This window comes from Schistocerca nitens, chromosome 2 (genome assembly GCF_023898315.1).
Source record: "Schistocerca nitens isolate TAMUIC-IGC-003100 chromosome 2, iqSchNite1.1, whole genome shotgun sequence".
Classification (NCBI taxonomy): domain Eukaryota; kingdom Metazoa; phylum Arthropoda; class Insecta; order Orthoptera; family Acrididae; genus Schistocerca; species Schistocerca nitens.
The window spans coordinates 964,704,228-964,776,316 of record NC_064615.1 but is presented as its reverse complement, the minus strand read 5'-3'; the positions used below and the strand labels follow the sequence as shown (position 1 = coordinate 964,776,316).

Here is a 72,089-nt window from a genome sequence, read left to right as displayed (position 1 = left end):
TTGAGCAAGCAGTAAAGGAAACAAAAGAAAAATTCGGAGTAGGTATTAAAATTCATGGAGAAGAAGTAAAAACTTTGAGGTTCGCCGATGACATTGTAATTCTGTCAGAGACAGCAAAGGACTTGGAAGAGCAGTTGAACGGAATGGACAGTGTCTTGAAAGGAGGATATAAGATGAACATCAACAAAAGCAAAACGAGGATAATGGAATGTAGTCGAATTAAGTCGGGTGATGCTGAGGGAATTAGAGTAGGAAATGAGACACTTAAAGTAGTAAATCAGTTTTGCTACTTGGAGAGCAAAATAACTGATGATGGTCGAAGTAGAGAGGATATAAAATGTAGACTGGCAATAGCAAGGAAAGCGTTTCTGAAGAAGAGAAATTAGTTAACATCGAGCATAGATTTAAGTGTCAGGAGTCGTTTCTGAAAGTATTTGTATGGACTGTAGCCATGTATGGAAGTGAAAGGTGGGCGATAAATATTTTAGACAAAAAGAGAATAGCAGCTTTCGAAATGTGGTGCTGCAGAAGAATGCTGAAGATTAGATGGGTAGTTCACGTAACGAATGAGGAGGTATTGAATAGAATTGGAGAGAAGAGAAATTTGTGGCACAACTTGACTAGAAGAAGGGATCGGTTGGTAGGGCATACTCTGAGGCATCAAGGGATCACCAATTTAGTATTGGAGGGCGGCGTAGAGGGTAAAAATCGTAGAGGGAGACCAAGAGATGAATACACTAAACAGATTCAGAAGGATGTGGGTTGCAGTAGGTAATGGGAGATGAAGAAGCTTGCATAGGATACACAGGATAGAGTAGCATGGAGAGCTGCATCAAACTAGTCTCTGGACTGAAGACAACAACAACAAGTCAGTTAGCTGAACGATTTTAATGGGCTGTTTTAGATAGCACATAAAGTTACAATACTTCAGCATTTGTACTTCTTATCTCACCCAAACCGCAATGCAGTGTTGCCAACGATGTGTAAATGATACAAAAGAAAGCATTGAGTGCAAACCGCCTATTACGTACTAATGTGCACCTTCAAAACAGCTTCCTCCTTTTTAAATACTTCGTTGCAATGTATTGTACTGACAAAGACGCAACCATCAAAGTCTGCTTTCTACTTTACTTTGAACTAACCCCGCCGTACATACAGGCTCAACTGCATTGTGTTATATTGTTGTTGTCAACTAGCAATGTATCTTGATATTCAAGCGGTATAACATTCCATAGGCTAATCAAAACTAGGATATATTTACTTTATCGTAACTGACGAACCCGAAGTGTACTGCACAGCGCGACGCGACAGCACGTGCAAAGTGGCCGCCGCACGCGTGGTGGATGACTTGCAGACTCGCCCGTCACTTCAGGGTCACTGCCCAATCTAACCGTCTGCGGCGGCGCTGCTACAGGCCGTCGGATGGAGGCACTGCAAAGGCGCTGGTCCTTACGGCACTTCGTACTAGATTGAAGCGTCAAGGAAACTGGTATTGGCATGGGTATTCAAATATACACAACTGGCCATTAAAATTGCTACACCACAAAGATGACGTGCTACAGACGCGAAATTTAACCGACAGGAAGAAGATGCTGTGATATGCAAATGATTAGCTTTTCAGAGCATTCACACAAGGATGGTGCCGGTGGCGACACCTACAACGTGCTGACATGAGGAAAGTTTCCAACCGATTTCTCATACGCAAACAGCAGTTGACCGGCGTTGCCTGGTGAAACGTTGTTGTGATGCCTCGTGTAAGTCGCATTGTAGCCCATCGCGAAAGCGGTTTATCATATCGCGACATTGCTGCTCGCGTTGGTCGAGATCCAATGACTGTTAGCAGAATATGGAATCGGTGGGTTCACGAGGGTAATACGGAACGCCGTGCTGGATCCCAACGGCCTCGTATCACTAGCAGTCGAGATGAGAGGCATCTTATCCGCATGGCTGTAGCGGATCGTGCAGCCACGTCTCGATCCCTGAGTCAACAGATGGGGACGTTTACAAGACAACAACCAGCTGCACGAACAGTTCGACGACGTTTGCAGCAGCATGGACTATCAGCTCGGAGACCGTGGCTGCGGTTACCCTTCACGCTGCATCACAGACAGGAGCGCCTGCGATGGTGTACTCAACGACGAACCTGGGTGCACGAATGGCAAAACGTCATTTTTTCGGATGAATCCAGGTTCTGTTAACAGCATCATGATGGTCGCATCCGTGTTTGGCGAAATCGCGGTGAACGCACATTGGAAGCGTGTATTCGTCATCACCATACTGGCGTATCAGCCGGCGTGATGGTATGGGGTGCCATTGGTTACACGTCTCGGTCACCTCTTGTTCGCATTGACGGCACTTTGAACAGCGGACTTTACATTTCAGATGTGTTACGTCCAGTGGCTCTACCCTTCAATCGATACCTGCGAAATCCTACATTTCAGCAGGATAATGCACGACCGCATGTTGCAGGTCTTCCTGTATGGGCCTTTCTGGATACAGAAAATGTTCGACTGCTGCCCTGGCCAGCACATTCTCCAGATCTCTCACCAACTGAAAACGTCTGGTGAATGGTGGCCGAGCAACTGGGTCGTCACAATACGCCAGTCACTACTCTTGATGAACTGTGGTATCGTGTTGAAGCTGCATGGGCAGCTGTACCTGTACACGCCATCCAACCTCTGTTTGACTCAGTGCCCAGGCGCATCAAGGCCGTTAGTATAGCCAGAGGTGGTTGTTCTGGGTACTGATTTCTCAGGATCTATGCACCCAAATTGCGTGAAAATGTAATTACATGTCAGTCCTAGTATAATATATTTGTCCAATGAATACCCGTCTATCATCTGCATTTCTTCTTGATGTAGCAATTTTAATGGCCAGCAGTGAAGAAATATGCAAAGCAGGCAGAATACGGCGCTGCGGTCGTTAACGTCTATATAAGATAAGTGTCTGGCGCAGTTGTTAGATCTCTTACTGCTGCTACAATGGTAGGTCATCAAGATTTAAGTGAGTTTGAAGGTGGTGTTATAGACAGCGCACGGTTGTTGTGACACAGCATCTCCGAGGTAGCAATGAAGTGGCTATTTTCACGAGTGTACCGTGAATATCAGGAATCCGGTAAAACATCAAATATCAGACATCGCTGCGACCGTAAAAAGATAGTGCAAGAACGGGACCAACGACGACTGAAGAGAATCGTTCAAAACGACAGAAACGCAATCCTTACGCAAATTGCTGCAGATTTTAATGCTGAGCCATAAACAAGTACTAGCGTGCGAACCATTCAACGAAACATCATCGATGTGGGCTTTCGGAGCCGAAAGCCCACTCATGTACCCTTGATGACTGCACGACAAAAAACCTTTACGCCTCATCAGAGCCCGTCAGCACCGACATTGGACTGTTGATGATGGAAACACGTTGCATGGTCGGACGAGTCTCTTTTAAAATTATATCGAGCGGATGGATGTGTACGGGTATGGAGAGAACCTCATGGACTCTGCATGGCAGCAGGGGACTGTTCAATCTGGAGGAGGCTCTGATGGTGTGGGGCGTGTGCAGTTGGCGTGATATGGGATCCCTATCAGCAAGTGCTGTTCAGAAGAGATCTCCGCCCCCTCATACTCTTACGGATTTATGGACAGCTCTGCAGGATTCATGGTGTCAATTCCCTCTAGCACTAATTCAGACATTGGTCGAGTCAGTGCCACGTCGTTTTGCGGCACTTCTGCGTGCTCGTGGGGGCCCTACACGATGTTACGCAGGTGTACCAATTTCTTTGGCTCTTCGGTGTCAGAGTCGTATCTAGACATATCCCTAGACCATTACAGAGCTTCCACCAACCTGAACATGGTTGTAAACAACACTTGACAGGGCACGGTCGATTTCCCTCCCCATCCATCCCTAATCCAATGGAACCGGTGACCTTGCTGTTTGGCCTCCTCCCCCGAAACAGCCAACCAACCAACACATTCGGATTTAGCACGCAAATAAACAAAAGTTCTGAGGGCAACCTGATCGTGGCACAACCCTCTTGGACCCTACCTTCGTTTCATACACTACGTGATTGGTAGTAGATTTCTTTCCCTGTCGGAATAATAGTTTATCTAAGGTAGGCCATCTTCAAACATGTTACTGAGGATAGATACATTTCACACAGTCGTTGGAAAGTTATTACATCACGTCTTCGTGATCAAAGATCTAAAAGCGCATACCACACTCCAAGCTTTCGTCGTCTGCACCTAACTACCCGTATATAGTAGGGGGAACATGGACGCTAAAACGTTGTGATATCAAATGATGTTGGCGTTTTCACGAGCAAAAGTTAAGAGCAGTTCTAAAGATCAAGTGAGAGGACCGTCCTACCAACAACCAAGTCTTAGGAAGACCACATGTCAGCAGCTGAGAAGCCACCAACGTCCGACATCAGGACTACCGGTAGATGTCCACGATATGAGTGGTGCGACGTTTCCCCGCGATGTTGTTTACAACGAACTGCACTCTGGTTCGAGACGTCATGCAGCTCCAATTACGTTTGTCAGACATCAAAGTTAGCGCCTCGTGAAGAAGATGCAAATCAATGCACCATCCTGAGACGAAACTGTACACGGTTGTTAACCCTTTGACTTCCATCGGGACGTATGTGTCCCACGACAAGTTATCAGAGAACCAACTGGAATTTTCTGCATGTTGTTACTATGTACCAATAGCTGAGTGGTCAGCGCGACGGAATGTCGTACCTAACGGCCCGGGTTCAATTCCCGGCTGGGTCGGAGATTTCTCCGCTCAGGGAATGGGTGTTGTGTTGTCCTTACCATCATCATTTCGTCCCCATCGACACGCAAGTCGCCGAAGTGGCGTCAACTCAAAAGACTTGCACCAGGCGAACGGTCTACCCGACGGGAGGCCCTAGTCACACGGCATTTCCACTATGTACCAATGTCCCACAGGTGAACAGACTCCTGCTAATGGTTAGCACTTCCAGCTTGTGCTGTCCTCAAGTTTCATTGTTAACCCTCGTCTCCACATATTCTCATCGAATTAGTTTGCACCTCTAGACAGGCAACCCAGTTACCAGATTCGCAAAGCGGGCTGCCTTCATGGCTTCTCGGACACATCGTGTCAACGATTTGCACCTATTAATTGGCGTTTGCCACATCACAAACAATGCCCATATTGAACAACTGTAATGTGAGTTACTAACTTGGAGAGATGCTTGGTCCACTGGTGTGTGTCTCTTTTCAGTATGTCTTGTAGTTTTTGTGCAGTCGTCTCCTGAAACCTTGGAGGTGCTCATGAAGAAACCAGTATGTCGTAACCACACACCGCCACCCAGTCCCAGCGGAAAAAGGAAACGGCGGGAAATATTATTTTCGTTTTGTTAGTTCTGTCTGAGACATTAATGGAGTTGGAATAAAACTGGTAGTCGAAGGGTTAATGCTGGCGGCAAACTGTCTACATCTGTAGTGCATTTGAAGAGCAACGCCGCAGACGGCGTACACGGAAGCCTCGCAAAACTCAACCACATCGACCCTTATCATCGAGTTCGCTGCATATCAACAGAAACTTTCACGTAAGAATCGGTCAGTGCATTCACTTAAGATATACACGCAGTGTGAACTGAGTATAACATCATGTAATGGAAAACGCGTATACCAAGAAAGTTGTTCGTAATTTTAACACCCAGGTACTTAGTTGAATTGACAGCCTTGAGAATTGTACTATTTATCGAGTAATCGAATTCCAACGGATTTCTTTTGGAACTCATGTGGATCACCGCACACTTTTCGTTATTTAGCGTCAACTGCCACCTGCCACACCATACAGCAGTCTTTTCTAAATCGCTTTGCAACTGATACTGGTCTTCGGATGACCTTACTAGACGGTAAATTACAGCATCATCTTCGAACAACCTAAGGGAACTGCTCAGATTGTCAGCCAGGCCACGACTACACTGTGCAACACAGTTAAAGCATCACTTTTATGAAGCCCCGTCATTTTTTCCCATTGCGTCGCAGAAGTTCTAAACTTGACTACAACTTTTGCCTACAACTTTTCACTGTAATGGTGCAAAACCGTTGTGCCCTGAGAAATCACCCTTGGTGAATCTTCAACCAGCAAGATGACGACACATGCGAAAGAAAGGTCAGAGCTCAGAAGTTCATCTGAACTGTAAGGTGGGTTAATGATGTCACATTGACTCCAAATTGCATCACTATTTTGCATAACACCAGCGTGGACGTGTCCCCCCATCCCACACTTACCAACATAATATTTCTGACAGGGCAGTACTCAAAATCGACACGAACGCGTCTCAGAAAGTGGCGTAGGGGGCGTCAATGAAACCGCCCATTCCCTTGGGGCGTTCACTTACGCACACTCCACGGCCGACAGTTTGCTGTTCATTGAGCGACAGAACGACGTTCTTGAGAACCTTAGATACAGCTGACAAGTCTTGGACGGTTAAACCCTTTTCTAAGGACGTAGTGAGGCTCCTACAGCATTGAACGTGATCTGACTGGAGCATGGCGCGACCGCAATTTTTGTTCTGGTATACAGGATGGAACCACTACCGACCTTTGAACGCGACGCGACGAAGTAGAGGATTTTTATGCTTTTTCAGCACTTCTGTTTCGCGCTCTCCTGTGGCAAGGTCACGGGGGAGAGGGACTTTGAAAAGCACGCAGAGGAAAAGTCCCTCTGAGGAACAGGGGGGGCCGGCCGAAGAGGCCGTGCGGTTAAAGGCGCTGCAGTCTGGAACCGCGAGACCGCTACGGTAGCAGGTTCGAATCCTGCCTCGGGCATGGATGTTTGTGATGTCCTTAGGTTAGTTAGGTTTAACTAGTTCTAAGTTCTAGGGGACTAATGACCTCAGCAGTTGAGTCCCATAGTGCTCAGAGCCATTTGAACCATTTGAACAGGGGGGATGAAATTGTATAAACATCCTTTGCTGTTTCGGATCACATCCAAATTTCATAAAATGGTTTTGAGCGTTCCCTATGGATTCCACCCTGTATATCGCCGGCCGTTGTGGCCGAGCAGCTTCTAGGCGCTTCAGTCTGGAACCGCGCTGCTGCTACGGTCGCAGGCTCGAATCCTGCCTACGGCATGGATGTGTGTGATGTCCTTAGGTTGGTTAGGTTTAAGTTGTTCTAAGTTTTGGGGGACTGATGACCTCAGAAGTTAAGTCCCATAGTGCTCAGAGTCATTTGAACCACCCTGTATATCAGAATAAAAATTGCACTCGCGCTCCACTCTAAAGGGATCACACCACGTTGAATGGTGTCGCTGCCCCACGATGTCCTTAGAGGGGGCCAAATTGTCCACGGGGTGTCAGCAGTGCCTAAGATTGTCAAGGGGAGTTCTTTTGCACGTTGCAATGGAAAATGTTATTTTCGACTGCCAAGTAAGTGTAAATAAACACTCCTAGGGAATGGGTGGTTTCATTAATGTTACATACGCCACCTCCTGATGCCTTTCCGTATCGATTCTGCGCAGCGGTGTATCTCAAATGTTTTCTTCGGCCACCTATAAGAAAGACGCATGATTTCTGCGCTGAGTGCCTGAGCTCTGACCTCCATCGCAGTGGCGTCAAGGAAAGGAGTGAGATGTTGGTAAGAGGGGAGGCGTGTGACAACCTTCCCATCGTGCGAAACGCGCACTGTGTCGTTGGGCAGAACTGTGGTGAAATTTGGTGCCTCTTGACATTGTTAACCCACTTTACGCCTCATTCGAACTTCTGAGCTCTGGCCTTTTTCTCACGTATGTCGACATCAAGTAGTTGCCTATTTTGTGCTAAACAAATGGATTTCTCCATGAAATTTCGGCCATGCAACCATACAAATAAAACTTCCTCCACAAGACTATTCATTACGCAGCGAAAAGTTGAAAATGGATTTGTCTTGTATAATTATTTCTTTAGTTACCTGTTTACTGTAGTATTCCTTACTTTGACTTCAATTTAAACATCACACCGATTTAAGTAACCGTTAACAAATGTGGGCGCAACTGACAATATTCCAATTTCTTAATAGATTAACAATGTGTTCCACACTGGGCCTCGAACGCGGACTGGTGCTCTTGGTGGACAATGCTGTCATCAAGCGTGCTCCACCGCCAGACACGAATTTGCGTCTCTACCTGTGCGTCACTCCTCCTTTAGAAATTTCACTTGCATGCCTGCCTCAAGAAGCAATCCTGGCGGGGAGAATACGACGGAAAACGGGCTAGCCACTGCGTAAGGATCGTTTACATAATGAGCTTTGAGTGTCCAGTGGAGTACTGAATCATCCAAACAGCTTAGAATAAAGTACTCGGCCAATAATCGAATCTACGTCTCGTCTTCGCTGTGAAGACCTTCCCAACTGAGTTATCAAGGTCGTCAAGTTGCAAGTCTTTAATGTTTGAAAGTTTTTATTGAACGTATACTCAGATGCAGAGTGCATGTCCCCTTCTAGAAATATGGCCGCCTTCGGTCATCGTTCCTTTCTGAAAGACCACATAGATAATATTGTGGGGAAGGCGAGCCAAAGATTGCGTTTCATTGGCAGGACACTTAGAAGATGCAACAAGTCCACTAAAGAGACAGCTTACACTACACTCGTTCTTCCTCTGTTAGAATATTGCTGCGCGGTGTGGGATCCTTACCAGGTAGGATTGGCGGAGGACATCGAAAGGGCGCAAAAAAGGGCAGCTCGTTTTGTACTATCACCTAATAGGGGAGAGAGTGTGGCAGATATGATACGCGAGTTGGGATGGAAGTCATTAAAGCAAAGACGTTTTTCGTCGCGGCGAGATCTATTTACGAAATTTCAGTCACCAACTTTCTCTTCCGAAAGCGAAAATATTTTGTTGAGCCCAACCTACGTAGGTAGGAATGATCATCAAAATAAAATAAGGGAAATCAGAGCTCGAACAGAAAGGTTTAGGTGTTCATTTTTCCCGCGCGCTGTTCGGGAGTGGAATGGTGGAGAGATAGTATGATTGTAGTTCGATGAACCCTCTGCCAAACACTTAAATGTGAATTGCAGAGTAGTCATGTAGATGTAGATGTAGCTATCGCGAGCTCCAATATTAGGCACGTAATGGAACCCTTTAGGGAAATAGTGTTCATGGCCGGAGGGAAATTCAATGTGCGTTTGGTGTGTCTGCCTGGAACCTCATACGAGATGTGAAAGAGGCCCTGCCCGAGGCTGTCGAGCACCGTAGAAGACGTCTGGAAGTTGTGACTCCTGTCAGTACCAAGAACGTTTGTCGTCTTGTTCTGAGGCCACCCCAAGTTCGTACGGGCGATTGGCGGAAGTAGTGAAGACTGCTGTGCAAGCAGAGCTCACAACTTTCAGCATTGTTCCCAGAGTTGATGGGAGATTTGGAGCCGAGTGGAGAGTGTCAAGCAAAGGCTCTGTCAATTCTGTGACGGTCACGGTTGCAGACTGCTAGACGTACGTTATAGGATGGAGAATCTTAGCATTCCCCTTGATATGTCAGAGGTGCTCTACACAAAGCAAGGAGTTACTCAGGTAGCAGGGTACTTAAAGAGTGGATTTTTTTATCGGATGTTGTTACTAGCCACTCGAGTCTGCCGTGCCGTTTTAGAATCATTCAAAGAAAGCGCGGAAATATCCATAGTATGCCGTCTTAGTTGGAGGAAACTATAACCCACCGAGTATAGTTATGGGTTGGGTCGGGTTGTTTGGGGAAGGAGACCAGACAGCGAGGTCATCGGTCCCATCGGATTAGGGAAGGATGGGGAAGGAAGTCGGCCGTGCCCTTTGAGAGGAATCATCCTGGCATTTGTCTGGAGCGATTTAGGGAAATCACGGAAAACCTAAATCAGGATAGCCGGACGCGAGATTCAACCGTCGTCCTCCCGAATGCGAGTCCAGTGTCTAACCACAACGCCACCTCGCTCGGTAGTATAGTTATGAACTCACTGCAGATGATACGCACAGACAGTCTTGTGATGTAGGTTCGAATACGTCTTTGTAAACCTGTCTTGAATAGCTAGTTGGGCAGCCCCACGCAATGGAAATATGTTAGGCCTTGAAACTACGCCGGCCGGAGTGGCCGTGCGGTTCTAGGCGCTGGAGTCTGAAGCCGAGCGACCCCTACGGTCGCAGGTTCGAATCCTACCTCGGGCATGGATGTGTGTGATGTTCTTAGGTTAGTTAGGTTTAATTTGTTCTAAGTTCTAGGCGACTGATGACCTCAGAAGTTAAGTCGCATAGTGCTCAGAGCCATTTGAACCAACCTTGTAGCTACAAACAGGCCTCACTTTATCCACATAGAAAGGGATTAGTGATGATGAAGTCATTATGGCGACAATGGTTAAGGTCCATCAAGAAGACTAGGAAAGTATTTGTTGCTAGAAAGAGCAGATAAGCAGTTGTTAGCACCCCATTTAGAAAATGCATGGGCATAAGTTCCGTTATGACGGACGAAGAGGGATTATGGGCAAAGTTTAAACCGATTGTGCTCTGTAGAAGTACGTGCTGAGTAAGTGGATTAAGTATGGAAGAAATTCAACATCGTTTAATAACAAAATTCGGAGAACGCTGAGGAATCAGTCTGTTGCACTCTCAGTTCAAAACAGAGCGCGCAAATGACAACAAGCAAAAGTTGACAGAAATTCGAGCGTCACTAAAAAGATCGATGCGGTAAGCATATTACAATTTCCACCGTCATACCTTAGAAAAAAGTCTTTTTCAGAATTCTGATCCTACTAAAATCGCTAAGCGGGTCGAGGGCTTCTATACTGTCACTCATTGAACAGTCTATTCTGGCACTAGAAGAGAGCAAATTACGGACTTAAGAAATCATACACGCAGGAGGATTGTAGTTACTCACTATCGTTTGACTGTCGTACAGATTCCCGTATGGAGGACGTGGTAATAGGCATCCTTGGCGTAAAGCAGCAACTGAAAGAGTTGAAATCAATTAAGGCGCCAGGTCCGGATGGAATCCCAACGAGTACGGTACTGGCCACTTACACAGCTTCATTTATGGCGAATTTCTCCCCCGCGCAAAGTCCCAAGCGACTAGAAAAAAGCGCAGACAATGCCTAGATATAAAAAGACTAAAATAACGATCCGCAAAATTGCAGATCAAAATTCTTAATATCGGTTTGCTGCAAAACTCCTCAACTAGATAATAAAGTGCCTTGAGACGGAAAAGCACGGATTTAGAAAGCATCGCGTGCGAAACTAAGACTTCTGTTTTCTCACACGATAACCAACGAACCATGAATGAAGAGCAATGGACGGATTCCGCATTTCTAGATGTCCGGAAAGAGTTTGGCACTGGGCCCCATAGCAAACCAATAAAGGAGGTCTTAGCATACGGGTTAACTTCCCAGATACGTGAGAGGCTCGAAGACTGCTTATGTAATATAATCCAGTACATTGTCATCGCCGGCGAGTGTTCACCGGAGACAAGGGTATCGTAAGGAGTGCACCACGGAAGTGTGACAGGACCACTCTTATTCTGTCTATACAGAAATGATTTGACGGATATCGTGACCAGGAATCTGCAGCTCTTTGTTGATGACGTTTTGCTGTACAGGAAAATGTCGTCACTGAGTTACTGCAGGAGGATACAAGATGACTTAGACAACATTTCTAACTGATGTAATGAATAGCAGCTTGCTCTAAACATAGAAGAATATAAGTTGATGGAGATGAGTGGGAAAATCAGTGTCCGAATACAGCATTGGTTGTATGCTGCTTGCCAGTCACGCCGATGTCCAGGCGTAAAGCTGCCTATAAGAACTGTAGCACGGAAGGCGAATGATCGACTTCGGTTTCTTGGAATAATTTTAGGAAAGTGTAGCTCATATATAAATGAGACCGCGTACAGAACATTACTGCGAACAGTTCTCTAGTACTGCTAGAGTATTTGGGATCTCCCCAGTTCGGATTAAAGGAAGACATCGAAGCAGTTCACAGGCTTGCAGCCTGATTTTGTTACTAGAAGGTTTGATCAAGACGAGAGTATTACGAAGATGCTTCCTGAACCCAAATGGGAATCCTTGCAGGTAAGGCGACGGTCTTTTCGCGAAACGTTATTGAGAAAATTTAGAGAACCGGCATTTGAGGATGACTGCAGAACGATTCTACTGCCGCCAACGTACATTTTCCGAAGGTAAGAGGTATCAGCACTCGATGGAGGCATATAGACACTCGCTTTGCGCTCGCTCTATTATTTTCAAATGTAACAGGAAAGGAAATGGCTTGTAGTGATATAGGTACTCTCCACCATGGTGGCTGGCTGGCGGAGTATTCATGTAGATGCAGATCTACATGTACGGCATTCCACAATTTGGCTCACACCGTATTCTTCCCATCAGAGTGATTTTGAGAGTTGTTAATTTGTTTGTAATTATTATTTTTTTACACTTTTTCGCACGGATTTTGCTCCAGTGTAAGATATCTCTGATTTGAATTTCACAGCCTTGTGTCTGGGCTCATCGAAGCAGTTCCGTTTTCTTGTCTCATGCTTGCGCCGTGTGATTTTACGTCTTGCTTTGTCTTTTTTTCTTTAATGTAATGCAAAGAAGAAACCAAAAATCCTCATTTAAAACTAAATTGCATTAAAGGTGTGGTAGGAGTCACGTACTGTATAACAGATAGTTGGTGCTGCAGTAATTCGTTCTGGTACATGTTCGTCACAGGTTGTGAAACATATTTTAGACAATATCATGGATATGTCGAAGACAATGTATTTTCTATAGAGAAAAACAGGTTTATGTCAAATATCTTTTTTAAAAGTGGTTCTACAGTATCAACATTAGTTTATCAGATGTCTGAGATGGAATGATGCACCCAATTTCTTATTTCTTTATTTTTAGGGTGTGGTTAAAATATTTGACAACGATTTCTGAATTAATTTCAAACTTTTCATCCTAATTTTTTGGTGTTAACATATATCTAATTACAATATTAAATACCTTCTTTAACCTTAGTTTAACTGATACAGTATCTTAAGACCTTATTTCAAGTCTGTATATGGAGGTCATGCATGTGTAAGTGTGTGTGGTTATTGCAGATTTTGCACGAGGAAGTTAAACGTGAAAGGCAGCACGAGAGTAACACGTGACTAGACAACCAGAAATGAAAATATTTCGTAAAAAGCATCTGAAAATGAGAATGAATTCTCGAAACGCGTCATACCTGTCGAAATATAGCTGAGCCATTTTAAAAATTGCTGTTTTGAAGAGCGCGCCGCAGCTCTTAGTGTGAAGCAGTCGCCCTCCGTTTCTGGAGATGGCGCCGCTGTGGCAATCGCAGCTTTTGTGTCTCCCTCTGGTGGGAAAGGGGAAAGGTTGCCTGTTCACGTGCATTTAAGGGGCGATATGAGCTCGCCAGTCAGTCAGTCTGGGTCAGTCTCTCGCCCCCAGCTTCCTAGTCTGTCTCTCGTCCGGATTTGTTAGGCAGTTCAAATGGTTCAAATGGCCCTGAGCACTATGGGACTCAACTGCTGTGGTCATAAGTCCCCTAGAACTTAGAACTACTGAAACCTAACTAACCTAAGGACAGCACACAACACCCAGCCATCACGAGGCAGAGAAAATCCCTGACCCCGCCGGGAATCGAACCCGGGAACCCGGGCGTGGGAATGTTAGGCAGTTAGTGTCTGTCTGTCGTTCGGAGTGCTAGTATGTCTGTCGTTCGGATAAACCTTTAAAGCCGGCAAAATGAGAGTCTTTCCACTCCGCCAGTAAGAGAGCCGGCCGAAGTGGCCGTGCGGTTACAGGCGCTGCAGTCTGGAACCGCAAGACCGCTACGGTCGCAGGTTCGAATCCTGTCTCGGGCATGGATGTTTGTGATGTCCTTAGGTTAGTTAGGTTTAACTAGTTCTAAGTTCTAGGGGACTAATAACCTCAGCAGTTGAGTCCCATGGTGCTCAGAGCCATTTGAACCAGTAAGAGAACTCAGCGAGTGGTCGCCCGGTCGGGGCTTAGTTCCTGCATCCGAGTCTGCGCGTTAGGCCGCCAGTCTGCTCGAGTTTGCTTAGGCAATGGTCATGGGCGGTTGGATCGATCGGTTGGTCGGTCGCGCATTGAGACACAAGATGACTTGTCCGTCTTGAGCGTCGTCGCATGTGAGGTCGCCACGTGAGTCCAGTGGGCCGCGGCCTGTAGCGAGGGGTAGTGACTTCGCGGTCGACACGAGAGCAACAGGAGTCAACCCACGACATCAGTCTGGCCGGTGCGAGCTGCGACGCCATGAGACGGGAGATCGGCGGCCTTTTGGTGAGGTCACCAGCCGTTTTTCTTTGGGGTCGTCCCACCATTCTTCTCCGTTTGCCCACCTGCGGGAAGGTGGTTGTTTATAAATTGGGTGGTCCGTTTTTCCCTTGTGGAGTAGGGGCGGGTTAGAGCAACCTGCGGTTCGGGTTGTTCGGTAATCTCCCTATCAATCTACCGTACGTTAGTAGCTGCCTCTGTCATGTTTGTCGGATTTGGTGTGTTAACGAATTTATTGCTTGGAGTGTAACGGCCTAATACCTGAAATATGTTTTGATCTTTGGAAACTTTGATATTATTGCCTATGATCTTGAGAGGTCGTATCTGTGTACTGTAGAGCATCTTAACTATTGTTTGGCCAACCTTGTAGAATTTTATATAATATTACATTTCATGGGCTTTTATTTAAATGATCATTTTAGTACATAAAGTTGCCACCCTTTCACCGTAAGACTTTTCTTAGAAGTTAAAAGCAAGTTGCACCTTCGGTGGCAAGGTTAATATTTTAATTGTTAGTGTTTTGTACCATTTCCATCCCTCCTACGGGGGTTCATAGTTTGTGTGCTTGTGTAAATTGTTAATGTTTAAAGTTATCTGGTGTGTTGCAGATTTGCACCAGTGTAGTCTTTCAGAGGCTGTTGTGAGCGGTCGTAAGTACTGCCGTGTCAAAAGGGAGCTGCAAGGTTCTCTGCCCGAAAGCTCATACAGTCAAAACTTGTTTCTTTCTGCCTCTGAAAAAATTGTAACTTTGATATTTAGAGGGTGCTTTCTGATTATAATTTTAAATATGTTTCTTTTAAAAAATGCTTTTAGGTACTATTAAAGTGAATAAAATTCCCATTTGTTAAAAGGAATTTGGTGGTGATTTCATCAGTTACTCCCTGGCAACTACTTCCATGCTTACATAGTGTGATTAAATGTGTTAATGTTCTTGATGAATCGCTAGTAAATAAAATAAATTCTTTAGAATATTCTTTGAAAATAAATCACGGTTCAATAGTTGCAAGAAGGATTCGTTTTCTTTCTGAGAAATGCCCTTACATCGCCACGGTTTGCTCACCTCTTATCGCCAGTCAAGTGGTGACTCGCTTCAGGCATGCAAACGGTGCTAGAAAACGAAAAGCTACTTGGCTTACCGGGCAATCCAGCGGAAGCTGTGACGACACATTGCACAACTTACTGCACGCCGTCGCGTGGCCGACCTTTTATCGCGCCCGTCCGCAGAGCCGCCCCAGGGTCACGGCGGCTGCGGATGTGTATAATAGGGCTCTGCTACACGGAGAGGCCAGTCTGGGACAGTCGGACCAGGGTAGTGGACGGAGGAGGACCGACAGTTCACGGGGGACGTGGCTTCTCTCCTGCGGTTTAACGCCCCTCTCGTTGCTTTCAAACAGCTGCCAGATTTCGAGTGTAAGTTTGTTTGACCATCTGCCATACATTAGCCACATAATTATGTGTTTCAAACATTCGACAGTGTTAGCGCCAGTAATCACTGGCCCGTGCTTTACTACCTATTCAACTACTGACCACTGCTGACGTGTTCCTGGTGGTTACAACAGCTCGCAGACTCTCTTTGCGTCTCATTCTGGCCTTTAATTACAGAAATTCATCGAGTTAGCAATCATAGGTATCGCCTACAGGGAACGCAGCGACCGTTGTAACACAGCCACAGGTTCTGAATTACAGCATTTATTAGAACCATCTCTCACCACTTTGTGTCGACAATGGTGCTGAGCGGTGGCTTTACCTTGTGTCTCTAGGACAACCAGAGTCTGCGCATGCCCGCATCTGATGAGAAAAACCGGTAAAAATAAATAAAATAATGCTGTGTTCTGTGCACTGATTTCGTTGAGTGCTGACGCCAAGAGATTACAGAAACTTTGCATCCTGACCGAGCTTTTATGTCTGTTCCATCACAGTGGCACATCACTTATGGAAACACTTCTACGTTCTCCATGTTGCCGAGTGCCTAATATCTACATCTATTTCCCGCAAGCAGTGTTACGATGTGTGGCGGAGTTTACTTACGGTACCATTGTCATTTTACCTCTTCTCTGTTCCATTCGTGAATGGTGCGCAGGAACAACAATTGTCGATTAACTTCTTGCCGTCCGTGGTGGCCGTGCGGTTCTAGGCGCTTCAGTCTGGAACCGCGTGACCGCTACGGTCGCAGGTTCGAATCCTGCCTCGGGCATGGATGTGTGTAATGTCCTTAGGTTAGTTAGGTTTAAGTAGTTCTAAGTTCTAGGGGACTGATGACCTCAGATGTTAAGTCCCATAGTGCTCAGAGCCATTTGAACCATTTGATTAACTTCTTGTGAGCTCTGATTTATCATACTTTTGCATCGTGGTTATTTCGCTAGACATACGTGGCAGGAAGTAATATGCTTCCTGATGTTGCCCGAATCTTCTTCAGTCCACCTCCGTAGGTCAATAGTCAGCGTGTCTGGTGTATTCCCGGAACTGCCAGTGATTTTTCCTTGGTGGTGGGGGAGTTGACTGTAGTAGGGTGCACTCAGCCTCCTGAGTATGCCAATTGAAGAGCTACTTGATTGATAACTATCAGCTCCAAATCAAGATACCCGACCCCATGCCCCTCGTCACCAGTTCAAAATGAAGTCGTTGGAAGAGGATGACATGGCGGTCGGTCGGTACCGATTGGCACAGCTGGGTAAGACGCAGAACCTTGTTTTGCCTTGACTCACTTTCGAGTTTACGCTCTTTGAATTTCAACAGTAACCCTCTCCGTGATACGTAATGCCTCTCTTGTGGCGTCTTCCACAGTAGTTTGTTGAGCATCTGTGTAACTGTTACTGTGAGGAAATGCGCAGCTCTTCGTTGGATCTACTCTGTCTCTTATGTTAATCTTACTTGTTAAGGGTGCCAGACTGATGGGCAGTATTCAGGAATCTATCGAGTGCGTGGTTTGCAAGCCATTTGTATGAGTAACATTTCCTTAACATAGTCGAAATGATTCTCAGCATGACATCTTCTCTTGGTAATTTTTTGGTGATCTTTTCACTGCAGGTCGCAGTACGTGTTTTACAGCTGTTACTGCTTCAGTGAGTTTACACCCACATCGTAATCGAACAGTAATGAACCTCTTTGACTATTTACGCGCAATATTTTACATTTATTTACGTTCAGGATCAACCGTCATTGCCTGCTGCAACAATCGACCCTTGCCTGTACGAGCCTGATCTCTAATTTTTAAAGATTTTCTGGTTCAAGAAGGAAGCTGACGCTACAGACACAATGCAACAGAATGCACTATCCCGCATGACACTTCACGAGTTCATTTTATTCCCACACCAACTCGCTAGTAACGGCCTTAGCCCACTCTGCCTTCAACTAGATTCAGCTATGACGTCAAAAACCGAATGAAAGCGGATCTGGATAACGACTGCAGCAGGTATCAGGTTTTTCGAAGGTCGCGTTTTCAGTTTTTACAAAACACCTCCATATGACGATAATGAGGTGCGACATCACTACTGTTTTAAAATTTGTGATTTGTTATTGTTGATAAAATTATAATTCAGAATTTTTATTGGTACTTTGCTTGCAGTGGGCAGTAAAAAAAAAGAAAAGAACAGATTCGTGAAAGAAAGAAAGATCACATGAAGATTTTTCTCTGTGTCTTCTTTTTTACATGTTTCTCGAAGGCCTAAAAAAACAACAATGAGCCAAGTCACCCCTAATACCTTTCTGTAATGAATCACCTTCAGAATAGGCCGTCTAAATAGCTCTGAAGGATTTCAGCACATATGTGCTCCCATCACCGACTCCTTCCTGGAGGTTGTTCCAAATCACATCAACGCTGCGCGTAACGTGGCTGGAGAAGGTCGGCATATATCTTAGCTACCGTCTTCTGTGAGCTCAAAGATTTCGGCTGAGGAAATGGAAAAGCCGTCACAGGGGACGAATCCTGGGTATATTCGTAAGCTTAGGAAACTAAGCAGCAGCTTGAGTGTTCCAGATGAACCGAAACCAACGAATGGGGATCGTTTGCTATGCAGTTCGAAGAAAATGATCGCTTCTCGATTTGATTAGCCTTGTCATGTCGCAACATTGCATTAGAGGACCGAAGAGCAGTTAATTATGAGTAGTACAAAACAATGTATTTGACAATGTCTTTGAGGAGAGCAGGAAGAACAATCGGACACTCTTCATCACCTTTGCCCGCCCCCGGTAGCTGAGTGGTCAGCACAACAGACTGTCAATCCTAAGGGCCCGGGTTCGATTCCCGACTGGGTCGGAGATTTTCTCCGCTCAGGGACTGGGTGTGGTGTTGTCCTAATCATCATCATTTCATCCTCATCGACACGCAAGTCGCCGAAGTGGCGTCAAATCGAAAGACTTGCACCTGGCGAACGGTCTAACCGACGGGAGGCCATAGTCACACGACATTTATTTATTAATCACGTTAGGAACAGCTGTCACAAAATTGATTATTTGACGAAGAAAACCATCGAAATAATACATCTTTACCCATATTCAGATGATTTAACGTCTAAAGACTTTTTTGGTCCCCTTATATCAAACAAAAAAAGGAACCGAATTTTAACACCCTAGGCAATTGTTGCATAATTTCAAAGCAATGTTATTGAAGCACTGACGTGAGAGTGGATAAATGTTTCAGGAATTCGCTTAAACGTATGAAAAACTGTATACATTTTAACGCGAAGATCTTGAGAAACAGTAAAGCAAACTGTGTTGAAACGGTCAGCCTCAGAACACATCGGTTGGTTTGGAATGGCTCCCAACGCTCCTGTCGTACCCCACACATGATGAAGATGATGTCTTGTTTGGTGGACTAAAGTGCGCGTCATATATCTTGGCGGCCGAGTTTAGGTTCGTTCTGCGCATCTGACGTCAGAAAACACAGTCAGCCAATGAACAGAGAACGACGTTGCCAGATCTCGACTGCAGTGCAGAGCACGGACGAGTCTCTTCAGTTTTAGAAACGTTCAGTCATAAATACAGTAATAGAACAAAAGCAGTGTCTTGATAGCAGACTTTCTTTTATAGAAAGTTTGGAAAAAGCATTCTTTATACCAATTGCTTCATATTCTATTAATTAATTAAACCATACAAGCAATAAGACTCCTAATTCAGGCGATAGCAAGGAAAGGTGTTTGTTTGAATCTCACGAACTGCTTTTTCACAATAAAGAACAGCGGTAATTGTTTATTTCCTATTGTACTTCGACGAAGCGTGAGTAATTCATAGTCATACCAACAGTGTTTATAAGTAGTTGCGTGAGGTGTTAGAGTCCTTATGGAGTTAGACTGTTCGATCTTATGGAGTTAAGATGTAGCGGAACAGTTAAGGTGTTGGGCTGCCAGGTGAAAGGTCACGAGTTCAGTTCCGTTTCAGCCGCGCTCGCGAGTGGCCGCTGTTAACTGTTGCGCTGCACTTCAGTGTTTACATTGCTGTACTTGTGCTTCGCCGAGTGCCGTCCGTCCGTTAATCTCCGTGTTCGTTCCTGTTCCTTGTGATCTGATCGCTCTTTCTGGTCTTGCTGCTGCTACTTGGAATTTCGGTTGTTTAACCGAAATTGCTTCGCTGGATTAACCATGGCTACAAACCTCAGGAAGAATACTCTGGTATTTGCTTTTGACAAAGAATCCCGTCCTGTTCAGCCGACATCCCTGGAAATAGATGACTGGATTACACAGGTAATTGGTCTAAATTCTGAAACCGTTCATACCTGGCAACTGGATCAGGAAAAATACTGTGTTTTTGTCAAGTTAATCAGTGCTTCGACTGTTGATAAAGTGTTACGAAAGTGGGGCTATGAAGTAGATTTTGTGCATAGAAATGGTTATAAAAGTAAGGTTTCCATCTATAGAGCGGACATTCATTACAAAACCGTTCGTGTCTTGAATCTCCCCATTGAAATTGAAAATGATAAGATTAAGGAAGCTCTTTTAAACTACGGAGACGTTAAATCAATTGCAAATGAAAGATGGTCGCCTCGCTTTAAACTGCAGTGTTTTAACGGGGTCCGCTGTGTAGAGATGGACGTTAAGACGAATATTCCGTCTCACATAACTGTTTGTGGGTATAAGGCACAAATTGTTTATACAGGTCAGGAAGCTACATGTCATATATGTAACGAAACCGGCCACTTCAGACAGGAATGTCCGCGGCGAACTGTTGTGCTTAAAAGTAATTTGATACAACGTCAGAAGCTTACCTTAAATGATCTGTTACCAAAGAATAGCCCGGAACAACTGGTTGACGATGTTAACGCAGCGGGACAAGCTGATGTCTCCCTTCACGATAACAGTCAATTTCCCCCGTTAACAACAAAAGGAAACCCCGTTGCCACTACTCGTGAAACTGAAATGCAACCGAAAAAACGACCTCTGGACATAACTGATAGTTGTTCAGAGGACGAGCTGTCTTGTCCCTCTCCCTCACTTCGCAAGCAAAAACAGTGCGATGAGGAGGCAGAGGAACCTGAAGGCAAAATGCGAATGGAAACTAATGAACAGAAAGATAATACACATACGGTACCAGAAAATGAAAGGGGTGTAAGCAGCATTAATTTGCAAGAAACAGCAGGTGCAGTAGCCGATTGCAAAGATCAGAATCTATCTGTTAATAAACAAATTCAGGGAGAGGATGCAAAAGTGCAGTCTCCATTTGTTTCCCTCGATCAGAAAGTGAGTGAAATTAATAAAGAACGAGGAAGTGGTGGCCAAACTGAAATCACGGTCAACACCTCAGGGCAGGCGCCGGCAACCGAAATTGCTAAAGCGTCTGCTGCTGCTCCAGATAAGCCGCGAAGTAAAATACCGACGCAACCAAATGAGAATGTAGCTCGTAACCAAGGGAAGGGAAAATCCAGTAGGGGCGACCCAAGCCCAAAGAATGTTCAGTCCGAAACGGTCGTACACGAATCACTGGAGGAAAAATCAGAAAGTTTACCAGGAAATCACTCTGCTTGCGGTACAAGAGAAAACATCAGAAGTAGAAAAAAACGGGACAGTAACTAATAAACTGATTGAAGTGTTATTCCATGTTCAACCTTCCGAGAAAACTGTTACAGCTTAACTGAACCCTGAACCACAGTAAACTAAATTAGTTCAACAAAACAACTACTTAGTGACAGCACAATGACGCAATCTTATTCTGTCACCACTATAAACATAAATAAAATCACGACCGGTTTGAAATTATCGGCCCTTAAGGAATTTTTGTACGAATCCGCGACTGATATTGCCCTGTTACAAGAAGTTCTAATTTCGGATTTGGTAATTCCCGGTTTTGTCAGTTACATAAATGTGTCTCCCGAAACAAGTGTTGGAACAGCTATTTTGGTAAGGGAAGGGATTACAGTAAGCGAGGTGGAACGACTGGAATCCGGAAGGGGAATAGGACTAAATATCTATGATGTGACTATCATCAACTTGTACGCCCCTTCAGGAAGTTCTCATCGAGCTGACAGGGCACGATTCTTCAAGGATGACTTGATATACTTGTTAAGGAAATCACCAAGACAGTTATTACTTGGAGGTGATTTTAATTGTGTTTTAAATCGAAAAGATCAGTTACCTAATTTTAATTTCTCAAGTGAACTAAAACAATTAGTTACTGGTTTAGAATTAAAGGATATATGGGAAATCAAATACCCCTCCACTGTTGAGTTCACTTATGTCACGGCAACATCACGTAGCAGGATTGATAGACTATATATTTCTAAAAATCTTGTAACTTCCGTGACAAAAGTAGAAACCATTCCTACGTACTTTTCAGACCATTCAAGTGTCTTAGCTTGCATAAATCTAACAAGACAGCCGGTTCGCCGATTCAAGAATCAGTGGAATTTGAACACTTCCTTGTTAGTTAATCATGATTTAGAAGATCTGATTAAAGAAACATGGGCAATATGCCTGCGAGCCCGTAGTAGATATGCCACTGCTATTGACTGGTGGGTTAAAATGGCAAAGCCAAAGTTGAGGAAAGTTCTTATTCAATACAGTGCACAGAGCGCAAGGGAAATGAAATGCACTATAGAGTATTACTATTCCGTTTTGAGAGATCTATATGATCAAGTCTCAGCAGGTTCCTCACTTCGGATAGCAGACATAAAAAAAGTCAAAGCCAAGTTACTTAATATCAAGAGAAGTCAAATGGAAGGGTTGAAAATAAAATCGAAGGCAAATTCGGTGTCAGCAGATGAAACTACTTCCCTATATCATTTAGTGAAGCATACGAAAAACGGGAGAAGGACTTTTATTGAAGAAATTCGAACAAAACACGGCACGATTCTCAGAACCCAGCAGGATATCATGGACGAGATTTATCGCTATTATTGCGAGCTATATTCTGTACATCAAAGTAGTGATGCTTCCTTGGAAGAATTCCTTGACATCCTAGCCCCACAGCTGACAGAAGATGACAACGAAAATTTTCTCGAGGTTGTCAGTGAAGAAGACGTGTATGAGACTCTGTGCGCCTCGCCACCAAAAAAATCCCCAGGACCGGATGGTCTGCCAGCGGAGTTTTACATCCGTTACTGGCCAATAGTAGGTGCGAAAATCACGGACATTGTAAATGAGGTTATTCAGGGTAAAATGATTCCGGCTGAGTTTAAGGAGAGTAAAATTGTTCTGGTGCCAAAAAATAATGGAAACAAAGATTTAAATAATTTTCGTCCAATTTCACTGCTGAATTCTGATTATAAATTAATAGCTAGAGTAATAAACAAGAGAATTTCATGCCTTACAGATAAAATTATTAGTCAACATCAGAACTGTGCGCAAGGCAGAACCATTTTTCAAAATCTAGCGGAATTCAGGGATATCATTGCAATAACTTCTGTAACAAACATAAAGTGTGCTTTATTGTTTTTAGATTTTTATAAGGCGTTCGATGTAGTAAACCATGAATATCTTCTACGGACATTGAAGAAAATAGGTTTCAACGATAGGGTTATACAGTTGATTAAGAACATAGCAACTGGAATAAATGCTAAAATAGCGGTGAATTGTCAACAATCCAGGCCGATGCAAATACAACGAGGTGTTCCTCAAGGAAGTCCTCTGTCCATGTCGCTCTTCGCAATTTCGCTAGAACCTTTCCTCCGACATGTCCATGCTACATTAAAAGGCTTAACATTATCAGGAAACAAAACAGTTATAAGAGCCTATGCTGACGATATAGGGGTCATTATAAGGAATAATGACGAGGTAACCACGCTAGCAACAGTGATTGATTCGTACTGTAGAGCATCTGGAGCCAATGCAAACGGAAAAAAAAGTAAGATGTTAAATCTCAGAGGTTTTGATAATATCAACGTCGAGTGGGCAAAATTAGTCCGACAACATAAAACACTTGGGATCACCCTGACAGCGTGCCCTATGAAAATGACGGCTTTAAATTGGAAAGTTGCAGCAGATAAAGTGCAAGGATCCATTGTAGAGAATTTAACTCGATATATGAACCAAGTTCAAAGAACACAGTATATCAACTCATGCATCCTTGCTAAGGCTTATTATACTGCCCAGCTGTTTCCAATACCGAGAATGATAGCGAGAAGAATAATGTCCAAAATCACAAAATTTTTGTGGAGAGGTGAAGTGTTCAGAGTACCTGCTAAAGTCGCCATTTTGGATCCTAAAAATGGTGGACTAGGATTAACTGATATAACGGATAAAGCCTCTGCTCTTTTTATCAAAAGGCAAGTTAATTTAATAAGAGACTCGCGAGAAAGCATCACCAGCCAACTTTTCGAGATCATTAAACCTCCAAGCCTGCTTCCCCCGATTGACGTGCAGAATATCAACAGTCGCTTACAGCACGTGAGGATTTTCTATGTTGAGTTTAGTTATGTCAGTGTCGAACTCAGGCAGTCCCGACACTTAACATCGAGAGCCATAATGCGGGAACGAAAGAAAAGCGAAGAAAGAAACAAAATAGAACGACAGTTTCCAAACATTGAGTGGACTGAGATTTGGAAAAACATTAGTTCCAATGTGCTCACGTCTAATATAAAAACGTCATGGTACAAGACAGTTAACAACATAGTTAGCACCAATGAAAGACTGCACGCAATCGGACTCTGTGAAACAAATTTATGTCAACAATGCCATCTAGTTGACACAGTAATTCATCGATATACTTGCAGTGGTCACATGAATAGTTGGAAGTGGATCCGGGAGCAAATAGCTCTGATTACAAGAACATCCCCTGAGTATATATCGCTGTCATTGATACACAGGCCTGAAGCACGCTATTTCCCAGAAGCAAAAAATAACGCTGTGTACTGGTTGCTGGGAAATTTCGTTAACTACGTCCTTAACAAATTAGGATCCGATAGCATCATAGAGTTCAAGGTACACATGCTGTGTGAGTTCCACAAAATTAGAAGCTATTCGAATCACAAGAAAAAGTTCGGTAATATGCTAAAAATTGTATTTGAAAGAATGGGCATTGGTTAATATAAAAAAGAAGACTGTGTTGACAGTGATGTATTGTAGTTACCCTAAGGATACTATTTAAGATTTTACAGTATATTTATGATGTGTGCTTTCTCTACTTCAGAGAGTAGTTTTTTGAAATTTATAAGCTAATGTAAAGAACTTATGTGCCATTGATATTGTGTGTCTAATAGTGCCAAACACAAAACATGAAAGGTGCATTATTGGCTTATACTAGAAATTTGGAAATAGACAGTTTTTATAGAAATCTCCTTATCGATTGGTTAAAACCATAAGATTCTATCCGATAAATGTAATATTCAATGGCTGGCACATTGCCCTGTTCATTTTTGCAGTGAAAGACTGATTATATAGATCTGATCACTTCAAATACTTAGATCCAATTAATGTCCAGAAAGTGTAGTTGGAAGGCTAGTCAACTTTATTATATATCTCCTTTCCGCCATTCTCAAGTATTTATGTTTAATTTAATTCTTTCTGGTGATTTAGTCAGTAACACAATCTTCTGTTGTCTTTCCTTAATGTCAGCGCAATTGAAATGATCAAACCGCTTTGTTTAAATAACTTCATGTATGTATAACTTAGTATGTATTTGCAATGTGTAACATTGTTTTTTTTAATAAAGGTTTTATTTTAAAAAAAAAAAAAAAAAAAAGTTCAAACCTTGTGCGGGGCTTAATATTTTCTTTATTTAAAAACAATATTGGAGTGCCTTACTTCACGATTTTTATTCGTTTGAATGAAATTTCTAGTGCTTTGCCTCTTCATTAACTTTTTCGCTGCTGCAGACACGTGCTCCCCGCATTCCGCGCTGTGCGCGATTCTGTCATCACTGCACTTCTCGCCTGTGCAGACACATGGTGTTCCCACTGCTTTGACACACTTATCATTCGATTTCACAGAAACTATTTGGCCAAAAAATTTGATTTTTACACGTCTTCTTGACTGATACCTTCCCCCCATAAATGACTTAATTTTGTTTTGATGTGTAGCATTAAATGTAGTAAACCATTGCACGAAATTTTGAAGAGTTTGCAGAGGTAAAAGTCCATAGCGTATACTTTCCGTATGGTCGATTTTAGTTGCCACAATGTTGAGAATGAAATGTGGACAAGATACCTAAATTTCATATAATATTTACTGTATAACAATATCTCATTTAATTTAAGTACCACATAGGTGTCGTATGTAATATTGAGAAATATTCCGTCTTTCGCGACTGTAATAAAAGTTTTATTTACACAGGGCGCTTTTGGCTTTATTTTAAAGTGAAAGGTGAAAAGGTATGGCACATACACAATGGTATTCATGTTCTATTTCTTGTTTTTGTTCCACAGTCGCAGTTTTACCAATGGTATTGAAATATATCCCTCTTCTGCAACTGTAATAAGCGACTTATTTAGACCAGATGCGTTTCTCTCTTTTGAAGCATCATAAAAGGACTGTATTTTGTGTCCTCCATTGCCAAGTCACCTTTCGTAGTTTTGTGCTGCGGTAGCACAATATTCAACGTTTGTGTTGGCTCATCAGTGTTTTAGCAAATAAATGCTGTTTGTGTGTGCCACACACAAAATTATATTTGACATAGCTCTGAGCACTTCACTGACAGACGGTATATTCAAGTCCTAATGTTTTTGTAAGTCCACAGTTTTGTTTAATGTATTTTGTCTACTTCCTTTCGATTGATTGAAGTGCTTTAAAATAAAGCCAAACGTGCCCAGTGTAAGTAAAACTTTTGTTACAGTCGCGAAAGGTGGAATATTTCTGAATATTACATACGACACTTATGTGGTACTTAAATTAAATGAAATATATAGGTATCTTGTCCACATTTCATTCTCAACATTGTGGCAACTAAAATCGACCATCCGGAAAGTATACTCTATGGACTTTACCTCTGCAAACTCTTCAAAATTTCGTGCAATGGTTTACTATATTTAATGCTGCATAATAACTGCGTTGAACATCGAAACAAAATTAAGTCATTTATGGGGGGAAGGTATCAGTCAAGAAGATAGGTAAAAATCTAATTTTTGAGCCAAATAGTTTTGTGGAATCGAATGATAAAGAGTGTCAAAGCAGTCGGAACACAATGTGTCTGCACAGGCGAGCAGTGCAGTGACAAAATCGCCCACAGCGCGGAATGCAGGGAGCACGTCTTTGTAGCAGCGAAAGGGTTAATGCGGCCGTGGTGGCTTTACTTCATGAACTGCGCGCTCCCCCCTAAACGTAAGCTTGCGAACTATGCTATACTATGGCGCTGCTTCTCTTGGCGCGTGCGTCGTGTGCAACTGGCAACGCAGCAATCTCCCGCGTCTAGGCGGGCATGCGCGAGCCGCCAAGATAAAAGAATTGAACTATAGTTGCCGTAGCTTAAAAAATGACCAGATAATGTTAGCTCAATATTGGTGAACATTAATATTTGAACAGTTGACCCACATTACCCCTACGTGTATGTTACCCAAAAAACATCATCCACATATCCGCTGCAAGATGAGATTGTTTATTGCAGGAGGAACCATGTTGCGAGAGGTTGCAGTGTGGCTGCTGGCACTGATGAGCGCATGCTCGGCAGCCAAGATCTTGATGATCGCACCAACCCCATCCATCAGCCACCAGCTGCCGTTCCATATCCTGTCCAAGGCGCTGCTGCAGAGAGGGCACCAAGTCACCCTCATGACGACGGACTCCCTTAAGGTACTCTAGCCAAATATTCATACTGAACAAGACGAAGTAGTACATTAGCGTATCAAGCATTTGAATCCATTATGCATTGTAATTATTTCTTACATACATAGATCATATAGTAATTGCTAATGAATGTTATACACTACTGGGAATTAAATTTGCTACACCAAGAAGAAATGCAGGTGATAAACGGGTATTCATTGGACAAATACATTACACTACAACTGCCATGTGATTACATTTTCACGCAATTTGGGTGCATAGATCCTGAGAAATCAGTACCCAGAACAGCCACCTCTGGCAGTAATAACGCCCTTGATACGCCTGGGCATTGAGTCAAACAGAGCTGGGCGTGTACAGGTACAGCTCCTCATGCAGCTTCAACACGATACCACAGTTCATCAACAGTAGTGACTGGTGTAATGTGACGAGCCAGGTGCTCGGCCACCATTGACCAGACGTTTCTAGTTGGTGAGAGATCTGGAGAATGTGCTGGCCAGGGCAGCAGTCGAGCATTTCCTGTATCCAGAAATGCCCCTACAGGACCTGCAACAAGCGGTCGTGCATTATCCTGCTGAAATGTAGGGTTTCGCAGAGATCGAATGAAGGGTAGAGCCACGGGTCGTAACACATCTGAAATGTAGCGTCCACTGTTCAAAGTGCCGTCAATGCGAACAAGAGGTGACCGAGACGTGTAAGCAATGGCACCCCATACCATCACGCCGGGTGGTACGCTAGTATGGCGATGACACACGCTTCCAATGTCCGTTCATCGCGATGTCGTCAAACACGGATGCGACCATCATGATGATGTAAACAGAACCTGGATTCATTCGAAAAAATGACGTTTTGGCATTCGTGCACCCAGGTTCGTCGTTAAGTACACCATCACAGGCGCCCCTGTCTGTGATGCAGCGTCAAGGGTAACCGCAGCCATGGTCTCCGAGCTGATAGTCCATGCTGCTGCAATCGTCATCGAACTGTTCGTACAGATGGTTGTTGTCTTGCAAACGTCCCCATCTGTTGACTCGGGGATCGAGACGTGGCTGAACGATCCGTTACAGTCATGCGGATAAGATGCCTGTCATCTCGAGTGCTAGTGATACGAGACCGTTGGGATTCAGCACGGCGTTCCGTATTACCATCCTGAACCCACCGATTCCATATTCTGCTAACAGTCATTGTATCTCGACCAACGCGAGCAGCAATGTCGCGATACGATAAACCGCAATCGCGATAGGCTACAATCCGACCTTTATCAAAGTCGGAAACGTGATGGTACGCATTTCTCCTCCTTACACGAAGCATCACAACAACGTTTCACCAGGCAACGCCTGTCAACTGCTGTTTGTGTATGAGAAATCGGTTGGAAACTTTCCTTATGTCAGCACATTGTAGGTGTCACCACCGGCGCCAACCTTGTGTGAATGCTTTGAAAAGCTAATCATTTTCATATCACGGCATCTTCTTCCTGTTGGTTAAATTTCGCGTCTATAGCACGTAATCTTCGTGGTGTAACAATTTTAATGGCCAGTAGTGTACTTTGTACAAAGACAGTACTCCTCTGCGAGAGAGAAAAAACACTGCGAACAGCATACGTTTCACGCTTACGAGAGCGAAGAATACATTTGAACGTTTTAAAAGTAGATTCGGGTCTATTTCTAGTGTACTAAAAAGACATGTTAACATCAGTTTCATTGAAAGCGAAGGAGCGGAAAAATGATAGTTGCAAACTCAGTGGTAACTTGAAAGGTTGAAAAAAAAGTGACTGTTGTTGTTATTGTATTTACATTTAAAAAAAACTGAAATGAGAACAACTAAACACGAAAATATGAAGAGTGTGTCTAATAATATCGTAGGAAAAATGAGCGCGACTTGATTATAACGCACAATGCATTTTGATAGATTAAAAGTACTGAGATGTTTTAGCATTTCAAGGAATTATATTTTGACATGTGTGTGTCTTTCAGAGAAGAACATATTCAGCAAAAATTGATTAATTCATCTACATAACCCCACAGTTATGCCCAGTAAATAGACCTTATCACTCTCCACAGGGATGTATAACTAAAAAATTAATATACATTTAACTGCAAAACACTTGATGCTGGCAGCAGGCTACCGAAACGTGTCGTGCTAACAAATATTGCAGCTGTGTGCTTAATTAGTGAATATCCAATCCACCTGCTAAAAAGTTCTTTATTCAAAATGGTTCAAATGGCTCTGAGCACTATGGGACTTAACTGCTGCGGTCATCAGTCCCCTAGAACTTAGAACTACTTAAACCTAACTAACCTAATTACATCACACACATCCATGCCCGAGGCAGGATTCGCACCTGCGACCGTAGCGGTCGCGCGGTTCCAGACTGTAGCGCCTAGAACCGCTCGGCCACTCCGGCCGGCTAGTTCTTTATTGTACTCTGTGACCGGTTCCGATTTCTATACTGAAGCCATTTTCTAGTGTAATTTGAAACTGAAGTTGTAAATCCCTAATAAAGCGAATGGTTAAATACTTAACGTAACAGGAATGTAATCGTCTCGGCAAGAGAAAGAAGATAGAAGAACGTAGCTTACATTTTGCTGTGGTGAACCAGCGTCAGGTGATTACGAAAGTAAGTGTCGGGTAGATTCAAAGATGATGTGCCCACTATTGACGTAGGAAAAATGAGCGTGACATGATAATAAAAAAATTGTGTACTTTCATACCTTAAAATTATTGGCGTACTTCAGTATTAGGAGGGATTTTATTGTGACATGTTCGAAAAATTTAATTGCATGCTTTTCCAATGACAAGCTGCAGCTAGTTGTTTAGATTTAATGAAATCCTAAATTTGTTCCGGGTTGCAGGGTATCCAAGTCGAAATTAAAGTTACGCCGTTTCGCGTGACCGGTCATAGTCACAACACAGAGAGTTGTAGAGACCACTATCATGTCACTCACGCAACGTGAAATGTTTATAAGATAAGAGCATGTTTACTAACAAATAAACGCAGTTACTTTTGCCCGCTCACGCTGGAAAGGGAAATTTTACGCTCAACATGGACGTACCATCTACTGTGACCTGTAGCTCTTCCTTGGTAAAGCATATAATATAAAATTTCGAACATGTCGAAATACAATTCCTTGATTTGCTAAAGCACCCCAGTACTTTTAATCTGTCAAAATACACTGTGTGTTACAGTCCGCAGCTCGTGGTCGTGCGGTAGCGTTCTCGCTTCCCACGCCCGGGTTCCCGGGTTCGATTCCCGGCGGGGTCAGGGATTTTCTCTGCCTCGTGATGACTGGGTGTTGTGTGATCTCCTTATGTTAGTTAGGTTTAAGTAGTTCTAAGTTCTAGGGGACTGATGACCATAGATGTTAAGTCCCATAGTGCTCAGAGCCTGTGTGTTACAATCAAGTCGCGCTCATTTTTCCTACGATATTATTGGACACATCACTTTTCAATCAACCCGACATTTGCTTTCATAATTATCTGACGTTGCTTCACCACAGCACCATGCATGCATGCGTATCCAAAGGTACTTTGGATAGTAATTCAGAATAACACAGGCACTCAATATCGTACTTACCCGCTGACGCCGGGCAAGCTGCCTTCAAGTAAATTGTCTCACCTGTACGGAAATATACATAATGGATGTACGAGTACGGGTTGTAGACCAATGGTTGACGATACATGAAAGTTTTGGGCTAGCCGTGACTCGTGTAGGATAGCCACCTGGTAAGACAACCGCTTGCGATAAAGGGCAAATCTGGGTTGAGTCCCGGTCTAGAACAGATTTTACTTGTCGTCATTCTGTTCTAAGCTGACAGTTGTCCACATGCGCAATTGCGAGTACATTTAATGTATGTAAACGTAAATTTTTCGTGTCGAAACTCCTACATTACTGCTATATAGAGTATCTAAATATTCATTGGATCATGTATTTAGAATATCAGTTTCAAACTCCACTTGAAAATGGTTTCATTATACAAGCCGAAACCGGTTACGAAGTCAAATACCGTTGGCACTGCCTGCCCCATCGTCGCTGGTGTCGCTGCCTTCAGAAACAACACACAGTCACCTGTGTCTTGTCCTTCGTGGAGTTTACTCCGCTTTATATTTCACGACTAGTAATCGAAGCTGCAGTAGTACTCTTCGCATTAAGCTACAGATGTGCAGTTATTGAATCATGCAACAGGATGTAGTGCCCGGAAAACCGATCGAATGAGCAGAGAAAAAATTCGCGAGAGACATCACAATTTGGTAACACTTACGAATTCATCCGGAGCCAATTAACTGGCACTCAGATGCAGCTAAGTAGTACACCCACTAATACAAAACGTAACTGTTCACTCACAGTGCACTGAAAATTGTATTTTAAGAAAATTACGTGAAACAAGTAACAGCAATTCGCTGTGGGTAGTCCTGACTAGTTGGATAAGATGGCGACCCAGTGAGAAAAATATCGTTCGTTAAACGTTAGTATGTTGCTGACATTATGAAAAACATGGTGGCATAATAAAATATAGCTGTGCAGAATTCTGTCACATAAAACAGAATGCTGCGTAAAATTTAAGCTATACTCTTACGTTGAATCACATTCCTCGCCACCACGTTGGAAATCGGGACAGTCTGAAAATACTCCACAACGTTATTGAAGCGGTCATTGTAAATCTGACTGCTGCGAGTAAACGACCAAAGTGTCGCATTTCAACTAAACATAGACCTCGGGTTATGCAACAGATCTGTTAGTCACAACAACCCATTTTCTTACATTCGCATTCGTTGGCTTCGCCAACCTCACTTGACCTCATTTAGAACTTGGGCTACGATAGATATCCGTTTTCCACCAGTTTTCTTTCATATACAATCGTTGGCTTCGTCAACGCACAACCGAACTGTCACCCTTCCAGCCTAACCTAGACCTCGGGCTACCTTACAGGTCAGTCTGTTACCACAGCCACTCTTCCTCCAATTTGCGCATTTACCAAAAGAGGATCTAATACCATCGGTTGATTAAGCTAGTTCGTATATAATCCACAGGAGCAGTTGCTACAACTCCCAGTTACAGTTGCCGACTTTACTCTAGATCGGACTCATACTTAATTTTAACCTTCTTATTTGAAGCAGTTCATCGCTGTGGATATAAACTTAACACGTAGGTCTATCTCATAGTTCAAGAGCCGGAGAACAGGCCAAAGCTCTCGACCAATGTCGGGAGCTTTGGACAGTAAGACAGAAAGTCTTGCCCTGATTATAAAAATTTATTACAGAATAACCGTTTGACATAATAATTTACATTTGATGCCGTTGCATACGTTAGTGTTACAAATTTTTTTTTAAGACCACTTACGTTAGTAAACCACAACGTGTGCTCCCTTGGTAGCTCGGAGAATATCGAGATGGTATTCCAGTTCCCGCCAGGTGTTTCGTAACATGTCTTCTGTCACAGTACCCACAGCAGCTTGTATCCTAGCCTTCTGTTCGTCGACGTATCAACTGGTGTGACGAAGACTCTGACCTTGATATAGCCCCAGAAAAAAAATTCAAGGGGCGTAATGTCTGGAGAGCGGGGTGGCCAGGGTGTTGGACCGTTTCTTCCAATCCACCGATCCGGAAATGTTTCATCCAAGAAATCACGCACAATCAAAGCCCATGGGGGGGAGGGAGGGGGGGAGGTGTGGGGGCGGTGCTCCACCTTGCTGGAAAAGTATCCATGGTTGATATTCTTCTAACTGTGGGGCAATAAACTGTTTCAAAACGTCTAAGTAAATGTTAGCGGTAATGGATTTTTCCACGAAGAAAAACGGTCCAAAAACCTTGTTATGCATGAGACCGCACCAAACATTCACTTTTTCGCTGTCTCGCTGTAACTGTACAGTTGCATGTGGAGACTCTGAACCCCATACATTGTGCCTATTTACCATTCCACTGACATGAAATATGGATTCATCGGTAAAGAATATGCGATTTAAGTAATCGTTAGCGCCATCAATCCTGTTGAGAATCTCAGTTGCAAATTCAGCATGTGTCAGCAAATCATTGCAATCAATTGCAAGGCCTGCACGATTTGCACTTTGTAAGCATGCAACCTAAGCTTTTCATGAAGAATCTTCACCACACTTGCTTGCAGTATTTGGAGTTCACGTGATGCTTGACGAGTTGATTTGGACGGACTCCGTTGAAACATTTACCGAACACGAGCAACAGTTGCATCACTCACACGAGGCCTGCCACTTCGAGGATGATTTTCAACGCTGCCTGTTTCGTTAAACTTTGCATACCATCGCTTTATTGATTTAACGTCAGGAGGGCTGCGTCCATAAGAAGCCCGATATTTATGCCGAACACTGATGGGCGATTTCGTTTACCTGCCAGGGTAGCTGAGAGCGCTAAAGCGCTGCATCCTGGACTCGGATAGGCAGGCCGGCCCCAGATTGAATCCGCCCGGTGTGCTGGCCGGCCTGGATGTGGTTTTTAGGCGGTTTTCCACATTCTCCTAGGTGAATACCGGGCTGGTCCCCACGTCCCGCCTCAGTTACACGACTCGCAGACATTTGAAACACATTCACACTCTTTCACGATTTACACTTGACACAGACAAGGCTGTAGCCTTTCGCCCCTACTCTTCAATCTGTACATCGAGGAAGCAATGATGGAAATAAAAGAAAGGTTCAGGAGTGGAATTAAAATACAAGGTGAAAGGATATCAATGATACGATTCGCTGATGACATTGCTATCCTGAGTGAAAGTGAAGAAGAATTAAATGATCTGCTGAACGGAATGAACAGTCTAATGAGTACACAGTATGGTTTGAGAATAAATCGGAGAAAGACGAAGGTAATGAGAAGTAGTAGAAATGAGAACAGCGAGAAACTTAACATCAGGATTGATGGTCACGAAGTCAATGAAGATAAGGAATTCTGCTACCTAGGCAGTAAAATAACCAATGATGGACGGAGCAAGGAGGACATCAAAAGCAGACTCGGTATGACAAAAAAGGCATTTCTGGCCAAGAGAAGTCTACTAATATCAAATACCGGCCTTAATTTTAGGAAGAAATTTCTGAGGATCTACGTCTGGAGTACAGCATGGTAGTGAAACATGAACTGTGGGAAAACCGGAACAGAAGAGAATCGAAGCATTTGAGATGCGGTACTATCGACGAATGTTGAAAATTAGGTGGATTGATAAGGTAAGGAATGAGGAGGTTCTACGCAGAATCAGAGAGGAAAGGAATATGTGGAAAACACTGATAAGGAGAAGGGACAGGATGATAGGACATCTGCTAAGACATGAGGGAATGACTTCCATGGTACTAGAGGGAGCTGTAGAGGGCAAAAACTGTAGAGGAAGACAGAGATTGGAATACGTCAAGCAAATAATTGAGGATGTAGGTTGCAAGTGCTACTCTGAGATGAAGATGTTAGCACAGGAAAGAAATTCGTGGCGGGCCGCATCATACCAGTCAGTAGACTGATGAAAAAAAAAAAAAAAAAAAAAAAAAACAGACAGCTGGGGTACACTACTTCCATCCCAGTGGGTATGGGTGGCGGCAGGAAGGGCATCTGGCCACCCCTTACAATTAACCATGCCAAATCCGTACTTAACCCTGCCGACACTGCGCACAATGCGGGATAAAGGCGATAGCGAAAGAAAGAAAGCCAAAGACTGATGGGCGATGATTTCGTTTCGTGAAACCAAAGCACACTTTGCTTCGCCGCCATTTCGCCAGCAACTAATGTGACCTAACAGACCGCGTCGGTGTTGTGGAGCACTAGCGCCATCTAGTGGAGCACTAGCGCCATCTAGTGGTCACAACAACTAGTAACACTAACGTAGGTAACAGCATCAAATGTAACTTATTATTCAAACGGTTATTCTCTTATAATGTTTTATGATCAGGGCAAGACTTTGTGCTCACCCTGTATATCGACTGTATATTTGTGCCGGAACGGGACTCGAAACTGGATTTTCCGCTTTACGCGATCGATCACCTTAACCGCTACAACTACCCTTGCACGAATTTCGGCCAGATCCAAACTTCCATATGTCATTCAACTGTCACAACCTGCACTCGTACGTTTCATATATTCCCGCCCAGGAAGGGCATATTTATTGAGAGTCGAGGGCCTTGTATTGGCGAATAAATACGAAATATCGGACCGAAGGAACAATTCATCGTACTCCTTAATAACACAGGCACTGATAATTCGTATCAAAGTTATCACTTTGTCTTCCTCTACCATCTTTACAATTTGTCCATAAGGCATTGGAACACCTGTTTGAAACTACGTCGCAATGGATCCACAGTCGAACTTTTCTTGAAACGAAATAAAATCGCACAGAAATTATTTGAGATGCTAATAATGAAAATCACTTTGTCTCCTATTTGTAAAATTACTATTCGTTTGATAGCTGCTCTGTGTACTTATCAACCGTGTACTATTCGTTTGATAGCTGCTCTGTGTACTTACCAACCGTGTAGAGTAGTCCTCACAAATGCCAGTGTGCAAAAGTCCTGCGATATTTGCATTAACCGCAGCGAATGTGAGAACAAAAATGTTCGAAATCTCCCTGCCGATTAAACAACGTATTTTCGAGAAATCGAAATTTTTTTTGTTCTCGGAGGTGAGTACCATCTTGAAGCATTTGTATATATTTTAAGCTGAATCACTGAGACTGTAATTCTCGTTTCAGATATCCCACGAGAACTATACCGAGATTGACTTATCGGTAGCTTACAGCTACATAAGGGGAAAGTACGATTTTGTGAAGACATACGAAGAACCGCCAACGCAGTCGATGACAATGATGCGTGACATTGCGCATGCCTCAGTCGACATGCAATTCAGTGAGCCGTCGGTTCAGAAATTCATAAGGTAAATATATTATTTAGGTTTAACTATTGTTTCGTTGAAATTATTATCCATTTTAGTGTGCCGACGAATAGGTATCTCTATATGTACGTGACTAGTCTGCAATTCAGTTGCCTGGCAGAGGGTTCATCGAACCATCTTCAAGCTATTTGTCTATCGTTCCACCGTCGAACAGCGCGCAGGGAAAACCAACACTAAAACTTCCCCGTGCTAGCTTTGATTTCCGTCATTTTTTACAATGATTATTTCTCCCTATGAATGTGGGAGTCAAGAAAATATTTTTCAATTCAAGGGAGAAAGTTGGTGATTCAATTTCATAAGAAGATCCTGCCGCAACGAAAAACGACTTTGTTTTAATGATGCCACCTGAATTCACTTATCACACCGATGACACTCCCTCCCCTGGTTCGCAATAAGACAAAATGAGCTTCCCTTCTTTGAACATATTCGATGTTCTCTGCCAATCCTGTCTGATGCAGATCCCACACCATACAGCAATACTTCAGAAGAGGACAGATAATCATAGTGTAGGCACTGTCTTTAAGTAGACCTGTTGCATCTTCTAAGTGTTATGCCAACAAAACGTAGTCTTTATTTTGCCTTCCCTGCAAAATTTTCTATGTGTTCGCTACAGTTTAAGTTATTTGTAGTTGTAATCTGTAAGTACAAGGGTTGCCCAGAAAATAATGCACCGCATTTTTTCTTCAAAAATTGTTTATTGCACATAATGAGAATCACACACAAGAGAGAATGGTGTTTTACCTATACACCCAATTTTTTTACTGTGATTTCATTCCCCTGCCCCATATGGGCAGGGGAGGGCTGTCAGCGACACAATCCGTCGCTCTTCAGCCGAGTGACATGACAACTTAAAATAAGAATAAAATGTTACATACATAAGGCGATAAAAAAGGGGAACTTAAAACAGAATAATGTGAGAAAATGGAGGTAAAAATAGACTGACATGGAGACGTTCATGGGGGACAGTTAAAAAAAGTCACCAGAAAGTAAAAAAACACAGTTGGCGATTCTTAAAACACAGAGAAGACACTGAATGGGAATGGACATGCACAGGTTAAAGTCAGCCACAGTATTAAAAACACTCCAGAAAAACACACTTAAAACCCCCTGGGAGCACACACGACAAAGAATAAAACTGCCAGGTGTGACCTGCCGAGGGAAAGGTCAGAGAGGATGGAAAAGGAGGGAAGAGCAAGGGGCAGCAGGGGAAGCGGCGGGATGAAGAGAATAGGGGCGTCAGCGGGTACACGAAGAGGCAGGAGACACGTGGGGTGGGAGATGAAGAGGGAAGACAGGGCAGGAGGGAGTGCAGAGACACTGAAAGGGGGCACAAGAGAGGGAGGGGGAGTAGGAGGGGGAAGGCGCTCAGGAGGAGGGAGGGGGAGGAGAGGGAGCCCTGAGGAGGTGGCAGAAACATGGGGTTAGAGTTGGTAGGAGGGGTAGATGCCTATACACCCTATTTTTCCACGTAATCTCCATCCCATTCTGTGGCTTTCCTTCAGCGAGAGCCAAGGGCGTGTATTCCCTGTCGGTACAAATCCTTGTCCTGGTGGCGGAGCCAGTGCTTCATTGTGTGAATCACCTCCTCAGCATCCTCAAAATGTCTTCCACGAATGGCATCCTTTAGTGGCGAATGACAACACCAGCTCGCTGAAACATGTCAGGTGTGAGAGCCGTGGATGGTCTCCATGACCGCTGCAAATTGTGGAGTTCCGCCGAGTCGCCTTCTCATGATCTCACCCTCCGTGCCCAGCGACTAAATGTACTTCTGTCGACAGCAGATGCTCCGCAGACTTTGCACACGCGTTTGTGAATATTCCCCACAGTTTCTTTCTCTGCAGTGAGAAATTTAATGACAGCACGTTGCTTGTAACGTACATCACCTATAGACGCCATTTTGAAACTGTCCTGCAGCTACGCTATCTGTCGGAAGTGACAGAAACTTGGCGCGTTCACTCAGGTGACTTCAAATAATACATACGTAAGGTTTCGTATTTGTAGCATTGTTTTCGACTGAAAAATATGCGATGAAATAGTTTCTGTGCAACCCTCGTATTTAGTTGATTTGCAGTCTTTAGATGGGCGTGATTTATCATGTAGGCTAACCGAAATTGAAAGGATTCATTTTAGTACCCATTTGGATAATTTCACACCCGATATTATTTAGTGTCGACTGCCAATTTTCGCACCATGATTTTGCAACAGGTTCCTAAGAGAGTTGTTCAATTTTTCCTAGATCGTTTGTATACATCAGAAGCAGCAGAGGGCTTATAACACTTCCCTGTGGAGCGACAGAGGTTTTGTTACACTCTATGACTTTCTGTCTCTTATTATAGTCTGGGAGACGAGTCTTTGGTATTGACAGCTCGGTAGCGTCTTTCCGTTGCCTAGCGACTGCAGGCAGGCAGCCAATGACGGCCTGACTTTGAGCGGGTAGCAAGGACCACGTTGCCGCTCTGAAACCCGGTCGCGCGCGCTTATGAAACTTACCAGTGTCTCGCGTGCAGGCGGTGCGGTCGTTCGTCGTTTGTCTGAAGTTGAATTCGCAGTTTATTTCGTTTTTGTTGTTTTTAGTGTTTCTTTGTTTATGTTTCGTTGTAAACAATGTCTAGTGCGGCGGGTAGTACCAGCCCAACACAAGAAGTGAAACGGAGGAAGAAAAGTGTGCTACACACCCAGGCCCGTGAGTTCGTGTGCTCTGTGAGGGATTACTTTGAGAAAGAAAAGGACAAAGGTGGGCCCTTAATTCCTGTTGTTCAGGTTGTGAAGAGAACTGCAGCAGCATTGAAAATAAGTAAGAACACTGTTGTAAAGATAGGGAAAGAACAGTATAGTGTAGATTGTGACGAGAGTGGCACAACAAAGCTGCACACACCAGGAAAGAAGCGACCGAGAAATAAGCAGGTGACAGCTTTGGACGATTTTCAGAAAGACGCTATTCGTCGTCATATATACAGCTATTATAAGAGAAGGGAACATCCCACTCTATCTAAATTACTGGTGTCGCTTCAGAAAGACGATCTTTTAAAAGGGAGCAAATTTTCATTGCGTACAGTGTTGAAAGACATAGGCTTCAGCTATTCACTGTTTAACGGACGCAAAATATTAATGGAAAGGACAGATGTAGTTGCATGGCGGTGCAGATTTCTGCGCAGGATCATGGGTGTGGAATTCGAAAGTATAGTGTGGTTAGATGAAACTTGGGTCAATGCCAGCCATTCTTTACGTAGAAGCTGGAATGATGGAACGCCCGAGGGGACAATGGCAGTGCCTGTTGGCAAAGGAGGGCGTATTATTGTCTTACATGCAGGAACATCGAAAGGTTTTGTGCCAAACTGCTTGAAAATGTTTCGGTCAAAAAAGACGGGAGATTACCACGAAGAAATGAACAGTGTAGTATTTCAAGAATGGTTCGAGACATCGCTTATGACGAATCTGACAAGTCCATCAGTGATTATTATGGACAATGCGCCTTATCATTCCGTTGTTCACGATAAGGCACCAACCTTGGCAACAGAAAAAGACGATATCATTCAGCGGTTGAAACGGCGAAAAGTAGATTTCAGAGAAGATTTAAGGAAGGCGGAACTGCTCGAAATTGTGGCACAAAAGAAACCCCAATTTCCAACATATGTAATTGACGAGATTGCTAAAAGGCACGGGCATGAAATCGTTCGGCTTCCTCCATACCACTGTCACTTCAATGCAATTGAAGGAGTGTGCGCGCAGATAAAAAATTACATTGCTGCAAACAATAAAAAATTCACGATCTCTGAAGTGGAAACTCTCCTTCTAGCAGCTATCAATAAAGTGACAAGCGAGACGTGGGCTAAAATTGTAAACAGCACTGCAAGTGCCATCAGAGAGGCGGCCAAAACCGAAGGGGTTGTGGAAGAATGCATCGAAAATTTAATTATACATCTGGGAGAGAGCAGTGATAGTTCGAGTAGTGCTGAGGAAGACAATGTCAAATCAGATTCTGACAGTGATGTGAGTGGTGTTTTTCCATTACAGTAACTACAACGTATTCAGGAATGTAAGGAGGGAGTTTGCTATCGATCTACAACCAGATCATCATATTGTGAGTACTTTCTTCAGATTATAACTCTTAATACACTGACCAATTATCCTGTAGCTTGTAGTAGAACAAATTAATAATGCTAATACTTAACAATGGAAACCAAAACTGCTCATGTTCAAAAACTTGCGAAAATAGTTTTCATTTCAGTTGTGAAGTTTAACAAATAACTTTATTATGTTTCAGCATCTTAGATACTTGTACTAAATAGCTCTTATCAGTTTTCGAGTTAATATATTTCAAGCATCAACTTTAAATAAATTCACGCGTACCAATACGACTTGTATTTTGTCTCGCTTTTATTTCTGCTGCTAGAGAATGCGTGTAGCAGACAGGGCGCCGCGTGCTGTGAGCCACGTTCGGTAACAGCGCCGTCTGCCCGCCGGAACTGTCAGTACCAGTCACTCGTCTCACGGACTATACATACTGTGATGTTTCTGACAGAAATTCACGAATCCAGACGCACAACTGAGTCGATACGCCGTAGGCACGCAATAGTTATTTTTGATGTTACTCATAATGTTCGGACACAGTACATGTTCCAAAATCCTACTGCAAATAATCAGTGGTTGTTGAGAGGCCAGACAAACATGTGGTTCCTGATGAGGGGCAGCAGCCTTTTCAGTAGTTGCAGGGGCAACAGTCTAGATGATTGACTGATCTGGCCTTGTAACATTAACCAAAACGGCCTTGCTGTGCTGGTACTGCGAACGGCTGAAAGCAAGGGGAAACTACAGCCGTAATTTTTCCCGAGGACATGCAGCTTTACTGTATGATTAAATGATGATGGCGTCCTCTTGGGTAAAATATTCCGGAGGTAAAATAGTCCCCCATTCGGATCTCCGGGCGGGGACTACTCAAGAGGACGTCGTTATCAGGAGAAAGAAAACTGGCATTCTACGGATCGGAGCGTGGAATGTCAGATCCCTTAATCGGGCAGGTAGGTTAGAAAATTTAAAAAGGGAAATGGATAGGTTAAAGTTAGATATAGTGGGAATTAGTGAAGTTCGGTGGCAGGAGGAACAAGACTTTTGGTCAGGTGATTACAGGGTTATAAATACAAAATCAAATAGGGGTAATGCAGGAGTAGGTTTAATAATGAATAAAAAAATAGGAGTGCGGGTTAGCTACTACAAACAGCATAGTGAACGCATTATTGTGGCCAAGATAGACACAAAGCCCATGCCTACTACAGTAGTACAAGTTTATATGCCAACTAGCTCTGCAGATGATGAAGAAATTGATGAAATGTATGACGAGATAAAAGAAATTATTCAGGTAGTGAAGGGTGACGAAAATTTAATAGTCATGGGTGACTGGAATTCGTCAGTAGGAAAAGGGAGAGAAGGAAACATAGTAGGTGAATATGGATTGGGGGAAAGAAATGAAAGAGGAAGCCGCTTTGTAGAATTTTGCACAGAGCATAACTTAATCATAGCTAACACTTGGTTCAAGAATCATAAAAGAAGGTTGTATACCTGGAAGAATCCTGGAGATACTAGTAGGTATCAGGTACATTATATAATGGTAAGACAGAGATTTAGGAACCAGGTTTTAAATTGTAAGACATTTCCAGGGGCAGATGTGGATTCTGACCACAATCTATTGGTTATGAACTGCAGATTGAAACTGAAGAAACTGCAAAAAGGTGGGAATTTAAGGAGATGGGACCTGGATAAACTGAAAGAACCAGAGGTTGTACAGAGTTTCAGGGAGAGCATAAGGGAACAATTGACACGAATGGGGGAAAGAAATACAGTAGAAGAAGAATGGGTAGCTCTGAGGGATGAAGTACTGAAGGCAGCAGAGGATCAAGTAGGTAAAAAGACGAGGGCTAATAGAAGTCCTTGGGTAACAGAAGAAATATTGAATTTAATTGATGAAAGGAGAAAATATACAAATGCAGTAAGTGAAGCAGGCAAAAGGGAATACAAACGTCTCAAAAATGAGATCGACAGAAAGTGCTAAGCAGGGATGGCTAGAGGACAAATGTAAGGATGTAGAGGCTTGTCTCACTAGGGGTAAGATAGATACTGCCTACAGGAAAATTAAAGAGACCTTTGGAGAGAAGAGAACCACTTGTATGAATATCAAGAGCTCAGATGGCAACCCAGTTCTAAGCAAAGAAGGGAAGGCAGAAAGGTGGAAGGAGTATATAGAGGGTTTATACAAGGGCGATGTACTTGAGGACAGTATTATGGAAATGGAAGAGGATGTAGATGAAGATGAAATTGGAGATACGATACTGCGTGAAGAGTTTGACAGAGCACTGAAAGACCTGAGTCGAAACAAGGCCCCGGGAGTAGACAACATTCCATTAGAACTACTGATGGCCTTGGGAGAGCCAGTCATGACAAAACTCTACCACCTGGTGAGCAAGATGTATGAGACAGGCGAAATACCCACAGACTTCAAGAAGAATATAATAATTCCAATCCCAAAGAAAGCAGGTGTTGACAGATGTGAAAATTACCGAACTATCAGTTTAATAAGTCACAGCTGCAAAATACTAACGCGAATTCTTTACAGACGAATGGAAAAACTGGTAGAAGCGGACCTCGGGGAAGATCAGTTTGGATTCCGTAGAAATGTTGGAACACGTGAGACAATACTAACCTTACGACTTATCTTAGAAGAAAGATTAAGAAAAGGCAAACCTACGTTTCTAGCATTTGTAGACTTAGAGAAAGCTTTTGACAACGTTAACTGGAATACTCTCTTTCAAATTCTGAAGGTGGCAGGGGTAAAATACAGGGAGCGAAAGGCTATTTACAATTTGTACAGAAACCAGATGGCAGTTATAAGAGTCGAGGGGCATGAAAGGGAAGCAGTGGTTGGGAAAGGAGTGAGACAGGGTTGTAGCCTCTCCCCGATGTTATTCAATCTGTATATTGAGCAAGCAGTAAAGGAAACAAAAGAAAAATTCGGAGTAGGTATTAAAATTCATGGAGAAGAAGTAAAAACTTTGAGGTTCGCCGATGACATTGTAATTCTGTCAGAGACAGCAAAGGACTTGGAAGAGCAGTTGAACGGAATGGACAGTGTCTTGAAAGGAGGATATAAGATGAACATCAACAAAAACAAAACGAGGATAATGGAATGTAGTCAAATTAAATCGGGTGATGCTGAGGGGATTAGATTAGGAAATGAGACACTTAAAGTAGTAAAGGAGTTTTGCTATTTAGGGAGTAAAATAACTGATGATGGTCGAAGTAGAGAGGATATAAAATGTAGACTGGCAATGGCAAGGAAATCGTTTCTGAAGAAGAGAAATTTGTTAACATCGAGTATAGATTTAAGTGTCAGGAAGTCGTTTCTGAAAGTATTTGTATGGAGTGTAGCCATGTATGGAAGTGAAACATGGACGATAAACAGTTTGGACAAGAAGAGAATAGAAGCTTTCGAAATGTGGTGCTACAGAAGAATGCTGAAGATAAGGTGGGTAGATCACGTAACTAATGAGGAGGTATTGAATAGGATTGGGGAGAAGAGAAGTTTGTGGCTCAACTTGACTAGAAGAAGAGATCGGTTGGTAGGACATGTTTTGAGGCATCAAGGGATCACAAATTTAGCATTGGAGGGCAGCGTGGAGGGTAAAAATCGTAGAGGGAGACCAAGAGATCAATACACTAAGCAGATTCAGAAGGATGTAGGTTGCAGTAGGTACTGGGAGATGAAGAAGCTTGCACAGGATAGAGTAGCATGGAGAGCTGCATCAAACCAGTCTCAGGACTGAAGACCACAACAACAACAACAACAACAACATGTCTGTAATTCAGCGGGTTATTCCTACATGCTTTGTTGAGTATTGGTGTGACCTGTGCAACTTTCCAGTCTTTAGGTACGGATCTTTTGTCGAGCGACGATTATATACGACAGCTAAATAAGGAGTTTATTGTGTCAGCCTTGCCTTTATAAAATGATTTAAGCTTCTTCGCTACACCAACGATATACACTTCCTAGTTCCTCATGATGGCTGTTGTTCTTTAGTCGAGTTCCTCGATTAAGGAATTTCGGAAAACCTTGTTCAGTAAATTTCCTTTAATGGCACTGTCATTACCTTTGCTACCACGCAATGAATGTATTGATTGTGTGTTGCCGCTGACGGTCTTTACATACGACTAGAACTTCCTTGGATTTTCTGCCATTTCGAGACTGTTTCGCTGTGCAAAAACATCTTATATTAACGTCCACCCTAAGTTCAAGCTTCATTAAAAATCGCTAACGTTGGAGATTTTTTGTTGTTTTAAGTTTGGCATGCTTTTTCCGTTGCTTCCGCAACTGTTCTGACTTTTTTTGTGTACCATAGGGGATCAGCACCATTTATTATTAATCTGCTTGGTGTATACAGAGTGTTCGGAAATTCCCGTTACAAACTCCTAGAACTTATAGAGAGGAGTGAATAGATAATATAATGAATTGGAACCGATGTCCGCAAGCGTTCCGTTTCCGTGCTAAAACCATTTGGGAACACGATGGTAACGCGACCACTTTTACAGGTACTTCATTAGTCGTGACCCAGTAAATCACCTTTTGTTTTACAATTCCACTCATTAATAGCCAAAGAAATTGTTCGGTACTCGCTGTTGGGTTCTCCTCAACATGATGCAGTACGGCCTCTTCCAGGTGTGCGGCGTCTCCTTGGAGCGCCGCAGTCACGCCTGCTGACGACGAAGATACCCTTTCTCGAAGCCGTTGCGTAACTGGATTAAACAGTGTTAATCTGCCAGTAAGTTTCAACCTGTATATTGTTTTTTAGCAGCACTTGATTACAGAATGTGTTGAGTGAAATTCTACAGTTGAGATAACTCTGTGACAAGTGTCATCTCAGCTCCGTGATTATACAGGGTGAATCACATAAGCCTTGCACCGTAGATATTGCGGAAATGGAAAGTGCTATTGATGTGCGGTTTTCACAAAACTGATTGGTAATCAAGAGCTCGTACTGTTAGCCAATAAATAGACTGTGATAATAGCCGGCCGAAGTGGCCGTGCGGTTACAGGCGCTGCAGTCTGGAACCGCAAGACCGCTACGGTCGCAGGTTCGAATCCTGCCTCGGGCATGGATGTTTGTGATGTCCTTAGGTTAGTTAGGTTTAACTAGTTCTAAGTTCTAGGGGACTAATGACCTCAGCAGTTGAGTCCCATAGTGCTCAGAGCCATTTGAACCATTTTTGAACTGTGATAATACTTAGAAAATGTATTATTTGTGGAAACATAAACTTTTTTGACATTAACAACCTAAAACTAGCGTAAATTAGAATATCAGTGGTGTTCGTTGCAGGAGTTTAGTGAGAGTCGTTTACGAGATATCGTATTTCTAAATGTTTTCACTCCGACACCTGTTCGCGCCATCCAACCGGCGTAGTTGCTAGGTACGATGTTGTTATGTTTGCTTACAGTGTGCTTGTGTGATCCTTGAATGCACTGCAACTCTCAAGTCACATAGTGTACGACAGTCCAGGCAGTACGTCGTGAGTAGACGATGGAATTTACTACGCATAAAAAGCCGACGTGCTCGTGGTGTGTGGAGAGTGAAGGAAGAATGCAGTTGGTTTTCTTGCGGTGTTTGCGGCAGGATATCCCAATAGAAGTCAACCTTCTTGTCACTTATTTATCAGCCTCTGCAATGACGCGAGAATGGTAATGTAACACCTAGACAACATAACATAAGGTAACAAACGACGACAGAAGAGGGGCGAAATCAACGGTCTTGCTGCTGTTGCAGTTGATCCGCGCCGGCCGATGTGGCCGAGCGGTTCTAGGCGCTTTAGTCTGGAACCGCGCGACCACTACGGTCGCAGGTTAGAATCCTGCCTCGGGCATGGATGTGTGTAATGTCCTTAGGTTAGTTAGGTTTAAGTAGTTATAGGTTCTAGGCGACTGATGACCTCAGATGTTAAGTCCCATAGTGCTCAGAGCCATTTGAACCATTTGAAGTTGATCTGCATGTTAGTTCCCGCGCAGTCGCACGAGGATGTTGCATGAGTCAGGCAAGTGTTCTACGCATTCTCCATCCACATAAGTTCCATCCCTAATCACATCTCTCTCCATCAAAAGCTGCCTGCAAACGATTATGAGAATCGTGCTGACTTCTGTACATGGGCACTAAGGCAGGATACTGCAGATGTATGATGTTCTTTTTTAGTGATCAAGCCACATTTACCAATCATGGCAAGGTAAACTGCCGAAACGTGCACTTGGTCTGCTGACAATCCCCGCTGGCTTCGTCAGGTGGAACGTCAGCGACCATGTAATGTAATCATGTGGTGTGGGATAATGAACCATCAGCTCGCAGGCCCGTGTATAATAGACGGAGCACTGAACGCACACAAGTTTGCAGTCTCCTAACAGACCACCTTCCACGGATGCTAGAGGACGTTCCTCTGCAGACTAGGAGGAACGTGTGGTACCAACAGGATGGCTGTCCAGCCCATAGGCCACACACTACTGCAGCATGTCTTCGCGAATTGTTTCCAAATCGTTGGACTGGACCCTGAGGACCTTTACCTTGGCCGCCCCGGATCTGACGATGCAAGCACTTGTGCAGCAGTCGTTCCATAGTGGACTGGAAGCATGAATTGGTGCTACCAGAGGACATTAACAACACAATCTGCGACGGTCAGCTGCCTCGTTACTGGTCAGTATCAACATAACTAGTGTATACACTGGTGTTATTCAGTAGTGTGTGCTGCCTAAGGTACAGTACAACTGTCGGTGTGGGAACTTCTCAAAATACGATATCTTGTAAATGACTCGCACTTGAATCCTGCAACAAACACCACTCACATTCTCATTTACCCTACTTTTAGTTTGTTAATGTCAATAGGCATTTCTCTATTTAAAAAGTATATGTCTGCGAAAAAATACACCATCTAAGTATTATTACAGTCTGTTGATTGGCTAACAATACGAGCCTCTCGCTAACAATCCATTCTGTGAGAACCGCACACCAGTAGCACTTTCGATTTGCGCAATATTTGCGGTGCAAGTTTTATGTGATTCACCGCGTAAATAATCCTATGGTGGCGTGTTGTGCGAACCGCTATAACTACACAACTGGCCAATAAAATTGCTGCACCACGAAGATTACGTGCTACATACGCGAAATTTAACCGACAGGAAGAAGATGCTGTGATATACAAATGATTAGCTTTTCAGAGCATTCACACAAGGTTGGCGCCGGTGGCGACACTTACAACGTGCTAACATGAGGAAAGTTTCTAACCGATTTCTCATACACAAACAACAGTTGACCGGCGTTGCCTGGTGAAACGTTCTTGTGATGCCTCGTGTAAGGGGGAGGAAAAAAAAATGTTTCAAATGGCTCTGAGCACTATGGGACCCAACATCTGAGGTCATTAGTCCCCTAGAACTTAGAACTAGTTAAACCTAACTAACCTAATGACATCACACACATCCATGCCCGAGGCAGGATTCGAACCTGCGACCGTAGCGGTCTCGCGGTTCCAGACTGCAGCGCCTAGAACCGCACGGCCACTTCGGCCGGCAAGGGGGAGAAAGGCGTACCATCACGTTTCCGACTTTGATAAGGGTCGGATTATAGCCCATCGCGATTACGGTTTATGGTATCGCGACATTGCTCCTCGCGTTGGTCGAGATACAATGACTGTTAGCAGAATATGGAATCGGTGGGTTCAGGAGGGTAATACAGAACGCCGTGATGGATCCCAAAGGCCTCGTATCACTAGCAGTCGAGATGACGGGCATCTTATCGGCATGGCTGTGACGGATCGTGCAGTCACGTCTCGAGTCAACAGATGGGGACATTTGCAACACAACAGCACATTCTCCAGATCTCTCACCAACTGAAATGTCTGGTCAATGGTGGCCGAGAAACTGGCTTGTCACAATACGCCATGAAGCTGCATGGGCAACTGTACCTGTACACGCCATCCAAGCTCTGTTTGACTCAATCCCCAGGCGTATCAAGGCCGTTATTACGGCCAGAGGTGGTTGTTCTGGGTACTGATTTCTCAGGAAAATATGCACCCAAACTGCGTGAAAATGTAATCACATGTCAGTTCTAGTATAATATATTTGTCCAATGAATACCCGTTTATCATCTGCATTTCTTCTTGGTGTAGCAATTTTAATGGCCAGTAGTGTATGTTAGACGAGCACATCTGCGTTTTCAGCCATTAAACGGCCCCCGGCGTCTTCTTGGTTGCAGGTCTGGTGAAACGTTTGACCTCGCAGTACTGGAGGGTCTCGCCTTCATGTCGTACTACGGACTCTTACACAGAATGGGTTCACCGCCTGTGGCGAAGCTTCTGACTCTCACGGCTCCATCGTCCGTCTACTACAACTTCGGAAGCCCCATGGAGCCGGCATACATGCCGGACATGTGGCTAGGCTACTCAGACCGCATGGACTTCTGGCAGCGGCTGTACAACACGTACTTCTACCTGCGGCTGATGTACATGTGGTTCTACCAGGCCATGCCTTTACAAGAGGAAGTCATGAGGAAGCACTTTGGTCCAGATCCTCCGTCTGTCTACGAAGCGGACAGGAACGTTAGTCTGCTCATAACGGTCAACCACTTTGTCTTGGAATATCCTCGTCCGCACCTGCCCAACATCATCGAGGTTACCGGAATCCATGTGGCCACAGAACAGAAGCCTCTGCCAAAGGTATTGTTATTCATAGTCTCTCACCATGGTTTGTTCTGCTGAGGCTAACGTTGCCGTGTTTAATATCTACACTGTTACAGTACAATTCCTTATACAATAGTGGAAATCAGCACAAAAGCATGGATATTTGCAGGAAAATTAACGTTGTCGATTGGAATAGTTGTGAGCAATGGCCATGCAATAGCATGAAACCCAGTATACCGACAAATGCAGTCAAATAGCATCGCATTTGATGTCAGTAGTGCAATATATGACAAGATAACAACGATTCAGTTGTTAGAGGATGGAACTCGGTGTAAAGGCAGTCAGCTCTGTGTGGTTTCAGTGTGTGCGTATGCGCCTTTATTGCAGATAGGAAACAGACACCGTTAGTGACAATGAATTTTGTGTACATAAACCACGATTGTGACAATACCACTCGGAAAATAGTTACCATGTGATGAAACAGCATAACTCGGTATGTGCAAGGAAATGGGACACTCTAATCCTCTAATTGCCAAGAATATGAACTGGTCAAGTACAGTCACCGATAATTTCTTTGGACTGGGCGCGCGATGTGGACAAAACGAAAAATATGGGCAGAGTAAAAAATTATCTGAGGCATAGACAGAGTTACTATAGCGCAAAGCAAGGGCTGCTAACCGTTATTCACATCAGCTTGTTGCTGATTTACAGTTGCCAGTAACTGCCAGACGTGTAGGACACATGTTGTCACGCGTCAAACATCTTGCATTCAGGAAACGACTGCAGAAAACCGCATTAACACTCAAATAAAAAAAGGTTAGCTTGGAATTTTCTGAAGAATATATGTCACGGACTTCAGAATCGGATAAAGTGGTCTTCAGTGATGAGACGACGTTTAATGTAGGTGGGCAGGATGGATTCAGTATTACTGGCATGATCCGAAGGCAGAGAAGCAGATGAGAATGAGGAGAAGTTTTGATGATGAAAGAAGTATTATGATTTCGGCAGCCCCCTGCGCTAGAAGTAAATCACGCGTTGTTTGACTGAGGGCTAGAGACCGAGCGAGGTGGCGCAGTGGTTAACACTGGACTCGCATTCGGTAGGACGACGGTTCAATCCCGCGACCGCCCATCCTGATCTAGGTTTTCCGTGATTTCCCTAAATCACTCCAGGCAAATGCCGGGATGGTTCCTCTGAAAGGGCACGGCCGACTTCCTTCCCCATCCTTCCCTAATCCGATGAGACCGATGACCTCGCTGTCTGATCTCCTTCCCCAAAGAACCCAACAAATGAGCGCTAGAATGAACTCTGTGTATACTGGGAATCTGCAAACAAAATCGATAGAATATGTGAGGATCTAGGAGACGAAAGTCTAATGTTCCAACAAGATAATGCATCTGTATATGGTTCTGCTAGAATGAAAAAGTGGTTTGAAGATAAAGATATCGATTTCTTGCCCCGGCCTGCACGTCATCTGGAATTGAGCCGCGTGGAAAGGCTTTGTGGAATACTTGCAAGGGGTGTTTATCGCAGTGAAAGGCACTTTGAGGCTGAAAATAGCGGTACGAGAAGCGTGCGCAACAATTTCATGGCAAGAACTGCAGACCTTTACAAAATCGATGCCAAAGAGAGTTTTTGAAGTAATTAAGAAGAACGGAGGTTGAGCAAAGTACTAACAATGCAATAACACAACAGGCCGGTGAGTGCCTTTATACAAATTTCCATCCAGGAAGTGTAAACATTTTAATTTGTTACTCGTGTCACGAAAGGAACTTTGTAATTCCATCATGATTGTTTATGTCTAATGTGTATCTAGAATTCGATACATGTATGCTTCAGACATTGTACTGTTACTTTCACGTAACCTTGCCCTTACATGATTTCCACTATTGTATGAAACAAAGGGGTGCTTGGGCCGTCTTTCGGGTTTTATACAAAACTAACGAAAGAAAACATTTTTGGTTCAATTTGTTTTAGTCTTTCCCAAAACATTCGCTTTTAAAATTTAAACATTTTTGCATGTGTTCGCAACAGTTGCGAAAATATTTTTGCACTCTGATGCTGGCATGTCAAAACCGTTGTTTTGGAAAGCTAGAGCTGATGAAAATTGCTGTTCAATCAATTTCTATTTGACATAAGAGGACAAAAAGAAATCGTTAAGCAATAAATAGGGAATCCGTGCCTGACAAGGCTGTACCGAAATTCGTGCAGCAGCGCCTTCCCATCTCTCGGCGTACAGGATATACTCACATGTGCAGCTGACAGTTTGTATGTACTTGAACTGTCCTCAGGACATCAAGAAGTTCCTGGACGAGGCAAAAGACGGCGTGATCTACTTCAGCCTGGGCTCCAACGTGCGCAGCAACGCGATGCCAGAGTGGAAGCGACAAGCGTTCATCGAAGCATTCCGGGAGCTGCCCCAGAGGGTCCTCTGGAAGTGGGAAAACGATTCCCTACCTGGTCAGCCAGACAACCTCATGGTCAGCAAGTGGCTGCCGCAGCAGGACATACTAGGTACGCAGCTTGCTATATTTGCTGACAAAGGACCTTACGAACTTCCCCCGCCGGCGACTGTGGCCGAGCGGTTCTAGGCGCTTCAGTCCGGAGCCGCGCTGCTGCTACGGTTGCAGGTTCGAATCCTGCCTCGAGCATGGATGTGTGGGATGTCCTTAGGTTAGTTAGGTTTAAGTAGTTGTAAGTCTAGAGGACTGATGACCTCAGATGTTAACTCCCATAGTGCTTAGAGCCATTTGAACCGTTTTTGAACTTCCCCCACCGATTTGATTCATATTGACAGGGTGTTTGGACCTGATTAGGACTTCACCATATGTAACCAGGAAGACTGTTTTCGAGAAAATCAAGTTTGGAAATTTTAGTCTTCGTTATATATTTTGTATGACCGGTAACATCTAAGGAACCCACAACTGGGCGAGTAAGCTCTTAGTTTCATAAGTGCTGAGTCGTACGTTATTCTGACGCGTCATTCCCACTTATTCTGACAAAGTACGTGGTATGTCGCTAAACTGTGTGATGACTAAGAACCGTTAACGAATGTAAACCAAGTTTGCTTTTCAATGGACGCACTGAAAAACCATGCCCTTGTAAAAATTCGACGTTCATCACACGTTCTGTATGCCGCAATAATTATTGTTTTCCATCTTTCTTCAATCGGTATCATCCTGATTAGCGCAGTGCCCATAGATTACATATTACACTTGTCACGAATGTAGACCAAATAATATAAATGAAATGACGATACCTATTTGATTGAAAGTCTCGTGTATCATTTTCTTTTTTTCCAATCCCCTTACGAAATTTTTTTCTCCTTTTCACGATAAATATAGTTTAAATTAAAAAAATCATTAAATATTGATAATTTTCACAGTCGTAATAAATCTGTTGTTAGAATTACGCGAGAATGGACAAAAGTGTCATCAACCAGATTCGATCCAGAGACCTCATCCTTATGAAGCTATGGCTTAATTGGTTGGCTGCGAACTGGTTTAATATTTGTGAGTAGACAAAGTGTATAAACACTCCTAAAGTTTTCACACTCGATCTCAAAAACGGCTGAGAATTGCGTCTTTCTATTTACATATGCTGCAGTGCTAGTCTAGCCATGCTCATTCAGTGAATCTGAATCAAATCGGTGATCGGAAATTCGTGAGTCTGTCTTAGCCTAATAGTAGCTTGATACCCTTATAGATTATGATGCGACTATTTTTATAAAATGTTTCTTTATTTACACTTAATCAGTTCTCACCCCATTTGCTTGTTCTGATTGACCTTGACAGCATTCTCAGTCTGCTGTACCTCAGTTGCAATGGCCTACAGTGGTCTTATTGCCAATTCGAAGACGGTAAATCCAAAATTATTGCTTTGTTACTCTTCACTCAGTTTGGATCTCCTATGGACCACGTAAATAACTACTTCTGTTTTAACTTCCGGTTTTTCCAATAATTTTTCATTCGGTCACAGTTCTGTTCTTTAGGAACTTCTGAAAACATTGCTCCAATTTTCCTTTTTGGTTTTCCCTGGAGACGGGGATGCAAAACCTTCTTTCGAAAGCTATCACTGTTGTGAATTTCATGTTCTACAGTCTTCACCTCTTTCAGATATGATTTCTTAGAGCCACTTAAATCCTGGATATTTTTGGCGGTTGGCGTGCTGAAAATGTCTCTTGCGTGTGCTGTTATTATTCACCTGAACCAGATGGTGGTAAAACATCATTCTATGTTTACTCATCGTTACATTTATTTCTTCAGTTTTCTTGTGCAGCTCGTCATTAGCTCTGTTCCTGTGTTCAACGTTTTGTTTCATTAGTGAAACCTACAATTATGGATAAAGGGATGTAAGGCGAAAGGTACCACCATCTGTCATTTTCTGTTACTACCTCATTGACATAAATACCTCTGAAACAGGTAGGCCTTGGCAATCACAATTTCAGTTAATTACATCATAGATTGAGTAAGAGACAAGATCTCAATAATAGGGCAATAGAAACAGGTAAGCCTTGCTTAATAAGAGTTTCAGCTATCCCAAATTATGAAATAGCTCTCAATTTAATTAAAAAGGAACAGGCAGGCCTTGAATGATAACAGCTTCAGTGAAGTAAAATTACCAAATACAAAACAGGCAGGCCTTCAGTAATAACAACTTCCGTTAAGTAACATTACCAAATAGAAAGCAGCCAGGCCTTCCATAATAACAGCTTCAGTTAACTAGAATTACCAAATAGAAAACAGTCCTTCAATGAAGACAGCTTCAGTTAAGCAAAACTACCAAATGCAAAACAGGCAGGCCGTCAGTAATCACAGCTTCAGTTATGCAAAATTACCAGATAGGAAACACGCAGGCCTTCTTTAGTAACAGCTTCAGTTAAGTAACATTACGAAATAGGGAACAGGCAGGCCTAAATGATAACAGCTTCAGTTAAGTAACCAAGAGTTTGAATTGCCTCCTCACAAGGGGTGTACTAGAAGGCTTATCGCAAGGAGTACAAGACTACACCAAACAGGAAGGCCAAGAAAGGTTACAACGAGAGGACCGACTTTACAACGCCCTTTTCGTTGGGTACAGACCGGCTGAAGAAATATTGACACAGCAAGGTTAATTATGTGAAAGCAACAACAACTAGCCAAACACTATACCCCTGTCACTGCAAGATATCGCTTCTACAACGACGGCGAAACTCTCGAAAGAAAACTAGGCTGCCAGACCCCATTACATAGCCTCAGCAACTGCAAATTTTGAGACCCAAGCACCTCCTAAGCAAATACGTATATTTAACTGAGCGATGACGTCTGCAACGCCCAAAGGTATCTTGAAATTGGCACCCGGCCATATTATAAGACAAAGTTATTTATCTGGTGTTCGAAGTCGTTTGGCAGGGAGGTCGGCCAAAACCCAACCATCTAGGTACTGCGTGACGATGGGGTGGGGGAGGGGGGGGGGGGGGTCTGTCCACAGCATAGAAGAAACACGTTATCGCTCCGGCTCTGGAAACACCATCGGCTCACATAGTTTAAGATATCCTGTTAATAAACAACCAAGACCAGTATCGACTTAGGAAAAGCACACAACAGCCACAGTTCAAGGAACCAACTAGTGGTGAAACAGATCAGCTAGGAAATCGCAGTGATCGTACCTCACCTTTAGGTATCAGTAAGAAAATAACAGTTAAGACCTCAAAATGTAAAAGTTAATTGAAGTTCACGAATCGAAGCTGAAGTTTGGTGGTTCCAAAGAGGGCCCAGAATTCAGCACAGCGAAACTGGCTTCAACTACTCATCGGTGTGTCACGTCCTAGAGCTGGCTGACCAGGCTACTCACGAAGATGGCACTCGAAGTCAGCCACGGGTTCAAATCGGCCCACAAATATGCCAAGCAACTATTCGACGGTCTCCAGCCCAAGACGGTTGCGCAAGCTCTCGCCTTAATTGCTAGGCAGACCTCTCACACCGTCCTCCTCGCTCCGTTACCCCTCCCCCACTCTTCACACCACAACAACCCCTTCCCCGTTAACGACATCGAGCAAAGATCTTAGGGGCCTCAAACCTGACGAACATCACATGACAGATCGAGCTAGTGGCGCCAGGAATTCGAAATCCGACACCAGAAACCCCGCCACGCCTCAATTAGTCCTGATGTTCTCATTTTTTATTTTCATCTTTCTGTTCCCTGTTTTATATTTCCCCTCTGTTAAATTATACTGTCATAAATAGTTAATTTTCTTTACATTTATGCATTTGTTTCCGCTGGTAAGGTTAGAGCCTTCAGGCTGTCTCTTATTTCTAACTATTGGCGCCCGCAAGGGTGGCAAGAGACGGCACTCGTCCCCTCCGGGAATCTAATCTGGGTACAGATTTTTTATTTATATTAAGATTCTGACGAACTACTGGCAGCCTGCGAATCTAGTAAATTGTAGATTTAACATTGCGCAGGGCGAGGGGAAATATTGTGACATTAGGAATACCTATATATAAGGGGCAGTCAAATTAAAAAGGAAACAGATGTAAAAAGTAAGTATATTGGTTATTATTTCAAAAGTAATCGTGATAACTATTAATACATTTATCCCACTGTGAGACAAGACGATCAGTGCCTTCATGGGAAAATGTTTGCTGTTGCCTACGAAACTATTATTGTGCCCAGGCGCCCAGGTCTTCGTCCAAAGCAAATCGACCGCCACGACTATCTTTGTTCAGGGTTCCAAAAATATGGAAATCGCATGGTGAGAGATCGTGACTGTATGGAGAATGTATAAGGGCTTCCCAGACAAACTTCTGCAGCGTAGTCGAACTAACAGGCATGCCAGCCCCGGGGAAGTCACGATGACCATTTTCTTTGGCTGCAAGGGCGCGCTACTGAGTGACTTCCTAGAACACGACGCCACATTTAACGCACCGTAGTACTTGGGCAGTTTGCAAATAGAAGCGCACCCTCAGATGCAAACCCACAGGAATGTTGACGGACGGCATCATTCTCTTCCAGATTACTGCCCGTCAACATGTTGCCAAAGTTGTTTCTACTAAGTTGCGGAGCCGGCCGGAGTGGCCGTGCGGTTCTAGGCGCTACAGTCTGGAACCCAGCGACCGCTACGGTCGCAGGTTCGAATCCTGCCTCGGGCATGGATGTGTGTGATGTCCTTAGGTTAGATAGGTTCAATTAGTTCTAAGTTCTAGGCGACTGATGGCCTCAGAAGCTAAGTCGCATAGTGCTCAGAGCCATTTGAACTGTTGCGGAAGTTTTATTGGGAAGCCCTTACCTATCGTCTACGTCACGATCTCTGCCGACGCGATTACCATATTTTTGGAGCCCTGACGATAAACATTCATGGCCGTCGGTTTGCTTCGGACGAAGATGTGCACGCCTGGGTACAATCATGGTTCTGCTGGCAACAGAAAACATTTTTCTATGAAGTCATTGAGCCTCTTGTCTCATAGTGGGATAAATGTATTAATACTTATGGCAATTACTTTTGAAATAATAAACAGTTTACTTACTTTTTACCACCTGTCTCGTTTTCATTTGATTGAACCTTATATTTTCAGTTTGTTTGGTTTTCACGCTATTTACGGGAAATTATGACGATTACTCGATGGGGTGGTGATTTCGGCACTGTACTATAGTCAGGGTAAAGGCAAATCTTTACAGAACCACGCAGTTACGGAGGAGTCCACAATCCTTTCACTGTCGTTTCCTCGAACAGTCCTTACCAAGCTGCTGAAAGCGACCGGTCCAACACACTGGCGCGCGGTGCAACTGCCAGCACAACGTAAACAAGGCAGTACTTTACCTGCCCGTCATCGGTCCACAACTACCAAATGGGCCTCGTTCTCATGCTGCACAGTGAAATCACAAAAGACGTTTACCGTTTGTCGGTGGACACGTTGGCTAGCTGAAGACACTGATGTGACAAAAGTCACAAGACAGCGATATGCACATATACAGATGGCGGTAGCATCGTCTACATAAGGCATAAAGGGGAAGCGCATTGGCGGACCTGTCATTTGTACTCATATCGTTCACGTGAAAAGATTTCCAACGTGATTATGACCACACGACGGGAATTAACAGACTTTCAACGCGGAATGCGACATTAAGCCTCGGAAATCGTTAGGGAATTCAATATTCTGCGATTCACAGTGTCAAAGTATGCGAGGACGCCAAATTTCAGCCTCACCACGGACAACGCAGTAGCCGACTGGCTTCACTTAATGACCGAGAGCATTGGCGTTTGGGTAGAGTTGTCAGTGCTAAAAGAAAAGCGATACTGCGTGAAATGTCCGCAGAAATCAATGTGGGATGTACAACGAACCTATCCGTAAGACAGAGCGGCGAAATTTGGCGTTAATGGGCTACGGCAGCAGACGACTGACGCAATGGCCTTTGCTAACAGCACGACATCGCCTGTAGAGCCTTTCCTGGGCGCATGGCCATATCGAATGGATCCTAGACGAGTGGAAACCCGTGGTCTGGTGAGATGAGTCCCGATTTCATTTGGCAAGAGATGATGGTAGGGTTCAAGTGTGGCGCAGACCACACGAACCCTTGGACCCAAGTTGTCAACATGGACTGTGCAAGCTGGTCGTGGCTTCATAAATTTTGTTGGCTATATTCGCGTGGAATGGATTGGGTCCTCTGGTTCAACTGAACAGATCACTGAGTGGAATTGATTATGCTACTTGGAAAATGTTTGCAAATATTTATGGACTTCATGTTTTAACATCGATGGAATTTTTAAGGATGAGAATGCGCCATATCAGGACATTCTAGACAATTCGAACGAATGATTTGGCCACCGGGATTGCCCGACAATAAACCCATCGAACATTTATGGGACATAATCGAGAAGCTAGTTCGTACGTAAAATCCTAAACGAGCAACGCTTTGGCAGTTATGGACGGGAGCAGAGGCAGCACAAGACAGTATATCTGCAGGGGATTTCCAACGAGTTGTTGAGTCCATGCCACGTCGAGTTGCTGCCCTACGGCGGGCAAAAGGGGGTCCGACACGATATTACGACGTATCCATTGACCTTTGTCACTTCAGTGTAGATTCAGTTTTACACGACAAAAGTATTGTATTGGACTCCGGAAAACACTGTCATTCTGTACTGTAGGTGGGCACGTCTATAATTATTGTAGGAGTCAAATGCATCAGTCGAAAAGAGATAATTCCATTTTATGTGCTAGGAGAAACAGTGTGGAATTTTCAAGTCGAAGAGAAATCTCTCAAGGAACTGATGCCTTTTCAAACTCTATGCTGTGCAGCACAGAGCCACATAGTAAGAGATTTATGAATTCTGTGCTCCAGATGCCATGGCTAGACAATAAGGTGACTCACTGGGAGACGATGACCAGGCCAGTTTGAGAGTAGTTTTGGAAGATTTACCACATTCATCTTCTCGTGTGCTGGCCTTGAGTTCGATTTTATCCAATCAACCCAAGACACGTAGCTTACAAACACATTTTATTCGACTTCAGTTGCGCCAGTCCACGTTAGAAGATACAAATTATGAAAGTTATGCAATAAATTCATTAACACCATCAGATGTATGAATGGACGGAACAGTTTCTACGTCCATTACTTTTCAAAATATGTATAAACGACGTAGCAGATAACATCGGATGTTCCATGAGCTTTTCGCGGATGATACTGTTGTATACAGAAAAGTTATAACGCTACAAAACTGTAGGGAAACACTTGCGGAGGATCGGCACCTGGCGCAGGGGATGGCAGTTGACTCTCAACATAAGCAAACGTTGTATGACTCTTATCCCTGACATCATGGGGAATCCGCAGCTGTGAAACATTATGTGAACTGAAGGAGGAGGGGAAGGGGGGCAGGGAAATGAAAGGAAAAGGATTATTGATATCAACTGTATCAGGACTTTATGGAGCATTAGCAGTTGTCATCTTCTGTTTGGAAATGAAATGTCGTCGGAGTTGGATAATTGTCCCCTTTTTTTTATTCCTCAACTTCGAGGAGCATTAGTGATGCGTTTTTTTGTTGATTATCTTTGTTGATGTTCAAAATGTCTTTCGGAAACGAGATTTTTTAAAATTTCAGATTTTTAATTTTCTGTATCAGCCAATCTCTACGTCTATATCTGTACTCCGCAAGACACCTTTTGGTGTATGGCGAAGGGTATTTTGTGTACTGCTGCCACAGCCCCTTTTCCTGGTCCAGTTGCGAAGGGTTCGTGTGAAGAACGATTGCCGGTAAGGCTTCGTGTGGGCTCGAATCTATTGAAGGTTATGTTCATGGTCATTTTACGAGATATACGAAAGAGGACGCGAGATATTCCTTGACTCTTTCAGGAACGTGAGACCTCGGAACTTGGCAGTAAATCACGCCTTGATGCAGAACGCCTCTTGTAGCGTCTGATACTGGAGTTATCTGAGCACATCCGTGAAGCTTTTATGGTTACTAAATGAACATATACAGAAAGGCGGTGCTCTTCTCCGGTCCTTCTCAGTTTCCCATATCATTCCTGTCGGTTATAGATCCCATACTGACGAGCAATATTCAAGTATTGATCAAACGAGGGTTTTGCAAGCTACCTCCTTTTTCCGATGGACTAAGTTTCCTGAGGAGTCTTACAATAAATCTCAGTGTGGCATTTGATTTTCCTGCGTTTTTTTTATGACGTCGTTCCACTTTAAAATGCTCTGTAAGCATACTCTCAGATTTTTTAAGGATGTCACCGCTTCCAGTGATCGTGTAATCGTACAAAAAAAAAGGTATTCTGTCTATGTATACGCTATACATTACAGTTGGCCAGCCGTTGTGGGCGAGCGGTTCTAGGCGCTTCAGCCCGGAACCGCGTTGCTGCTACGGTCGCAGGTTCGAATCCTGCCTCGGGCATGGATGTGTGTGATCTCCTTAGGTTAGTTAGGTTTAAGTAGTTGTAAGTCTAGGGGACTGATGACCTCAGATGTTAAGTCTCATAGTGCTGAGAGCCATTTGAACCATTTCAGCATTACAGTTGCTTATTATGTAAATTGAAGGAGGAGCGGGGGCGAGGTGGGGGGAGGGGGAATAAAGGAAAAGAAATGGGTTATTGACATCAGATGCATCAGGATTTTGTGCAGTATCAGCGGCTACGAGTGTTTGTCGTACCCGCGCCGAGTATCTCGGCCGACCTACATTCCCATCTAGCGCCACCTATCAGCAGTCCCTTTCCATCAACTTCATGCTCGCTACTTGGAGATACTTGCAGCAGGTCGTACGTAATTGTGCACCCACATTGAAAGAAGTGCATTTGGACATTTCCGAAAAAACCGACACCGCGCAGACATATAACTGACGCGTTCAATGGCCAATGGATCCACCACATTTAGTGCGGGTGCACAATTACGTCGGACCTCCTATGGGAATCTCAAAGTAGCGAGCATGGAGGGCATGGGCAGGGGCTGCGGATATTTGGCGCTAGGCGGGAATATGGGTCGGCCGAGGAGCGTACCTAGATAGTCCTCGCAGGTGCGGTAAACACTGTGTGTTTTTTTTTTTTTGGGGGGGGGGGGGCCGAGGGGGGTTTCGTCGTTGCGGACGTCACAAGACATCCGTTAGAGTTCGGTTGTTGATCCTTCCACTCAGTTTTTTATTGCAGAGGCCAAACAGCTCTCTGACCGAACACGCTGAGGTACCGTGCTGGCGGTGTTTGCGGGGGCAGAGTGATTAACGCAACTGCCTAGTAAGCAGGCGATATTGCATTCGAATCTCTGTATAGCATATATTTTCACTCGTCGCTGCTAATGCTGCATAAAGTCCTGATACAGTTGATATCCTTTCCATTCCCCCCCCCCCCCCCTCCCCTCCTCCTTCATTTCACATAATGTTTCACAGCTGCGGATTCCCCATGATGTCAGGGATCACAGAATCATATAACGTTTGCTTACGTTGAGAGTCAACTGCCATCCCCTGCACCAAGTGTCGATCCTCCGCAAGTGTTTCCGTACAATTTTGTAGCGTTACAACTTCTCTGTATACAACAGTATCATCCGCGAAAAACTCATGGAACATCCGATGTTATCTGCTACGTCGTTTATACATATTTTGAAAAGTAATGGACCTATAACACTCCTCTGGGGTACGCCGCAAGTCACTTTTACCTGTGAAGACTTCGATTCATTCAGAATGACGTCCTGTGTTCTGTTTGTTAGAAACTGTTCCGTCCATTCATACATCGAATCTAATATTCCGAATGCTTGTATTTTGTTCGTTGGGCGGCATTGCGGAACTGTAATTTCAATAAATTTATTTTTGACTATTTTCTAACTATATTAAATAACTCTTTGGATACCCTGGATTTAATCATAGGAGTGTATAATTTCATATCGTTGATTCAAAAAGGTGGCATCCACATTCATACTAGTAATATAAAAAGACGTACTTCATATATGATGTTGAGATATGCTTACCATTAAGATATCAAAGTTTCTAACTGAAATGTACTAAGTGGATAAGTGTCAATTGTTACAGATACATTAAGCTTTGTGTACCACCTGTCAGTATCACTTTTTGGTGCTGGACACGTTTCCAAACTCGCCCGTCAGTTATATTGTGAATTAACTTAAAATATGGATAGTACGTGAGCAACACATAATAATAATAATAATAATAATGGTCATAATTATAATGGTACTGATTGTGATAAACATAGTGAAAGTGATAATGGTAATTGTGGCAGTTATAGTGAAAATTATAGTGATAGTGTGGATTATAATTATGACAGTGATAGCGGTAATTATAATGATAGTGGTAATTCTGATAGTTATTATTGTTATTATTATTATTATTACCATTATTTTTATTGTTATTATAGTGATAATTATAACAAAAATTATGATCATAAGTGATATTTCTAATAATTGTTGATAGCTGAGATAGTCATTGAAATATGTGTGGTACACGATCTGTACATAATAATGATGGGTTGAGTAGTTCAGCATATATACAAATGTGATCCCTGCGTTCTAAACTGTGGGGAGGGAAGGGATCAGCTACTTCTGTTACTTCTATGATGAGTGACAATATTGTTTTGATATTTCAATACAGATTTCTATGGGTACACTTCCTACTAGTAAACGCCCGTTACATGTTGTGGCTGATACTCTATTGATACTGGTTGATATAGAATTGATACATGTCTGTTTGATTTGCGAAGATTGTGGGGGGAGTGGGGGATGGTAACTCTCTCTGGCTCCGAGTACGCCCTTGAATACCTGGCACCTCAAAAATGGGTCTTACTAACATTGAGTTAAGTAATTTACTCATTAAGTTCTTGCGCATTTTGAGTAATGACGACGAACAAAATTGTGTGGCAGCAATACAGATGGATTTAAATTTGTAGAAGTCGAGTGCTCTGGGCAAGGCAACAAATAATAAGGTAAGATTAGGAGACGAGATGTAAAGAAGAAAACAGAAATATACAGGAATGAGAAAAGCCTGGATAGTGTTGACAGTGTGCCAGAGATATTTGCTTACCGTTGGACAAGAGGAAAACAGTTGGAATACGCCGAAGGGGAAGCTACACAGATCATAACATGAAAAGCTTTAATCTCCTCAAATTTTCCCTAGCCACATCGATCTGCTTCTAAAGGCCGCAAAGAAAAGTTTGTAGTCAGAGATAAGTTTATTCCGCCAGTTCCCTGTTTCCTGTTGGAGCCGAGTTCAGCAAGAGTACAGTAGTTATTCGCGTCAATGAACACGCGAATGTTATCAACGTTGATGACGTAGCCAGCTCTGTCAGTGTGTCCTCAGGCACTGCAACCGGTTACCAACAGTGCAACGCCACGGATAAAAATTGATGGCTTCCACGACTCGGCCGTCACTCTGTTGCTGAGGGCAGATAAGGTTCAAAGTGGATTGAACAAAACACTCGTACACCTCTTGTATCGAATATCGTGGTCTTATCATTGTTAACAGAAATGGACAATATTGTAACAATGCTGGCGATTAGTGCCACAATACGACAGTAAAAAAATTTAGAACGTAACTGAGGTCATTGCTGGAGTAGACACCCGTGAAAGAACAACTACGGTTCCGCTGAAAGCCTCACCCATAATTTCATATTCCTTGTGTTCGCTACTTAGAGTTCCTAAGCCAGTATTTACACCACCTCATTTGCATTTCTTTTTTAAATTCTGTACCTATAAATACAATCTCAGTTTTGTAGATTCGTATTACCTGCAAGCTGAAAAATGAGTGTCAGGCGAAAATACTGAACACTTCCGACGTATATCTGTGGAATTGAATAAAGTTTAATAGAAGCTTAAAAGTGAGTCGATGGCTCTGCGGTTACGGACCAGTGTTGAGCCTCTCATCAGTTTAAGAAAATGTTATGTCGTTGTGTTAGTCCACAACAAGTTATGTTATCTGTCCAGCAGTATAAAGATCTATGAAATTCTCTCTAGTAACGTCATCTAAATTGCTGACACTTACTGCCGACAACTCAGATGTCTTACACCTGTTCTGAGAACACGATGTCGATTGTTTTAACACAATTCTAGCGGACGATAGTTATCTGTAGCGAAGTACTATCAGAAAAAATATGCTGCACTAATATCCAACCATAACTATAGGCAGCCTCTACTGAATTATTGAAGAACCGCTTTAACCGCTTCTAACCCGTAAACAGACTTTTGTCCTTGATGACCTCTATATGACGCAGATGTTAAACACTACCTGCATTTCACTAATGTGTTTCTTAAAAAAAGAAACATGACAAAATGCACAGAGTTATTCAGCTGCCAGTACCAATGGGTTTCATGCAACCTTTAACACTTTCAAGAACCAGACATGAGTTTTTCATATTCGCTCGCTACTACGTGTAAACTATTAGTCCTACAAAAGAAATTAATAGGAGCTTTATGTAGAAAATTTAATGTAGTTAAATTTTATACTGGAATATGTTTTCAGTGGAGGCCACGATATTAGAGTTCTTCATGAAAAACACGTTTGGAGGCCACTTTTGTACGTTTTTCTTGAACAATTCGAAAAATACGGCCTCTAGCGAAAACATATTCCAGTACAAAATTTAGTAACATTAAATTTCCTGCAAAAAAATCCTGTTCATTTTTTCTGTAGGACCAGTAGTTTGTGCGTAGTGCGCGAAAGAATATCAAAAGCTTGCATGTGGTATCAGAAGACGCTGCGGTTTGCATAAAACCCATCAGTAGGGACAGCTGACTCACCCTGTATAAATTACCCATTTATATGATTTTAAAATTTCAAAAGTTGTAATTTAACATCTCAACATTGAAGCTAATGAGAGGAACGTAAATAACAAAATAATTAAACATCACAATCGACTGTTTTCAGACAGCCACATCGTACTGCGTACTTTCATCTCAGCATTCTGGCTGTATCCCATGTCACGATACGTGGTCGTATCAGGTACTCACCATCAGAGAGACAAGTACACATTTGGGGCTGTATTACAGCAGAGAGCCTAATTTGCCTAAAAACACATATATATACTCACTATGACATCCATCTGGGAGGTTCAGAATAATTTTACTCGGTAATGTGTAATGTGCCATTAATTTGAAGTTTAATGAATTTTCAGACTTGTAGTAACATCTTGGTTGTTTTGTTGTTACAGCCCATCCAAACGTGCGGCTCTTCATAACGCAAGGTGGCCTGCAGAGTCTGAATGAAGCCACGTACCACGCCGTGCCGCTGCTCGTCATCCCGTTCTTCTCCGACCAGGCGCACAACGCCGCCAAAATACAGCAGGCGGGGATAGGCGTCTGGCTGGAGTACAGTGACGTCACCAAGGACACCCTGCTGAGGGATTTGCGGAGCGTCCTGCACGACTCCAAGTAAGTCAACGTTTACGTGTTTTTCTCATACATGACGACCTATTGGATTGTTACAATCAAATGGTCTTAAGCTTCAGGACTTAAAAAACAGAATTAAAACTCAGATCGGATCAGTACGTCCTACGAATTCAAGTGCAGTACTGGTGGTTTGAAGCGTGTGAGACCTGGATATGACTTGTTTATGGCCGGCCGCGGTGGCCGAGCGGTTCTAGGCGCTTCAGTCCGGAACCACGCGGCTGCTACGATCGCAGATTCGAATCCTGCCTCGGGCATGGATGTGTGTGATGCCTTTAGGTTAGTTAGGTTTACGTAGTTCTAAGTCTAGGGGACGGATGACCTCCGATGTTAAGTTCCATAGTGCCTAGAGCCATTTGAATCATTTTGACTTGTTTGTGGAAAATGTGAGTATAAAATAATACATTCAGATTCAGGTTGTAGCTCTTCAGGTTTAGAGCTCTTTGTTACGCTCTTTCTGTTTGCAGAGGAAAACACTCTATCTGATCTATGCTCCATGTATTACTAAATCATTCGTAATCAACGTATTTAGCTGCGTATATGAACTTGCCGATACAGAAAACAACACATGTATCGTTAAGAACGTGTATGTGACATTTTTATATGTTATCCTTGTTCCAAATAACATACTATTTGTTGATTCACATACATAAAACGCGCTACATTTCGTATAAATTGGCAATTTCAACTTTTCCTTCGTCGAGGATTTTTCTCTCCGCTCCAATATCGGGAATGTCAGCATCATGTAAAGGGGATCCCAGCCAGCTCTTTGTGACCTAGTATTACTTTTCGATGGAATGCGAACCAGACCTCAGTTCGCGCTACGAGAATGTTACTACTTAAATTGTCCTCTTAGTGTCAACAAAATGGCCCGTATCTCAACAAGTATTTGCATCTGAACATATCTTTATAACCTTTCTCGTCTAATTTTGACCAGAACAATCCCCTGTAAGAATATGAAATAGTTTATTCACCCCGAGTACATTATGAATAATAAAAGTTTTACTGAAGTACTATGTTTAAGTTACGAACACAGATTCCAGTCTGCAGGAGTTGGTCAGTTATCGATCTTTACCACGCAAACCATCTTTTATACATAAACTAATCGGACTTATGTCACAGTGTGTTGCAGATATTTAATCGTGTGAAAGAAAGAAACAAAATGGTCAATTTTAGTGGTCGATGATATGGAGCATTTATTAGAAAAATGATTTTTAAAATTCATATCAATCATGCCGTTCCTTATTGAGATGGTCATATTGGAAAATGTTTGCTTTTGCCTTCTTCTACCAAAGAGATTGGCCCGCTAAATATGCTGTGAAAGACTAAATCCAAATCACGACTGAAAATTTTTCACACATGCATACATACTGTATCAAAGTCTAGTTGAGTGATACGAGAAACGCTAGTATGAGTAGAGATCGGGTCATGATTGATTTCTATACTTTTTCTCGCTGCCATCAAAGAACGTAGAGGAAAAAATTAGGCAATATAATTCACACTGAGTTCAACGTGCGCAAATTGCTACTAAAAATAGCGCTTAAATAGTACTGAAGGTGAAAGTGATAACCGCGCGGAGTGCCCGCGCGGTGTGAGGCGCCATGTCACGGACTGCGGCATAAGTCAGTATAAATTAGCGTATGTGGTGTGTGTGACTAGGGGCCGATGACCTACGCAGTTTGGTCCCTTAGGTATTAACACGCAGTTGAACAGTTGAAAGTGATACGCTTGTAATTACCAGTATGGAATATACCCGCAAACATTTTTCTGAAAACACTGCAGAAGACTGAGGATTAGATCTGATTAAAAAGTAGCTGTTCACCTTATTTCCTTCATTAAGACGACTCCTCTTAAGATCTTGTAATTATACGTGCAATGGATACACTAGACTAGGGGTTCCCAACAAAATTTTCTCGAGGACCCCCTCATCGAGCATGATTGGTACCTTGTCATATCACAGTATCAAGTACCTAAAAGAGCCAAATTAAGAGTCTTTTTATACATTTTCTATTTTTGGTTCTTAGAAAAAACATTGACGTATTTATTATTGAAAAAATATTGAGCTTAAAACTTTTTCAATTTAGCCACCATTGTTATTGTTAAATTTTTGATTATTGCTCAAAATCTTTGTCTTCAAATCTGGGTGTTTAGTATAACAAACGCATTATCTTCCTCATCATCTGTAGGCCTTTCTCGTTTTAACGAACCACTTTTTAACCAACGGTCCATTTTTAACTACGCGAACTGTAGCTTCCCCAACAAACAACGCTTTACGAACACCACTGTTTTAATACAGAATATTGAATATGCAAACTATACGGTCTGTGAAAGCACTGGAAATAAGTTAAAAATGGCCGAATGTCGTCCGAAATGCGAGATTCTGTGTAAAGTGACTGTCAGTTGTCAGCTGCAAAGAGGCAGCGTGCGCAGTCTAACGGCATACAGCAGAATTATTTGCATCTATCTAATCCTACACTGTCAGTGTCAGTTGGCTCTAGGAAGACGCTAGACGCAGAAGTTAGCGTTTGCTAAAGCTCTGCTCATGTAGGAAGCGGCCAAAACTAAACATCTGTTATAACACTAAATATATTTTTTATTCTAATAGCATCTTGCGGACCCCTCTGGCATAGCTCGCGGACCCCTAAGCTTCCGCAGACCACCTGTTGGGAACCACTGCACTAGACTAACACGAAATTATCTGGCTCTGACTGCTTTTCTGTTTACCAGCTGCGGCTTCATCGTGCTGGAACGTACTTGACTGTCAACTCAAATACACTCTAATAAAAAAAAAAAAAAAAAAAAGGAAAGGCTAAGCTCCACGAAGGAATTATCCGAATGGGACAGAACTCGGTAGGTATGACTTACATGTACAGACAGACAAACGCTTACAATTTCAGGAAAACTGGATAAAATGGTTCAAATGGCTCTGAGCACTATGGGACTCAACTGCTGTGGTCATAAGTCCCCTAGAACTTAGAACTACTTAAACCTAACTAACCTAAGGACAGCACACAACACCCAGCCATCACGAGGCAGAGAAAATCCCTGACCCCGCCGGGAATCGAACCCGGGAACCCGGGCGTGGGAAACGAGAACGCTACCGCACGACCACGAGATGCGGGCGAAAACTGGATAATTTATTCAAGAGAAAGAGCTTCACAAACTGAGGAAGTCAATACATTCATTGATAGAGTTGTCTCGGGCCTCTCCGGACACGTCTTCGGCCTGGGATTTCATTGACTGAAATAGAATTGTCTCCGGTGATGAGTCACGCTTGTTCGCCTAGGTAGCTGCACGGTCAGCGCCATGTATTCTTAAGCGGAGGGGCCAAGGCTCAATTCCTGGCCGGTTCGAATATTTTCTCCTCTCGGGAACAGAGTGTTGCGTTGCTCTCACTTCCGTATCGTCGTAATTGACATTAATATTGAGATGGCTGCATGGGCTCGCCCCGAAACACAGAACTTGAAAAAAAAAAAACGAGTCTCGCTTCGAACTCAGCTCCGATGACCAGCGATGTCGTGTCTGCGGACGCCCTGAGCAGCGGTTGGCAACCGGATGTAATGCTCTGGAATTCCATTTCATTTCATAGCAGGACCACATTGGTTGTCATCCACGGCACCCTTACAGCCCAGAGGTATGTCGACGCTATTCTATGCCACGTTTTCTTGCCCCTACATTTCAAAAGGATAATACCCTCCCGCACACGGCGAGTGTTTCTTTTGTTTGTCTTCCCGCTTGCCAAACCCTACCTCGGCCTGCAAGCCGGATCTCTCTCCAGTTCAGAGTCTTTGGAGCATTATGGGAGCCTTCCAACGAGCGCGGTATTATGACGATCTAACGTGCCAACTGGACAGAATTTGGCGCGATATCCCTCACGAAGATATCCAAAGACTCTGTCAATCAGTGCCAAGCCGAATAACAGCTTGCGTAAGGGCCAGAGGTGGACCAACGCGTCATTGACTTGCTCAATTTGTGAAACTATTTCTCTTGAATAAATCACCCAATTTTTCTGTAATTCTAATCATTTGTTTGTCTGTATGTGTACGTCACATCTAAAGATTTCTGTCCTATTCGGATAATTCCTTAGTGGTGCATCTATCTCTGAGAAGGTGCACACACATTTATTCCACGTACGTATAAGATAACTTTGAAAATACCAATGGTATGTTATAAGTTCTACTAGGAAACACACAAAGAGCATCTCTTGGGCTTTCACAAAGATCTTTATTTACTGACTTCCATGTGCATTTAAGAACCACTGTATAACTCGTAATGGTTCAAATGGCTCCAAGCACTATGGGACCTAACATCTGAGGTCATCAGTCCCCTAGACTTAAAGCTACTTAAACCTAATCACCTAAGGACATCACATACATCCATGCCCGAGGCAGGATTCGAACCTGCGACCGCAGCAGCAGCACAGCTGAAGCGCCTAGAACAGCTCGGCCACAGCGGCCGGCAACTCATAATGGCTGCGTAAACACAAAAAACGAGTCAAATGCAAGGATACTGTAAGCCAAGCACTGCGCAATGATATTCGAAATGAGACTGACGTCACACTCATTGATCGGAATACATGGCTTAGATTAAACTCAAGGGAAGTGAGATGTTACTGCGAAAACTATAAATTCCACGAATAAAACTGAAAACTAAATCAGGACGACTTCAGCTGAACACATCGTTATCTACTCGATTTCATTTATACCCCGATAGTGGCATATTTGAACTTAATGGAAATATCGAAATGTCCAGTTGCATGCTGCACAGAAGAATGTCGGTCCACCTGCTGCCCCGCGCTGACAGAATTATGTTTGTCACGTCGTGCCATTGACTTACAAAAACGAGGTGCCTTCCTACACAATCGACGCAAGGTGCTGCACTTTCCAACAAAACAAGAGGAACCCCTGCTTAGGACGAAACCTGCTAGAGAGTGAAAAAGAGGTGTGTGTATGTGTGTGTGTGTGTGAGAGAGAGAGAGAGAGAGAGAGAGAAAGAAAGAGAGAGAGACCATGCAGTGGTTCACAAAATTGTAAATCGCTGTCGCATTTGTTGTTTGTTACATGACACAATAATTGTTTACATTGTTAAATCTGTTACGATGATAAGTTGCGGAAGAGAACAGGCACCGTTCACAGATAACAACATATACTTCTGAAGTTTCACGGAACAAGCATGTAAACAAATGTATGTGTAAAGTTGTATTCCGAAAATGAATTTCTAAAGTGGTTTAAACGTTATCACTAAAAGGATAGAGTGCTACTCACCGTAAAGATGACACGTTAAGTTGCAGACAGGCACAACGCAATGACAGTTACACACTGACCTTCCGCCCCAAGTCTTCTTCCAAAAAGAAAAGAAAACACGCACACATTCACACAAGCAACCATACCTCACGCATGCATGACCTCTCTCTCTCTCTGGCCACTATTGCCATTCTGGCTATAATTTGACGAATTTCCTGTTTCTGCATTTCTCTTATTGCGTTACTGTACTTACGTGTAAGGCCCAATGATGTAGCGTTCTTTTATTTGTAGGTACAAGGACAACATGAGGACATTGTCGTCGATATTCCGCGAGCACAAGGCGGAGTCTATGGAGCGCGCGGTGTGGTGGCTGGAGTACGTGATACGTCACAAGGGGGCCCCTCACATGCGCAGTGCAGCCCTCGATCTGCACTGGTGGCAGCGGCTACTGCTCGACGTCATCGCATTCGTTCTACTAGTCGCCGCCATCGCAGCCTATGTACTGTATCTGTCTGCTCAGGCGATCGTCCAGTTCCTCGCAGGATTTAGAGTGAAAGTCAAAGCCGAGTAGACGCTCAGCTACGTGGTAAAGCACGACTGTGATACTGAGTCAGAATCTGTATATGAAAACGTCTGTAATGTGAAAATGTGGCCGCACCTTGCTGCACGTAGGTATGGAGAAAGATGTTAAGAAATGTTTCGTTACTTTGGAGTTGACGAAAAGAATGTCTGTGATACATGAGCACCTTTACTGAAAAGCTGACACAGTTCTGGTACAAAAAATACTCTGCTGAGAGACTTTTCAGAGAACTCAGAAAGGTAATGCGGTAATTTCTGCAACGAATAATGAGGGATGAAATTAAAAACTCTGTGAATACCTTGAAACTATTTAGACTCTTGAAAATAGCAACGACAAGCTGGTACGAATTTCGTTGTAATCTCCGTTAGCAAATAAGAATTTTATAAAACTTATGAAACGATTATGTCAGTAAATTTTACAAATTTGTTGGAAACAGTATTATACATAATGGAAACTATTACAATTACATTAATATTGTGAGGTTGTAATGTGCCTGTTTTTAGTAGTATGACATAAACATCTACTGTAACTAAAAGTGATTATCATTTTATTCGTGAGTTCTGCCTAGTCCTGTTTCCCCATATTCAACAATAGTTTTGCCTTCATTATGTTTCGCCAAAGTGCCATATCTTCCTTGTTTTAATTCTATCAATTCCAGTAAATGCTGTAGTAACTTCTTACTGTTCCGAGCGGGAAGGAGAGCCGGTCCCCGGCACGAATCCGCCCGGCGGATTTGTGTCGAGGTCCGGTGAGCCGGCCAGTCCGTGGATGGTTTTTAGGCGGCTTTCCATCTGCCTCGTCAAATGCGGGCTGGTTCCCCTTATTCCGCCTCAGCTACACTATGTCGGCGATTGCTGCGCAAACAAGTTCTCCACGTACGCGTACACCACCATTACTCTAGCACGCAAACATAAGGGTTACACTCGTCTGGTGTGAGACGTTCCCTGGGGGTCCACCGGGGGCCGAACCGCACGATAACCCTGGGTTCGTTGTGGGGCGGCGGAGGGGTGAAGTGGACTGCGGCAGTCGACGTGGGCTTGCGGACCACTGCGGCTGCGGCTGGGACGGAGCCTCTCCGTCGTTTCTAGGTCCCCAGTTAACATAACATAACCTCTTACTGCATCATTGTATTGTATTTCAATGACCTTGTTAAAAAAAATACTGCTTTCCAAACATTATACTAACAGCATAATCCTCCTACAATAACTGCACGTATTTATGCACAGTGGAAAGCTTTTTTCTATTAAGTAGCAGATAGTTATGCTTATTATTCTGATTTTTATTCGATTGTCCATTCTAGCATTCTTTCCTTCATCTGTGCTACATTCCCTATTCTTGCAGTTCTTCTTTGCCTTCTAAAGTAATTTAATAAACTGCTTGGGCGCCTTTTGTAACTTATCTTAAGACACTGTCTTTTCACGTGTTCTTCTACTTTCCTCAGGTATGCTGCGTTAGTATTT

At 43.4% G+C, this 72,089-nt stretch overlaps 1 protein-coding gene across 1 annotated transcript; it reads left to right on the top strand.

The window, feature by feature from the left end:
- Positions 1–15,530: 15,530 nt before the first annotated feature.
- On the top strand, positions 15,531–71,119 carry LOC126234741 (UDP-glucosyltransferase 2-like). The gene is made up of 7 exons (XM_049943487.1): positions 15,531–15,649; positions 27,203–27,387; positions 36,062–36,243; positions 48,534–48,993; positions 51,249–51,471; positions 64,572–64,791; positions 70,341–71,119. Exons 2-7 carry the CDS (start codon positions 27,211–27,213, stop codon positions 70,618–70,620), a joined length of 1,542 nt encoding a protein of 513 aa, XP_049799444.1. The 5' UTR covers positions 15,531–15,649; positions 27,203–27,210; the 3' UTR covers positions 70,621–71,119.
- The last annotated feature ends 970 nt before the right edge of the window (positions 71,120–72,089 follow it).

What these genes read in the sequence shown, in the direction of transcription:
- LOC126234741 (XM_049943487.1), top strand. Translation starts at nt 27,211, where the DNA reads ATGTTGCGAGAGGTTGCAGTGTGGCTGCTGGCACTGATGAGCGCATGC. An exon ending in TCGGTTCAGAAATTCATAAG is followed by an intron (nt 36,244 to 48,533) that starts GTAAATATATTA and finishes TCTTGGTTGCAG; the next exon opens with GTCTGGTGAAACGTTTGACC. An exon ending in AACAGAAGCCTCTGCCAAAG is followed by an intron (nt 48,994 to 51,248) that starts GTATTGTTATTC and finishes AACTGTCCTCAG; the next exon opens with GACATCAAGAAGTTCCTGGA.